Source organism: Dendropsophus ebraccatus, chromosome 9 (genome assembly GCF_027789765.1).
Source record: "Dendropsophus ebraccatus isolate aDenEbr1 chromosome 9, aDenEbr1.pat, whole genome shotgun sequence".
Taxonomy (NCBI): Eukaryota; Metazoa; Chordata; class Amphibia; order Anura; family Hylidae; genus Dendropsophus; species Dendropsophus ebraccatus.
Genome location: NC_091462.1, coordinates 6723269 through 6795357, shown reverse-complemented (window position 1 = coordinate 6795357; position 72089 = coordinate 6723269). Strand labels below are relative to the sequence as shown.

Genomic DNA, 72089 nt, shown 5'->3' with positions numbered 1-72089 from the left:
AGAAGTGGCGCCACCAACACCTTAGTATGTCACTGGTCGAATAAGCGACCTCATGACCTGTATATGTCCGCATCCTCATGTCCTGTATATATCTGCGTCCTCATGTCCTGTATATGTCTGCATCCTCATGTCCTGTACATGTCCGTGTACTTATGTCCTGGATATGTCCGTGTCCTCATGTCCTGTATATGTCCGCATCCTCGTCCTCGTGTCCTGTATATGACCTCGTCTTCGTGTCCTGTATATGTCTGCATCCTTATGTCCTGTATATGTCCGCATCCTCATGTCCTGTATATGGCTATGTTCACACAATGTAAGTTCCATGGGAATCACGCCCCTTGTTACAATGGCTGTGATTCCCACTGAACTTACGTAGTGCTGCCTTCTGAGGGAATCCCGGTCGGAGTGTATAGACATAGTATACACTCTAGCTGGGATCCCTAGCAGCGCCGTGGAAAACTGAAGTGGCAGTTTTTTGCGGCCGCTATTCATTGTATAGCGGCAGCAGAAAGCCCTGTCAGTGCGAGCTCTGGCCGCATGCTCCATAGTGTGCTGTGGGGAGTTCTGATGTGGGCGTGTACGGATGGACCCGCATCAGAACTCTGCAGTGCTACAGATCATCCCGTACTTCTCTTTTCTGAGACCTGATGTTCCATGACCCAGCCGGGTCACGGAACGGCCGGTCTCTTACGTATTGTGAACATAGCCTATGTCTGCATCCTTATGTCCTGTATATGTCCTCATGTCCTGTATATGTCTGCCTCCTCATGTCCTGTATATATCAATGTCCTTGTCCTCATGTCCTGTATATGTCCTCATGACCTGTATATGTCTGTGTCCTCTTGTCCTGTATATGTCAGTGTCCTCATGTCCTGTATATGTCCGCGTCCTCATGACCTGTATATGTCAGTGTCCTCATGTCCTGTATATGTCCGCGTCCTCATGACCTGTATATGTCAGTGTCCTCATGACCTGTATATCTCAGTGTCCTCATGTCCTGTATATGTCAGTGTCCTCATGACCTGTATATCTCAGTGTCCTCATGTCCTGTATATGTCCGCATCCTCATGTCCTGTATATGTCTGTGTCCTCATGACCTGTATATGTCAGTGTCCTCATGACCTGTATATGTCAGTGTCCTCATGACCTGTATATGTCTGTGTCCTCATGTCCTGTATATGTCAGTGTCCTCATGTCCTGTATATGTCCGTGTCCTCATGTCCTGTATATGTCCTCATGTCCTGTATATGTCAGTGTCCTCATGTCCTGTATATGTCCGCGTCCTCATGACCTGTATATGTCAGTGTCCTCATGACCTGTATATGTCAGTGTCCTCATGTCCTGTATATGTCCGCGTCCTCATGTCCTGTATATGTCCTCATGTCCTGTATATGTCCGTGTCCTCATGTCCTGTATATGTCCTCATGTCCTGTATATGTCAGTGTCCTCATGTCCTGTATATGTCCGCGTCCTCATGACCTGTATATGTCAGTGTCCTCATGACCTGTATATGTCAGTGTCCTCATGTCCTGTATATGTCCGCGTCCTCTTGTCCTGTATATGTCCTCATGTCCTGTATATGTCCGCGTCCTCATGTCCTGTATATGTCTGCCTCTTCATGTCCTGTATATGTCAGTGTCCTCATGACCTGTATATGTCTGTGTCCTCATGTCCTGTATATGTCCGCGTCCTCATGACCTGTATATGTCAGTGTCCTCATGACCTGTATATGTCAGTGTCCTCATGTCCTGTATATGTCCGCGTCCTCTTGTCCTGTATATGTCCTCATGTCCTGTATATGTCCGCGTCCTCATGTCCTGTATATGTCTGCCTCTTCATGTCCTGTATATGTCAGTGTCCTCATGACCTGTATATGTCTGTGTCCTCATGTCCTGTATATGTCAGTGTCCTCATGTCCTGTATATGTCAGTGTCCTCATGTCCTGTATATGTCTGTGTCCTCATGTCCTGTATATGTCAGTGTCCTCATGTCCTGTATATGTCCGCGTCCTTATGTCCTGTATATGTCAGTGTCCTCATGTCCTGTATATGACAGTGTCCTCATGTCCTGTATATGTCTGCCTCTTCATGTCCTGTATATGTCAGTGTCCTCATGTCCTGTATATGTCCGCGTCCTTATGTCCTGTATATGTCAGTGTCCTCATGTCCTGTATATGTCAGTGTCCTTATGTCCTGTATATGTCAGTGTCCTCATGTCCTGTATATGACAGTGTCCTCATGTCCTGTATATGTCTGCCTCCTCATGTCCTGTATATCTCAGTGTCCTCATGACCTGTATATGTCAGTGTCCTCATGTCCTGTATATGTCCGCGTCCTTATGTCCTGTATATGTCAGTGTCCTCATGTCCTGTATATGTCTGCCTCCTCATGTCCTGTATATGTCAGTGTCCTCATGACCTGTATATGTCTGTGTCCTCATGACCTGTATGTCTGTGTCCTCATGTCCTGTATATGTCCGCGTCTTCATGTCCTGTATATGTCCTCATGTCCTGTATATGTCAGTGTCCTCATGTCCTGTATATGTCCGCGTCTTCATGTCCTGTATATGTCCTCATGTCCTGTATATGTCAGTGTCCTCATGTCCTGTATATGTCCGCGTCCTCATGTCCTGTATATGTCAGTGTCCTCATGTCCTGTATATGTCAGTGTCCTCATGACCTGTATATGTCAGTGTCCTCATGTCCTGTATATGTCAGTGTCCTCATGTCCTGTATATGTCAGTGTCCTCATGTCCTGTATATGTCCTCATGTCCTGTATATGTCAGTGTCCTCATGTCCTGTATATGTCCTCATGTCCTGTATATGTCAGTGTCCTCATGTCCTGTATATGTCTGCGTCTTCATGTCCTGTATATGTCCTCATGTCCTGTATATGTCAGTGTCCTCATGTCCTGTATATGTCCGCGTCCTCATGTCCTGTATATGTCCTCATGTCCTGTATATGTCCTCATGTCCTGTATATGTCAGTGTCCTCATGTCCTGTATATGTCAGTGTCCTCATGACCTGTATATGTCAGTGTCCTCATATCCTGTATATGTCCTCATGTCCTGTATATGTCCTCATATCCTGTATATGTCCTCATGTCCTGTATATGTCCTCATGTCCTGTATATGTCCTGTATATTTCCGCGTCCTCATGTCCTGTATATGTCCTCATGTCCTGTATATGTCCTCATGTCCTGTATATGTCCGCATCCTCATGTCCTGTATATGTCCTGTATATGTCCGCGTCCTCATGTCCTGTATATGTCCTCATGTCCTGTATATGTCCTCATGTCCTGTATATGTCCTCATGTCCTGTATATGTCCGCGTCCTCATGTCCTGTATATGTCCGCGTCCTCATGACCTGTATATGTCAGTGTCCTCATGTCCTGTATATGTCCGCGTCCTCATGTCCTGTATATGTCCTCATGTCCTGTATATGTCCTGTATATTTCCGCGTCCTCATGTCCTGTATATGTCCTCATGTCCTGTATATGTCCTCATGTCCTGTATATGTCCGCATCCTCATGTCCTGTATATGTCCTGTATATGTCCGCGTCCTCATGTCCTGTATATGTCCTCATGTCCTGTATATGTCCTCATGTCCTGTATATGTCCTCATGTCCTGTATATGTCCGCGTCCTCATGTCCTGTATATGTCCGCGTCCTCATGACCTGTATATGTCAGTGTCCTCATGTCCTGTATATGTCCGCGTCCTCATGTCCTGTATATGTCCTCATGTCCTGTATATGTCCGCGTCCTCATGTCCTGTATATGTCCTCATGTCCTGTATATGTCCGCGTCCTCATGTCCTGTATATGTCCGCGTCCTCATGACCTGTATATGTCAGTGTCCTCATGTCCTGTATATGTCCGCGTCCTCATGTCCTGTATATGTCCTCATGTCCTGTATATGTCCGCGTCCTCATGTCCTGTATATGTCCGCGTCCTCATGTCCTGTATATGTTGGAATAGAACCTTCTGCTAAGCGAAGATGACGGCTGCTGATCTGTAACCCTTCTTTTATGGATCTGTAGCACAAGGACTTTGAGTGATGACTCCTCCTGACACTCCGGCCCCACTCTCTATATGATCCATCCTCCTCCTGACACTCCGGCCCCACTCTCTATATGATCCATCCTCCTCCTGACACTCCGGCCCCGCTCTCTATATGATCCATCCTCCCCCTGACACTCTGGCCCCGCTCTCTATATGATCCATCCTCCTCCTGAAACTCCGGCCCCGCTCTCTATATGATCCATCCTCCTCCTGACACTCCAGCCCCGCTCTCTATATGATCCATCCTCCTCCTGACACTCTGGGCCGCTCTCTATATGATCCATCCTCCTCCTGACACTCTGGTCCCGCTCTCTATATGTTCCATCCTTCTCCTGACACTCCTTCCCCGCTCTCTATATGATCCATCCTCCTCCTGACACTCCGGCCCCGCTCTCTATATGATCCATCCTCCTCCTGACACTCCTACCCCACTCTCTATATGATCCATCCTCTTCCTGACACTCCGACCCCGCTCTCTATATGATCCATCCTCCTCCTGACACTCCAGCCCGCTCTCTATATGTTCCATCCTTCTCCTGACACTCTGGCCCCGCTCTCTATATGATCCATCCTCCTCCTGACACTCTGGTCCCGCTCTCTATATGATCCATCCTCCTCCTGACACTCCGGCCCCGCTGTCTATATGATCCATCCTCCTCCTGACACTCCTACCCCGCTGTCTATATGATCCATCCTCTTTATGACACTCCGGCCCTGCTCTCTATATGATCCATCCTCCTCCTGACACTCCGGCCTGCTCTCTATAGGATCCATCCTCCTCCTGAAACTCCGGCCCTGCTCTCTATATGATCCTTCCTCCTCCTGACACTCCGGCCCACTCTCTATATGATCCATCCTCCTCCTGACACTCCGGCCCCGCTATCTATATGATCCATCCTCCTCCTGACACTCCGACCCCGCTATCTATATGATCCATCCTCCTCCTGACACTCCGGCCCTGCTCTCTATATGATCCATCCTCCTCCTGACACTCCGGACCTGCTCTCTATATGATCCAAACTCCCCCGGACACTCTGGCCCCGCTCTCTATATGATCCATCCTCCTCCTGACACTCCGACCCCGCTATCTATATGATCCATCCTCCTCCTGACACTCCGGCCTCGCTCCCTATATGATCCATCCTCCTCCTGACACTCCTGTCCTGCTCTCTATATGATCCATCCTCCTCCTGACACTCCGGCCCTGCTCTCGATATGATCCAAACTCCCCCAGGCACTCTGGTCCCGCTCTCTATATGATCCATCCTTCTCCTGACACTCCTGTCCTGCTCTCTATATGATCCATCCTCCCCCTGACACTCTGGTCCCGCTCTCTATATGATCCATCCTTTTCCTGACACTCTGGTCCCGCTCTCTATATGTTCCATCCTTCTCCTGACACTACTGCCCAGCTCTCTATATGATCCATCCTTCTCCTGAAACTCCGGCCCCGCTCTCTATATGATCCATCCTCCTCCTGACACTCCGGGCCGCTCTCTATATGATCCATCCTCCTCCTGACACTCTGGTCCCGCTCTCTATATGTTCCATCCTTCCTCCTGACCTCCTGCCCCGCTCTCTATATGAATCCATCCGCCCCTCCTGACACATCCCGGCCAGCCTCTCTAATATGATCCATCCTCCTTCTGACACTCCGGCCCGCTCTCTATATGTTCCATCCTCCTCCTGACACTCCGGCCCTGCTCTCTATATGATCCAAACTCCCCCGGACACTCTAGCCCCGCTGTCTATATGATCCATCCTCCTCCTGACACTCCGGCCCCGCTCTCTATATGATCCATCCTCCTCCTGAAACTCTGGCCCTGCTCTCTATATGATCCATCCTCCCCCTGACACTCTGGCCCTGCTCTCTATATGATCCATCCTCCTCCTGACACTCTGGTCCCTCTCTCTATATGATCCATCCTCCTCCTGACACTCTGGTCCCGCTCTCTATATGTTCCATCCTCCTCCTGACACTCTGGTCCCGCTCTCTATATGATCCATCCTCCTCCTGACACTGTGGTCCTGCTCTCTCTATGATCCATCCTCCTCCTGACACTCTGGTCCCGCTCTCTATATGATCCATCCTCCTCCTGACACTCTGGTCCCGGTCTCTATATGATCCATCCTCCTCCTGACACTCTGACCCGGTCCTCCTATATGATCCAGTCCGTCCTCCTGACAACTCTGGTCCCGGTCCTCCTATATGAATCCATCCTGCCTCCTGAACACTCTGTTCCCGCTCCTCGATAGTATCATCCTCCTCCTGACACTCTGGTCCCGCTCTCCTATATGATCCATCCTCATCCTGACAACTCTGGGTCTGGGCCGCTCGCTATATGATCCATCCTCCTCCTAACACTCTGGTCCTGCGCTCTATATGATCTAGGATCCTCCTCCTGACACTCTGGTCACGTTCATCTATATGATCCATCCTTCCTCCTGACACTCTCCTGCCCCGCTCTGTGTATGATTCCATCCTCCTCCTGACACTCCTGCCCTGCTCTCTATATGATCCATCCTCCTCCTGACACTCTGGTCCCGCTCTCTATATGATCCATCCTCCTCCTGACACTCTGGTTCCGCTCTCTATATGATCCATCCTCCTCCTGACACTCTGGTTCCCGGGCTCTATATGATCCATCCTCCTCTTGACACTCTGTCCCGTCCTCTATAGTGATCCAACTCCTCCTGACACTCTGTCCCCCCTCTATATGATCCATCCTCCGCTGACACTACTGGTCCCGTCTCTATATGATCCATCCTCCTCCTGACACTCCTACCCCGCTCTCTATATGATCCATCCTCCTCCTGACACTCTGGTCCCGGTCTCTATATGATCCATCCTCCTCCTGACACTCTGAACCCGGTCTCTATATGATCCATCCTCCTCCTGACACTCTGGTCCCGGTCTCTATATGATCCATCCTCCTCCTGACACTCTGGTCCCGCTCTCTATATGATCCATCCTCCTCCTGACACTCTGGTCCCGCTCTCTATATGATCCATCCTCATCCTGACACTCTGGGCCGCTCTCTATATGATCCATCCTCCTCCTAACACTCTGGTCTGATCTCTATAGATCCATCCTCCTCCTGACACTCTGGTCCCGGTCTCTATATGATCCATCCTTCTCCTGACACTCCTGCCCGCCGGTGTATGATCCATCCTCCTCCTGACACTCCTGCCCCGCTCTGCTATATGATCCATCCTCCTCCTGACACTCTGGTCCCGCTCTCTATATGATCCATCCTCCTCCTGACACTCTGGTTCCGCTCTCTATATGATCCATCCTCCTCCTGACACTCTGGTCCCGCTCTCTATATGATCCATCCTCCTCCTGACACTCTGGTCCCGGTCTCTATATGATCCATCCTCCTCCTGACACTCTGGTCCCGGTCTCTATATGATCCATCCTCCGCCTGACACTTCTGGTCCCGGTCTCGTATATGATGCCATCCTCCTCCTGACCCTCCTACCCCGCTCTTCTATATGATTCCATCTCTCTCCTGACACTCTGGTCCCGGTCTCTATATGATCCATCCTCCTCCTGACACTCTGAACCCGGTCTCTATATGATCCATCCTCCTCCTGACACTCTGGTCCCGGTCTCTATATGATCCATCCTCCTCCTGACACTCTGGTCCCGCTCTCTATATGATCCATCCTCCTCCTGACACTCTGGTCCCGCTCTCTATATGATCCATCCTCATCCTGACACTCTGGGCCGCTCTCTATATGATCCATCCTCCTCCTAACACTCTGGTCCTGCTCTCTATATGATCCATCCTCCTCCTGACACTCTGGTCCCGGTCTCTATATGATCCATCCTTCTCCTGACACTCCTGCCCCGCTCTGTGTATGATCCATCCTCCTCCTGACACTCCTGCCCCGCTCTCTATATGATCCATCCTCCTCCTGACACTCTGGTCCCGCTCTCTATATGATCCATCCTCCTCCTGACACTCTGGTTCCGCTCTCTATATGATCCATCCTCCTCCTGACACTCTGGTCCCGCTCTCTATATGATCCATCCTCCTCTTGACACTCTGGTCCCGGTCTCTATATGATCCATCCTCCTCCTGACACTCTGGTCCCGGTCTCTATATGATCCATCCTCCTCCTGACACTCTGGTCCCGGTCTCTATATGATCCATCCTCCTCCTGACACTCTGGTCCCGGTCTCTATATGATCCATCCTCCTCCTGACACTCTGGTCCCGGTCTCTATATGATCCATCCTCCTCCTGACACTCTGGTCCCGGTCTCTATATGATCCATCCTCCTCCTGACACTCCTACCCCGCTCTCTATATGATCCATCCTCCTCCTGACACTCTGGTCCCGGTCACACTATGTTACATTCTGACGCTTCAGGATTCGCTGTTATATTCACCACTCGCCACTGGGGGTCGCAGCTGTCACCAGGAGGCGGGGTCTTGACTGACTGCCGTAGCCCCGCCTTCAGCAGGGCGGTGACGTAGCGGTGACGTCTCTCGGCCCCGGGGTCGCTGAGTGCGGGGTCTCCGGTATCTCCTCACGGTTTGTCGCCGCGGATTGAGCTGTTGTGACCGGTGAGTGATGGCGATAAAGCGGCTCTTCCTACTATACCGGCCGGTTATGTGGCGGCACAGCGGGAGTGGAGAAAGTCTCAGGAGTCACAGAAATAAGTGCGGGCGCTGTGTGACTGACATAACGGTACCGGGCAGCTCCTGGCTCACAATGGCGGTGATATTATCCGGTAACCGGATACTGGGCGGCACCGGGGACCGTTATATAGCGATATACCCGATATAGGAGGACGACTGGACTGTAATAGCCCGGAGGTTATATCACCCCCCCCCCCCTGTAGTGTTATATTATATCACCCCCCCCCCAGTGTTATATTATATCACCCCCCCCCCCTGTAGTTTTATATTATATCACCCCCCCCCCAGTATTTTATATTATATCCACCCCATCACCCCCCCCCCAGTGTTATATTATATCACCCCCCCCCCCTTTTTTATATTATATCACCCCCCCCCTGTAGTGTTATATTATATCACCCCCCCCCCCAGTGTTATATTATATCACCCCCCCCCCTGTAGTGTTATTATATCACCCCCCCCCAGTGTTATATTATATCACCCCCCCCCCAAGTGTTATATTATATCACCCCCCCCCCCTGTAGTGTTATATTATATCCCCCCCCCCCCCTGTAGTGTTATATTATATCACCCCCCCCCCTGTAGTGTTATGTTATATCACCCCCCCCCTGTAGTGTTATATTATATCACCCCCCCCCCCCCAAGTGTTATATTATATCACCCCCCCCCCCCTGTAGTGTTATATTATATCACCCCCCCCCCTGTAGTGTTATATTATATCACCCCCCCCCCCTGTAGTGTTATATTATATCACCCCCCCCCGTGTTATATTATATCACCCCCCCCCAGTGTTATATTATATCACCCCCCCCCTGTAGTGTTATATTATATCACCCCCCCCCTGTAGTGTTATATTATATCACCCCCCCCCCCTGTAATGTTTATTATATCGCCCCCCCCCCCAGTGTTATATTATATCACCCCCCCCTGTAGTGTTATATTATATCACCCCCCCCCTGTAGTGTTATATTATATCACCCCCCCCTGTAGTGTTATATTATATCACCACCCCCCCTGTAGTGTTTTATTATATCACCCCCCCCCCTGTAGTGTTTATATTATATCACCCCCCCCCCTGTAGTGTTATATTATATCTCCACCCCCCCACTGTAGTGTTATATTATATCACCCCCCCCCTGTAGTGTTATATTATATCACCCCCCCCCTGTAGTGTTATATTATATCACCCCCCCCCTGTAGTGTTATATTATATCACCCCCCCCTGTAGTGTTATATTATATCACCCCTCCCCTGTAGTGTTATATTATATCACCTCCCCCTGTAGTGTTATATTATATCACCCCCCCCCCTGTAATGTTATATTATATCACCCCCCCCCCCCCTGTAATGTTATATTATATCACCCCCCCCCCTGTAGTGTTATATTATATCACCCCCCCCCCAAGTGTTATATTATATCACCCCCCCAGTGTTATATTATATCCCCCCCCCCCCCAGTGTTATATTATATCACCCCCCCCCCAGTGTTATATTATATCACCCCCCCCAGTGTTATATTATATCACCCCCCCCAGTGTTATATTATATCACCCCCCCCCCCCAGTGTTATATTATATCACCCCCCCCAGTGTTATATTATATCACCCCCCCCCCAAGTGTTATATTATATCCCCCCCCCAGTGTTATATGATATCACCCCCCCCCCCGTGTTATATTATATCACCCCCCCAGTGTTTATATTTATCACCCCCCCCAGTGTTTTATATTATATCCCCCCCCGTGTTATATTATATCGCCCCCCCCCGTGTTATATTATATCACCCCCCCCTAGTGTTATATTATATCCCCCCCCCAGTGTTATATATATCCACCCCCCCCCGTGTTATATTATATCCCCCCCCCAGTGTTATATTATGTCACCCCCCCCAGTGTTATATTATATCACCCCCCCCCATTGTTATATTATATCGCCCCCCCAGTGTTATATTATATCGCCCCCCCCCAGTGTTATATTATGTCACCCCCCCAGTGTTATATTATATCACCCCCCCCCCCCCGTGTTATATTATATCGCCCCCCCCAGTGTTATATTATGTCACCCCCCCAGTGTTATATTATATCACCCCCCCCCCCCGTGTTATATTATATCACCCCCCCTCCCAGTGTTATATTATGTCACCCCCCCAGTGTTATATTATATCACCCCCCCTGTAGTGTTATATTATATCGCCCCCCAGTGTTATATATATCACCACCCCCATCCCCCATTGTTATATTATATCGCCCCGCCCCAGTGTTATATTATATCCCCCCGTGTTATATATAATCGCCCCCCCCAGTGTTATATTATATCACCCACCCCCCCCCCAGTGTTATATTATGTCACCCCCCCAGTGTTATATTATTTCACCCCCCCTGTAGTGTTATATTATATCGCCCCCCCAGTGTTATATTATATCACCCCCTCCAGTGTTATATTATATCACCCCCCCCAGTGTTATATTATATCACCCCCCCCAGTGTTATATTATATTACCCCCCCAGTGTTATATTATATCACCCCCCCCCAGTGTTATATTATATCACCCCCCCCCCAGTGTTATATTATATCACCCCCCCCCAGTGTTATATTATATAACCCCCCCCAGTGTTATATTATATCACCCCCCCAGTGTTATATAATATCACCCCCCCCCAGTATTATATTACTCCCCCCCCCCCGTAGTGTTATACCTGTCATGTTATATTATATTACCCCCCCCCCCCGTAGTGTTATACCTGTCATGTGTTATATTATATCACCCCCCCAGTGTTATATTATATCTCCCCCCCCCCCCCAGTGTTATATTATATCCCCCCCGTGTTATATTATATCGCCCCCCCCCCAGTGTTATATTATATCCCCCCCCCCGTGTTATATTATATCGCCCCCCCCCAGTGTTATATTATATCACCCCCCCCCAGTGTTATATTATATCACCCCCCCCCCAGTGTTATATTATATCACCCCCCCCCCAGTGTTATATTATATCACCCCCCCCCAGTGTTATATTATATCACCCCCCCCCAGTGTTATATTATATCACCCCCCCCCCGTGTTATATTATATCACCCCCCCAGTGTTATATTATATCACCCCCCCCCGTGTTATATTATATCACCCCCCCCCCCGTGTTATATTATATCACCCCCCCCATGTTATATTATATCACCCCCCCCCCAGTGTTATATTTTATCACCCCCCCTGTGTTATATTATATCGCCCCCCCCCCAGTGTTATATTATATCCCCCCCCCCCCAGTGTTATATTATATCCCCCCCCAGTGTTATATTATATCACCCCCCCCCAGTGTTATATCACCCCCCCCAGTGTTATATTATATGGCCCCCCCAGTGTTATATTATATCCCCCCCCCGTGTTATATTATATCGCCCCCCCCCCAGTGTTATATTATGTCACCCCCCCTGTAGTGTTATATTATATCACCCCCCCTGTAGTGTTATATTATATCACCCCCCCCTGTAGTGTTATATTATATCGCCCCCCCAGTGTTATATTATATCGCCCCCCCCAGTGTTATATTATATCCCCCCCAGTGTTATATTATGTCACCCCCCAGTTTATTACCCCCCAGTTGTTATATTAATCACCCCCCAAATCCCCCCCATGTTATATTATATCCCCCCCCCAGTGTTATATTATATCCCCCCCAGTTAATAATCGCCCCCCCAGTGTATATTATATCACCCCCCCCATTGTTATATTATACGCCCCCCCCCCCCATGAGTGGTATATTATATCGCCCCCCACAGTGTTATATTATGTCACCCCCCCCAGTTGTTATATTATATCACCCCCCCCCCCCGTGTTTAATATTATTATATCGCCCCCCCCAGTTTTATATTATGTCACCCCCCAGTGTTATATTTATTATCACCCCCCCCCCCGTGTTATATTATATCGCCCCCCCCCCAGTGTTATATTATGTCACCCCCCCAGTGTTATATTATATCACCCCCCCTGTAGTGTTATATTATATCGCCCCCCCAGTGTTATATTATATCCCCCCCCCCCCCATTGTTATATTATATCGCCCCCCCCCCAGTGTTATATTATATCCCCCCCGTGTTATATTATATCGCCCCCCCCCAGTGTTATATTATATCCCCCCCAGTGTTATATTATGTCACCCCCCCAGTGTTATATTATATCACCCCCCCTGTAGTGTTATATTATATCGCCCCCCCCAGTGTTATATTATGTCACCCCCCCCCAGTGTTATATTATATCACCCCCCCAGTGTTATATTATATCACCCCCCCCAGTGTTATATTATATCACCCCCCCCCAGTGTTATATTATATCACCCCCCCAGTGTTATATTATATCACCCCCCCAGTGTTATATTATATCACCCCCCCCAGTGTTATATTATATCACCCCCCCCAGTGTTATATTATATCACCCCCCCCAGTGTTATATTATATCACCCCCCCAGTGTTATATAATATCACCCCCCCCCCCAGTATTATATTACTCCCCCCCCCCGTAGTGTTATACCTGTCATGTTATATTATATTACCCCCCCCCCCGTAGTGTTATACCTGTCATGTGTTATATTATATTACCCCCCCCCCCCGTAGTGTTATACCTGTCATGTTATATTATATTACCCCCCCCTGTAGTGTTATACCTGTCATGTGTTATATTGTATTACCCCCCCATAGTGTTATACCTGTCATGTGTTATATTACCCCCCCCCATGTACTATTATACCTGTCTTGTGTTATATTATATTACCCCCCTGTAGTGTTATACCTGTCATGTGTTATATTATATTAACTCCCCCCAGTGTTATACTTGTTATGTGTTATATTATATTACCCCCCCCCTGTAGTGTTATACCTTTTATGTGTTATATTATATTACCCCCCCCTGCAGTGTTATACCAGTCATGTGTTATATTATATTACCCCCCTGTAGTGTTATACCAGTCATGTGTTATATTACCCCCCCCCCATGTACTATTATACCCGTCATGTGATGTGATATTTCACCTTGTGTTACATTTTCCATCATCTCACACCTGGAATCTTTATTACGCAGCCTGGAAGAGTCATGTGACCTGTGAGGAGTGACAGCTCCGGGGGTTATATAGATAAAAGGCTGCACAGGAGAGTGAGAGAGAGAGAGACGGCTCCGTGACTACAGTGTGAGGTAAGTGACAGAATCCCGCAGGCTGTATATACTAAGTTAGATAGGATCCCACATGATAAGGTGTATACAGCAGCTGTACAGTATATACATCTCTTCTATGTTATATAGGATCCCGCATGATGGTGTATACAGCAGCTGTATATACATCTCTGTTATATAGGATCCCACATGTTGGTGTATACAGCAGCTGTATATACATCTGTTATATAGGATCCCACATGGTGGTGTATACAGCAGCTGTATATACATCTCTGTTATATAGGATCCCGCATGTTGGTGTATACAGCAGATGTATATACATCTGTTATATAGGATCCCGCATGTTGGTGTATACAGCAGCTGTATATACATCTCTGTTATATAGGATCCCGCATGTTGGTGTATAAAGCAGCTGTACAGTATATAGATCTCTTCTATGTTATATAGGATCCCACATGATGGTGTATACAGCAGCTGTATATACATCTCTGTTATATAGGATCCCGCATGTTGGTGTATAAAGCAGCTGTACAGTATATAGATCTCTTCTATGTTATATAGGATCCCACATGATGGTGTATACAGCAGCTGTATATACATCTGTTATATAGGATCCCGCGTGTTGGTGTATACAGCAGCTGTATATACATCTGTTATATAGGATCCCACATGTTGGTGTATACAGCAGCTGTATATACATCTGTTATATAGGATCCCACATGGTGGTGTATACAGCAGCTGTATATACATCTCTGTTATATAGGATCCCGCATTTTGGTGTATAAAGCAGCTGTACAGTATATAGATCTCTTCTATGTTATATAGGATCCCACATGATGGTGTATACAGCAGCTGTATATACATCTGTTATATAGGATCCCACATGTTGGTGTATACAGCAGCTGTATATACATCTGTTATATAGGATTCCACATGGTGGTGTATACAGCAGCTGTATATACATCCCTCTGCTATGTTATATAGGATCCCGCATGTTGGTGTATACAGCAGCTGTATATACATCTCTATGTTATATAGGATCCCGCATGTTGGTGTATACAGCAGATGTATATACATCTCTGTTATATAGGATCCCGCATGTTGGTGTATACAGCAGCTGTACAGTATATACATCTCTTCTATGTTATATAGGATCCCGCATGATGGTGTATACAGCAGCTGTATATACATCTCTGTTATATAGGATCCCGCATGTTGGTGTATAAAGCAGCTGTACAGTATATAGATCTCTTCTATGTTATATAGGATCCCACATGATGGTGTATACAGCAGCTGTATATACATCTCTGTTATATAGGATCCCGCATGTTGGTGTATAAAGCAGCTGTACAGTATATAGATCTCTTCTATGTTATATAGGATCCCACATGATGGTGTATACAGCAGCTGTATATACATCTGTTATATAGGATCCCGCGTGTTGGTGTATACAGCAGCTGTATATACATCTCTATGTTATATAGGATCCCACATGTTGGTGTATACAGCAGCTGTATATACATCTGTTATATAGGATCCCACATGGTGGTGTATACAGCAGCTGTATATACATCTGTTATATAGGATCCCGCATTTTGGTGTATAAAGCAGCTGTACAGTATATAGATCTCTTCTATGTTATATAGGATCCCACATGATGGTGTATACAGCAGCTGTATATACATCTGTTATATAGGATCCCGCGTGTTGGTGTATACAGCAGCTGTATATACATCTCTGTTATATAGGATCCCACATGTTGGTGTATACAGCAGCTGTATATACATCTGTTATATAGGATTCCACATGGTGGTGTATACAGCAGCTGTATATACATCCCTCTGCTATGTTATATAGGATCCCGCATGTTGGTGTATACAGCAGCTGTATATACATCTCTATGTTATATAGGATCCCGCATGTTGGTGTATACAGCAGATGTATATACATCTCTGTTATATAGGATCCCGCATGTTGGTGTATACAGCAGCTGTATATACATCCCTCTGCTATGTTATATAGGATCCCACATGTTGGTGTATACAGCAGCTGTATATACATCTCTATGTTGTATAGGATCCCGCATGTTGGTGTATACAGCAGCTGTATATACATCTGTTATATAGGATCCCGCATGTTGGTGTATACAGCAGCTGTATATACATCTCTCTGCTATGTTATGTAGGATCCCACATGTTGGTGTATACAGCAGCTGTATATACATCTCTCTGCTATGTTATGTAGGATCCCGCATGTTGGTGTATACAGCAGCTGTATATACATCTCTCTGCTATGTTATGTAGGATCCCACATGTTGGTGTATACAGCAGCTGTATATACATCTCTATGTTATATAGGATCCCACATGGTGGTGTATACAGCAGCTGTATATACATCTGTTATATAGGATCCCGCGTAGTGGTGTATACAGCAGCTGTATATACATCTCTATGTTATATAGGATCCCACATGTTGGTGTATACAGCAGCTGTATATACATCTGTTATATAGGATCCCACATGGTGGTGTATACAGCAGCTGTATATACATCTCTGTTATATAGGATCCCGCATTTTGGTGTATAAAGCAGCTGTACAGTATATAGATCTCTTCTATGTTATATAGGATCCCACATGATGGTGTATACAGCAGCTGTATATACATCTGTTATATAGGATCCCGCGTGTTGGTGTATACAGCAGCTGTATATACATCTCTGTTATATAGGATCCCACATGTTGGTGTATACAGCAGCTGTATATACATCTGTTATATAGGATTCCACATGGTGGTGTATACAGCAGCTGTATATACATCCCTCTGCTATGTTATATAGGATCCCGCATGTTGGTGTATACAGCAGCTGTATATACATCTCTATGTTATATAGGATCCCGCATGTTGGTGTATACAGCAGATGTATATACATCTGTTATATAGGATCCCGCATGTTGGTGTATACAGCAGCTGTATATACATCCCTCTGCTATGTTATATAGGATCCCACATGTTGGTGTATACAGCAGCTGTATATACATCTCTATGTTGTATAGGATCCCGCATGTTGGTGTATACAGCAGCTGTATATACATCTGTTATATAGGATCCCGCATGTTGGTGTATACAGCAGCTGTATATACATCTCTCTGCTATGTTATGTAGGATCCCACATGTTGGTGTATACAGCAGCTGTATATACATCTCTCTGCTATGTTATGTAGGATCCCACATGTTGGTGTATACAGCAGCTGTATATACATCTCTATGTTATATAGGATCCCACATGGTGGTGTATACAGCAGCTGTATATACATCTGTTATATAGGATCCCGCATAGTGGTGTATACAGCAGCTGTATATACATCTCTATGTTGTATAGGATCCCGCATGTTGGTGTATACAGCAGATGTATATACATCTGTTATATAGGATCTCACATGGTGGTGTATACAGCAGCTGTATATACATCTCTATGTTATATAGGATCCCACATGATGGTGTATACAGCAGCTGTGTATACATCTCTCTGCTATGTTATATAGGATCCCACATGTTGGTGTATACAGCAGCTGTATATACATCTATGTTATATAGGATCCCACATGTTGGTGTATACAGCAGCTGTATATACATCTGTTATATAGGATCCCACATGTTGGTGTATACAGCAGCTGTATATACATCTGTTATATAGGATCCCACATGTTGGTGTATACAGCAGCTGTATATACATCTCTCTGCTATGTTATGTAGGATCCCACATGTTGGTGTATACAGCAGCTGTATATACATCTCTGTTGTATAGGATCCCACATGTTGGTGTATACAGCAGCTGTATATACATCTCTGTTATATAGGATCCCACATGATGGTGTATACAGCAGCTGTATATACATCTGTTATATAGGATCCCGCATGTTGGTGTATACAGCAGCTGTATATACATCTCTATGTTGTATAGGATCCCACATGTTGGTGTATACAGCAGCTGTATATACATCTGTTATATAGGATCCCGCATGTTGGTGTATACAGCAGCTGTATATACATCTCTATGTTGTATAGGATCCCACATGTTGGTGTATACAGCAGCTGTATATACATCTCTATGTTATATAGGATCCGACATGTTGGTGTATACAGCAGCTGTATATACATCTCTGTTATATAGGATCCCGCATGTTGGTGTATACAGCAGCTGTATATACATCTGTTATATAGGATCCCACATGTTGGTGTATACAGCAGCTGTATATACATCTGTTTTATAGGATCTTGCATGTTAGTGTATACAGCAGCTGTATATACATCTCTATGTTGTATAGGATCCCACATGTTGGTGTATACAGCAGCTGTATATACATCTGTTATATAGGATCCCGCATGTTGGTGTATACAGCAGCTGTATATACATCTCTATGTTGTATAGGATCCCGCATGTTGTATGCAGCAGCTGTATATACATCTGTTATATAGGATCCCACATGGTGGTGTATACAGCAGCTGTATATACATCTCTATGTTGTATAGGATCCTGCGTGTTGGTGTATGCAGCAGCTATATATACATCTGTTATATAGGATCCCACATGATGGTGTATACAGCAGCTGTATATACATCACTGTTATATAGGATCCCGTATGTAGGTGTATACAGCAGCTGTATATACATCTCTATGTTGTATAGGATCCCACATGTTGGTGTATACAGCAGCTGTATATACATCTCTATGTTGTATAGGATCCCAAATGTTGGTGTATACAGCAGCTGTATATACATCTGTTATATAGGATCCCACATGTTGGTGTATACAGCAGCTGTATATACATCTGTTATATAGGATCCCGCATGTTGGTGTATACAGCAGCTGTATATACATCTCTATGTTGTATAGGATCCCGCATGTTGTATGCAGCAGCTGTATATACATCTCTGTTATATAGGATCCCACATGGTGGTGTATACAGCAGCTGTATATACATCTCTATGTTGTATAGGATCCCAAATGTTGGTGTATACAGCAGCTGTATATACATCTGTTATATAGGATCCCGCATGTTGGTGTATACAGCAGCTGTATACACATCTCTGTTATATAGGATCTAACATGGTGATGTGTACAGCAGCTGTATCTCCCCTGCTGCCCTAATAAGCCCTTGGGGGGGGGGGGGTATTGGAGCTCGACCATGCTATGTTGTATACTTGCAGATGTATAATGGTCCCTGCGCATGGTACGCTATATATATTGATGACTATCTATATCAGAGTTTCTAAACCCCAGTCCTCAAGAGCCACCAACAGGTCATGTTTTGCGGAAATCCCATACAAGGAACAGCTGTGGCTGTTACTGGTGCACTGACTATAGTTATATCACCTGTGAAATCCTCTAAACATGACCTGTTGGTGGGTCCTGAGGACTGGAGTTAAGAAACACTGATCTATATACTCTGTGGTTATTGGAGGGCTTATTTTTTACTGTCAGGAAACCCTGATCAGGAGGCGTCAGGAGACAGTCAGGAAACCCTGATCAGGAGGCGTCAAATGGCATCAGGAAACAGTCAGGAAACGCCTTCAGAATTTCCTTATCAGAAGAAATATGGTCTAATATGCCAACATACATCACAAGTACCCCCCCCCCCCTTGTGTACCGTGCCACTGTGTACTCCTCATGCCATGTGTCATCCTCTAATCTGTTTCAAAACTACAACTCCCATCATGAACTGTCAGCAGGACATGGTGGGAGTTTAAGTTGGGAGGGGGGGGGGGGGGGAGGGTGATCTCGCCTATCCTGGTTCCTGCCGTGCAGACTCTGCGTGTGCTGCATTTGACATGTTTCAAGCGGAGGAGGCTGGTGTAGGTTCCATTTTGTGCCCATGGGATTTATCTAGGTGCAGTGCATCTCTACATAGAGCTGGTGAACCTTGGCCCCTAAGTGCCCGGGGTGTGGTGGTGAGAGTGATGCCCATATACCGCACATGCTGTGCAGCTGCAGAATATTAGAGGCTTCTGTATATGTATAGGTCTTATTAAAGATGTGTTTGGGTCTTATGGGGGATAAATGATGGTTATACCTTACTGTATGCAGCGGTAGAGGGGGTTGGGAGCGGTTGCTGCGGTAGAGGTGGTTGGGAGCGGTTGCTGCGGTAGAGGGGGTTGGGAGCGGTTGCTGCGGTAGAGGGGGTTGGGAGCGGTTGCTGCGGTAGAGGTGGTTGGGAGCGGTTGCTGCGGTAGAGGGGGTTGGGAGCGGTTGCTGCGGTAGAGGTGGTTGGGAGCGGTTGCTGCGGTAGAGGTGGTTGGGAGCGGTTGCTGCGGTAGAGGTGGTTGGGAGCGGTTGCTGCGGTAGAGGGGGTTGGGAGCGGTTGCTGCGGTAGAGGGGGTTGGGAGCGGTTGCTGCGGTAGAGGTGGTTGGGAGCGGTTGCTGCGGTAGAGGGGGTTGGGAGCGGTTGCTGCGGTAGAGGGGGTTGGGAGCGGTTGCTGCGGTAGAGGGGGTTAGGAGCGGTTGCTGCGGTAGAGGGGGTTGGGAGCGGTTGCTGCGGTAGAGGGGGTTGGGAGCGGTTGCTGCGGTAGAGGGGGTTGGGAGCGGTTGCTGCGGTAGAGGGGGTTGGGAGCGGTTGCTGCGCTAGAGGGGGTTGGGAGCGGTTGCTGCGGTAGAAGTGGTTGGGAGCGGTTGCTGCGGTAGAGGTGGTTGGGAGCGGTTGCTGCGGTAGAGGTGATTGGGAGCGGTTGCTGCGGTAGAGGGGGTTGGGAGCGGTTGCTGCGGTAGAGGGGGTTGGGAGCGGTTGCTGCGGTAGAGGGGGTTGGGAGCGGTTGCTGCGGTAGAGGTGGTTGGGAGCGGTTGCTGCGGTAGAGGGGGTTGGGAGCGGTTGCTGCGGTAGAGTGGGTTAGGAGCGGTTGCTGCGGTAGAGGGGGTTGGGAGCGGTTGCTGCGGTAGAGGTGGTTGGGAGCGATTGCTGCGGTAGAGGGGGTTGGGAGCGGTTGCTGCGGTAGATGGGGTTGGGAGCGGTTGCTGCGGTAGAGGTGGTTGGGAGCGGTTGCTGCGTTATAGGTGGTTGGGAGCGGTTGCTGCGTTATAGGTGGTTGGGAGCGGTTGCTGCGGTAGAGGTGATTGGGAGCGGTTGCTGCGGTAGAGGGGGTTGGGAGCGGTTGCTGCGGTAGAGGGGGTTGGGAGCGGTTGCTGCGGTAGAGGGGGTTGGGAGCGGTTGCTGCAGTAAAGTTGTTTTATGGTTTGACTATTCACTAAAAGCACACAAAATAAGAAAAAGCAAAAACCGGTGTTTTGTTTATCTTTCGATGTAGATGTATATACATATATATTACACAAACCTGTATACCCCTCCCTGTATGAGTTTCTGGAAATTGTTTAATCGTACGATTTAAAATAAAAATGATTGAATAAATTGGCAGCACTGTGTAAGTTTGTATGGGGCTGCATTGTGTATATCAGGGGTCCCCAAACTACAGCCCGCGGGCCACATCCGCCCCCCTGAGGCCATTCATCCGGCCCTCGGCTCTGCGCAGCAGCCTTGCTGAGAGACAGAAGTGGGAAGCCTCCTCTCCCCAGACACTAGCCTGGTACCATCCCCCGCCCCCCACAGCATCTCCCAGCCAACAACTGCCCCAACCCCACCCCCTCCTAATGGAGACAGCATGGCTGGCATCATCCTGCTGCCCCCTTGACCAGAGACAGATGAACAGGATGATCCTCCACCTTCTCCTTATGGGCAAAGACAGTGTCATCCTCCACTGCTACTGCTGTGTGGGTGAGTATATGTATGTGTGTCTGAGGTAGAACTACAACTCCCAGCATGATCCTGTGTGACTATGGTAGAACTACAACTTCCAGCATGCTCCTGTGTGCCTGAGAGAACTACAACTCCCAGCATGATCCTATGTGGCTGAGGTAGAACTACAACTTCCAGCATGCTCTTGTGTGGCTGTGGTAGAACTGCAACTCCCTGCATGATCCTTTGTGGCTGTTGTAGAACTAAAATTCCACAATCCTAAGTCACCCCCAATGCTCCTTCCCTGGACCAGAGACAGATGATCAGTATATAGCAGCGGCATATAGTCCGGCCCTCCACCGCTCTCCAACTCCCAGTATGATCCTGTGTGGCTTTGGTAGAAAAACAACTCTCAGCATGATCCTGTGTGGCTGTGGTAAAACTACAACTCTCAGCATGCTGCTGTGTGGCTGATATAAAACTACAACTCCCAGCATGCTGCTGTGTGGCTGATATAAAACTACAACTCCCAGCATGCTCCTGTGTGGCTGAGGTAGAACTACAACTCCCAGCATGCTCCTGTGTGGCTGAGGTAGAACTACAACTCCCAGCATGCTCCTGTGTGGCTGAGGTAGAACTACAACTCCCAGCATGCTCCTGTGTGGCTGAGGTAGAACTACAACTCCCAGCATGCTCCTGTGTGGCTGTTGTAGAACTGCAACTCTCAGCATGATCCTGTGTGGCTGTGGTAGAACTACAACTCCCAGCATGATCCTGTGTGGCTGTGGTAGAACTAAAATTCCACAATCCTAAGTCACCCCCAATGCTCCTTCCCTGGACCAGAGACAGATGATCAGTATATAGCAGCGGCATATAGTCCGGCCCTCCACCGCTCTGGGGGACCATGAACTGGCCCCCTGTGTAAAAAGTTTGGGGACCCCTGGTGTATATGAACCAGGAGGCTCAGGATGCACAGACGTGCAGCTCCCTCCTGTATTGTCTGCTCATATGACGTCTCATGCTCCGCTCCCCGGCCTGTGCTCACATCACATGATTGAGGAAGGTGCCGCTTCTCCGTAAGGACCTGTTGGGCAAGTTTTTGGTGGGTTTTTTTGGCCGCTGGTATAAACACTCCCCATGCCTGTCCACCGGGGCCGATCAGGGTTGTATGATACCTGGAGACCTCTATGTACGGATCTGTGCAGCTTCTGTGAACATGGCGTAGGTGGGGGGCACCCTGCTAGATGGGGGTCCAGGCCTGAGCTGGTTGTATTACATTGTCATTCTCTTCCCCAGGCTGTAGGGGGCGCTGTGTGACACCATGCCAGAGGAGCCGGCGAGCATGATCACCGAGAGCGCCGACTGTGCCTGGGAGCCGCTGTCCCGCAGGGAGAAGGTGCCGTGTGATCGCTTCAAGCACGCAGCAGTGGAGTACAACGGCTTTGTGTACGTCCATGGGGGCCGTCAGGACACAGTGCTGGGGGATTTCTGGAGATACAGTATAGGTGAGCGACATGGTACATTCTGCAGGAGGAGCCCAGGACCTGTGTGGTGGTGATGATGATGATGAAAGAGGCTACCCACATCCTACAGTGATTGACACCCAGCTTTTCCAGACTCCTGCAGATCTGATCTATCCCACATCTACAATCCCCTGTGAGCTAAATCCTTTTCCACCAGGATATACAGCAGCTGATAAGTACTGGAAGAAGAGAGATTTTTCAATAGAAGTAAATTACAAATCTCTGGCACTTGCTGAGACCAGTTGATTTGAAGGAGAATTTTTTATTTTTGTGAACTACCCCTTTAAGTCTGTAGAGGATATGAGCCCCAGTGTTTGCTTTCACTGATCACAGGCAGATCCTGATGGATGGGCTAATATGTTGTATGACAAATGTTTTCCTGGCACAGCTGCTGTGCGCCTCTTTGGCGTTTGCTCCCCAGGTCTCGGTTTCCGTCTTCTGTTGAGTAAACACATTGTTGCGGTTTCTGTTTATATCTCAGTCGTCTCACAGTCTCGGCTTTTGTTTCAGCTCTCGGTCGGTGGGAGCAGCTTCCGAGCTGCCGACAAGCTCCGGATAAGCTGGAAGGACACTCCATGGTGGCCCACGAGGTAACTCCACCCTTCCTCATCTGTATATAATAATGCAACTTTGTGTATGTTCTCCTTCAGGAGCTGAACACCTAACAGACCCTGGAAATTAAAGGGGTATTCCAATCAGACATAACTTCTGATATGTTGCTGCCCATGGTGAGACTAACAATTCCTTCCATACTTGTTATTATCTATTCAGTCTCCTTCCCCAGTTCTCAGCTGCTGCTTTCTGCTGAAGATAGAAAAGCTCACACACAGATTTTTGTGTCTCCTCCTCCACCCCCTCCCTGCTGAGACAGCTGATTCAAACAAGTCCCTGGCAGGCTTTATCTGCAACATTGTAGCATTCTTGGTAATGCTGGGAGGGTTGATCTGAGGTCAAGTTGCTGATGAACTCATTGTGATTAACCCTCCCAGCATTACAAAGAAGCTACAATGTTGCAGATACAGCCGGCCAGGGACTTGTTTACAACACCTGTCTCAGAAGGGCGGGGGGAGGAGGGGGAGACAGAGAGAAAAGCTCACACACAGATTTTAAAGCATCTGAGAACTGGGGGAAGGAGACTGAATAGATAGTATGGAAGGAATTGTCAGTCTCACCATGGGCAGCAACTTATCAAAGGTTATGTCTGAGTGGAATACCCCTTTATTAACTTTTATTCCCCCCCTTTTTTTTTATTTTCTTTGAATTAAAATTGCCATTTTTAATTTTTTTTTTTTTTTTTTTTTTTTTATTGGTTACCATGTACGCCACCTCCCCACCGCTTCCAGCATTGAGCCCTGTACATCAACCATACAGGGCAGGGCATGCATGCTGCAGCTCAGCCCGGCCTCTATGGCACTTGAGCATCATATAGAGCTGACGTATTCCCCTAAATACACACTGACATGGGGGAGGGGCTAACTGGTGCTATAATCTATAGGGAAGATACAAGCATCAGAGGTAATATCCATCTTGATCTTTGTTTCCTCGGCTGAAGATTTTCCGGTCCCCGGCTGGGGGGGCTGGATATCTTGGAGGAGCTGGGGGGCTGGATATCTTGGAGGAGAGCAGGAGTCCTTTCTCGAGTTCCCTTCACTTTTGATTCTTCTGTCTCCGCAGGGCGTGCTCTATGTGTTCGGCGGGATGGTGGATTTTGGGGCAAATCGAGACCATACCCCGCTGTGGATGTACTGTACAGGTGAGCGGGATGGGAGCTGGAAATGGCACCCGCGGGGTTAATAGGGAAGAACAACATATCGTACAGCACAGTAAATGTCACTGAAAATAGGAAAAAACTGCGGCACTTACCACTCTTGTAGCAAAGTAAAAAAACTGTTCTTTTTATTTCATTCCTTCAATCACATAGCAGGTTAGAGGCCAGTGAGTCAGTGCATGTGGGTTACAGCTGTACCCGGGTCTGTAGAAGCGCTTGGTTAACGCGAAACAGCTGTAACCCACATGCACTCACTGGCGTCTAACCTGCTATGTGATTTTAAGGAATGAAATAAAAAGAACAGTTTTTTACTTTGCTACAAGAGCGGTAAGTGCCGCAGTTTTTTCCTATTTTCAGTGACATTTATTGTATATATGAATTACCTCTCTAAGCTGAGAACACCACAGCAATTTGTAGCACAGTTCAAGGCAACATGACAAAGTTCCACTACCTGCTGAGTATATAGGTGGGTCTCCTTATTGTGCCGGACTATACCTTTGTGTGGGATATCGTACAGCACAGACATCAGACTTAGGGCCCTCTTACAGGGGACGATTATCGTGCGAAAAATCGTTATATCGTTTGAATTTAAACTATATTCGCTCTGTGTAATTGCAGGCAACGATCGAAAAATCGTTCATATGTCGTTGATCATTGAATTAGATCTGAAGCTAAAATTATCGTTAATCATTCGCTAATCGTTCGCTCAAGTTCCGCATTTTTCATCTAATCGTTCAGTGTAATAGCACATTGCCCATGGTTTTCCTGAGATCAGAAGGAATAAGCGATCGCAATAATGATCATATCTAACGACCATCGTTCTGTGTAATATGGTGAACGATTTCAGGTTAATGATAAACAATCTCGTTTGTGATAGTTTATCATTAGTCGTTAATCGTTAAAAATCGCTCCGTGTAATAGGACCCTTAGATCCCTTCAGCTGACGCAGAACTACAATTACCATCATGTCTAGACGGTCGAGGCTTTATCACGTCACCCCTGCACTGTAGCACACTTTTATCTTAAAGGTTTAAACAAAGGGTGAAGGTCCCTTTTAAGAATGTTTCAAAATTTAGTTACTGAAACTGTTCCATTTGTTATCCATAGTAAGGGGATCTGTCCTGACACATTGTCACGCCCCCACCGCTCTGCCTGCATCATCACCTCCTTCTTTCCTTCTACTCCACTTATCTCCTCACTGGGAGCAGTAAATAATTTACCCTGAGAAAGTCTTCATCATTAATAATAAAATGATGGACACTGGGTAATAAGAGGAACGGGGTGTGTCCTGTATCATGTGACCGTTATGTCGGAGCGCCTCCTGAACGTTTTTCTCTCCTCAGAGACAAGAAGATGGCGTGAAGTCAAGGCCTGGGAGGGACAGGTAATAACTGTGTGTAGTGATGCAGCTGCTCCTCGGGGGCGGGGCTAAACCTCACAGGACTAAACCTCATCTGTGTGTTACAGGAGAACAGACCCACCAACAGGAAGGGGCACAGCGCGGTCGTGTACCAGTCGGCCATGTTTGTGTATGGAGGCTACTTCGATATTGAGGGGACAGTGGAGGAATTCTGGGTGTTTTATTTTGGTAATCTCTGCAGTGTGTGAGCAGCTGGTAGAGAGAATCGGTTACCGATCCTGCCATAAATGTCGGCTCCAATATAACACATCACATTCTATTGGCAGATACACAGAAGTGGTCGCAGCTGAGTCCTCACACACGTGGCTTGGGCCCCGGACCCCGACATGGACACTCCTGTGTTACCCATAATGCTGCCATGTTCTTGTTTGGAGGACTGAAGAATATGGCCGAACAAAGCGACTTCTGGAGATTTGATTTCCGGAGACACAACTGGTCAATCATTAAAACTAGGTGAGACCAAGCAGCTAGGGGGCAGTATTATAGTAGTAAATTCCTGTATATAGGAGCAGTATTATAGTAGTATATCCCCGTATATAGGAGCAGCATTATAGTAGTATATTCCTGTATATAGGAGCAGTATTATAGTAGTTATATCCCTGTATATAGGAGCAGTATTATAGTAGTTATATACCTGTATATAGGAGCAGTATTATAGTAGTTATATCCCTGTATATAGGGGGCAGTATTATAGTAGTTATATCCCTGTATATAGGAGCAGTATTATAGTAGTATATTCCTGTATATAGGAGTAGTATTATAGTAGTTATATTCCTGTATATAGGAGCAGTATTATAGTAGTTATATCCCTGTATATAGGAGCAGTATTATAGTAGTATATTCCTGTATATAGGGGGCAGTATTATAGTAGTTATATCCCTGTATATAGGAGCAGTATTATAGTAGTTATATTCCTGTATATAGGAGCAGTATTATAGTAGTATATTCCTGTATATAGGGAGCAGTATTATAGTAGTTATATTCCTGTATATAGGAGCAGTATTATAGTAGTATATTCCTGTATATAGGAGCAGTATTATAGTAGTTATATTCCTGTATATAGGAGCAGTATTATAGTAGTATATTCCTGTATATAGGAGCAGTATTATAGTAGTTATATTCCTGTATATAGGAGCAGTATTATAGTAGTTATATTCCTGTATATAGGAGCAGTATTATAGTAGTTATATCCCTGTATATAGGAGCAGTATTATAGTAGTTATATCCCTGTATATAGGAGCAGTATTATAGTAGTTATATTCCTGTATATAGGAGCAGTATTATAGTAGTTATATTCCTGTATATAGGAGCAGTATTATAGTAGTTATATTCTTGTATATAGGAACAGTAGTATAGTAGTTATATTCTTGTATATAGGAGCAGTATTATAGTAGTTATATTCCTGTATATAGGAGCAGTATTATAGTAGTTATATTCCTGTATATAGGAGCAGTATTATAGTAGTATATCCCTGTATATAGGAGTAGTATTATAGTAGTTATATTCCTGTATATAGGAGCAGTATTATAGTAGTTATATTCCTGTATATAGGAGCTGTATTATAGTAGTTATATTCTTGTATATAGGGGCAGTATTATAGTAGTTATATCCCTGTATATAGGAGCAGTATTATAGTAGTTATATTCTTGTATATAGGGGCAGTATTATAGTAGTTATATTCTTGTATATAGGAGCAGTATTATAGTAGTTATATTCCTGTATATAGGAGCTGTATTATAGTAGTTATATTCTTGTATATAGGAGCAGTATTATAGTAGTTATATTCCTGTATATAGGAGCAGTATTATAGTAGTTATATCCCTGTATATAGGAGCAGTATTATAGTAGTTATATCCCTGTATATAGGAGCAGTATTATAGTAGTTATATTCCTGTATATAGGAGCAGTATTATAGTAGTTATATTCCTGTATATAGGAGCAGTATTATAGTAGTTATATTCTTGTATATAGGAACAGTAGTATAGTAGTTATATTCCTGTATATAGGAGCAGTATTATAGTAGTTATATTCTTGTATATAGGAACAGTAGTATAGTAGTTATATTCTTGTATATAGGAGCAGTATTATAGTAGTTATATTCCTGTATATAGGAGCAGTATTATAGTAGTTATATTCCTGTATATAGGAGCAGTATTATAGTAGTTATATTCCTGTATATAGGAGCTGTATTATAGTAGTTATATTCTTGTATATAGGGGCAGTATTATAGTAGTTATATCCCTGTATATAGGAGCAGTATTATAGTAGTTATATTCTTGTATATAGGGGCAGTATTATAGTAGTTATATTCTTGTATATAGGAGCAGTATTATAGTAGTTATATTCCTGTATATAGGAGCTGTATTATAGTAGTTATATTCTTGTATATAGGGGCAGTATTATAGTAGTTATATCCCTGTATATAGGAGCAGTATTATAGTAGTTATATCCCTGTATATAGGGAGCAGTATTATAGTAGTTATATTTCCTGTATATAGGAGCAGTATTATAGTAGTTATATTCCTGTATATAGGGAACAGTATTATAGTAGTTATATTCTTGTATATAGGGGCAGTATTATAGTAGTTATATTCCTGTATATAGGAGCAGTATTATAGTAGTTATATTTTATCCATATTAATCCTGCTCCTTCTGCTTTTCTTTCTTTGGGAAGCTTTGGTCCTCCAAAGCTGGTTGGCCACGGCTCTGTGATCCATCATGGGTGTCTGTGGATAGTCGGGGGAGGATTACCGTCTCGCACTCCTGCTCATAATCTGTGGAAATATGATTTTGCTTCTCGTTCCTGGAAGAAGATCTCTGGAGTAAAGCAGAGAGTGGATTGTGCGCGGATGTATCACTGTGTGGTCGCGGTGGGCAGTAAGTCCACATCTGGCACCAGGACCTCCTCATTGTGCAGTGATCACTCGGAGGGGCCGTGCAGGGAGTCCTCGGTGGAGAAGCTTCAGTCTTTCCTCACTTTAGGATCTAATAAAGTGTCCACAATCTCCAGCTCCAACCTGATAGAGATGAAAACTTTTAAGGAGCGTCCAGCTTCCCCCGTCCTCTGTTCCTGCTCGTTCTCCTCGGATACTGATGAGCAGCGGCTACTGAGCGGCTACGAGAACGAGTCCTTCACCCTCCTGGAGGAGGGTTGTGCACAGACTACCTCTGGGGATCCAGCAGAGGATGGTTTCCTGATGATTGGCGGGAAGCCGCTCTCCAGACATTGTGAGATCTCTGTAAATCGGATAATGGTGGAGAAGTAGCGGCAAAGCACTGAGGAGTCTCCTGGATTATCTGTTACATTGAGAGAAGGATGACCGAAGGTCGCTATGGTTACACTACAGTCTGTAGCAGCACAGTGGCGCCATGTATTACTGCGTAGAATGCTGCATCTGCAGGTGCTATAGAGCTCTGTAATAGTACAATCAATCTGTTGTCCTCTGTTATCAGCCAGCGAGGAGAGGCCGACTGAAGTGTTCTCCAGCAGAAAAATTCTCTCCTTATAACGCTCCTGCACTATTATAGACTGCGGCCTTCAGGGTCACTCACGGCGTCGGTGCTGCAGGTATAGAAGTGGCCATGTGCTATAATGAGACGCTGCACCAGGAATAGCTGCTGATCCTCGTCTCTCAGGACTGATGGCTGACACTGTAGTTTATTAATAACCGGGGAAGTGCCAGCCGCCCCAGGACCCGATCTACAGTAACGTCAGCTCCGACAGTTCATTCACACCAGCAAATAATGGAGCAGCGGATGCTTTCCCCCCTCCCCCCCTCCCTCTCTATATATATATATATATATATATATATATATATATATATATATATATATATATATATTCTATACACTCATCTTGTTGGAAAGGAGGAAGGTGGGGGAGGGGGAGAGATCTTCCTTTTAGAAGAAAAAAAAGCTAACCTTGGTGGTCTGAAGTGCCTTTACAGGATGGGATCCTTGTGCCGCATGTGAGGACAGAGTGATGGACATTATGTAAAGCTGCTTGTACACATTTATACATATACCTGACAAAAATGATCAGGCATATTGGATTTCATCTGCCCGATCCATTTGTTCTCTGGGAGATAAAGTGGGGGATCAGGAGAGACAGTGGCAATGCTGGCAACTCTATAGCCTGATGGAAAACAAGAAACCCTCAGCTGCCAGAAACAATGGATCCCTAACCTAGTAACCTGGGCAGGACTCGGCGATACCGATCATCGTCTTCCATAGTCAAGTGCCAAACATAGTGCCGCCATGTTATGTGAGCCACGTGCCACCCGGCTCTGACAGGATGGCGGCTTCCATTGTGTTTAAAGGGGTTATCCAGTGCTACAAAAACATGGCCACTTTTCCCCCTATTGTTGTCTCCAGTTCAGGGGCAGTTTGTAATTAAGCTCCATTTACTTCAATGGAACTGAGTTTCAATACCCCACCCAATCTGGAGACAACAGTAGGGGGAAAGTGGCCATGTTTTTGTAGCGCTGGATAACCCCTTTAAGGGAAGTACAGAAGAGAAAAATAAATCTCTGGGAAAATGCAGAATGTGTGAATGTTTACACCATATTGTGCCATAAAAGTAATGAGCCGATGATTCCGCCGCAGTCATCACTCCTTTAGTCGTATAAGACCTAATAAAGTTTTATAAAGTTTTTGTGTCAATACTTCTGTCACATGTTCAGGCAGTCTGTCAGTCCTGTGGGGATGTATGGCGGTTGGTGAGAGGGATGACCCCTTAAATATAGGGACCACAGAAGTCAGTAGGAACCACCCCTGATCAGTTACCAGTGTGAATCCAGAGCCCAAACAGCTCCACTCCAGTCCTGAGGTTGTGTGTGGTATTACATCCTGGTGCAATGGAACTGATCTGTGATACAAGAGTGGCACTATTCCGGCAGAACACAGCCATGTTTGTAATACTGGATTAACCCTATTTATATGAATGCAAAAGTCTCAGCCTATTGTTTACTCCATGTGGAGGGTGCAGCCCCACAAACAATGACTTCAGCCGTGCAAATAAGAGTTTCCTTGTTATTTCAAGGGATTAAAACCTAACACCACAAGTACAAATATTATTATATATTCAATCAATATACAGTGTATACAACAGAGGAGAGGCCGAGACTCTACAACTGAGCCGATTTATACAGATTCAGGAATTAGCTGGTGCCAACACGTAACGGGAACCAATCACCTCACAGAGGAAGTTGGACTTGGTGGCAGTACCCTACAGCTGCCAGGTACAGCTCTCCAACCCTGTGCCCGGCCGACACTTGGGGAGGAATTAAAATATCCATTTTAATCCTCCATCTAGACCCCCAGTATCTAGGCATGGGGCAGAGCAGCCAAAGCTTAAGGAGGTGTGTGTGTAGGTGTGTGGGTACATACATACACACACAGTATTAATAGAATGCTGCCCTGACTGGTACCTCTACTTACCTCTCTATGCTCCTCCAGTGTCCTCCCGCCACTCCTGGGAAACTCATCTTGAGTGTGACAGCCAATCACTGGCTGCTGCCCTGTCACAGTGATTGGCTGAGTGGGCTGTCATTCTCAAGATGAGTTCATCTGGGAAGTGGTGAAGGCAGCGGGAGGTAAGTATAACAGGTTTGGTCTCCAGCAAAGCAGCACATAAAACTGGATAAGCCCTTTAAGTTCCCAGCACTCAGGCTGCCAATCAAGCATGAGTAGCTGGAAAGCGGCAGAGGAGGCAGCAAGACCACGTGCTGCTGTGGCTCCGCCCCCATGCCTACTTACCAAGTGCTAGGATTAAGGATTAAAAGATGGACATTTTAAAATTGCCACCCTGCTGGTCACAGCGTCAAAGAGCAGCTGTAAGGTACTGGCATCGGGTCACACACTTGGCAAGGAGGTGACTGGTTCCCTTTAATAATCGTCCCCACAACTCCCACCATGCCTGTGCCACAGCTGGAAAGCACCGTCCTATAGAGAATGGCGCTCTCCATCATCTGCTGCGAATGAACTGAGGACGACAAAAAATAAAATTATAAAGACAAAATCAGATTGTTTAATTTTTTTTATATTTGATGTAAAATAGAATAAAAGTTCTCAGTGATCCGTTCAGTATAAACCGGAGTCGCGTTCAGGCGTCTACAAAGAATCGTCGCGAAAAAAAAGATACAGCGACAAAAAAAAAAAAAAAGCCAAGAAAAATAAATTACATTCTGATCTACAGCAAAATATCAAAAAGTAAAAATCCAGTTAGTGCGAAAACAGTAACAGTACAGTCAGTGGCTATGAGGTGTCAGTGCGGTAAAAGGGGGCGGAGCTTCACATAACCCCGCCTTCAGATATGTCACATGTGAAGTCTACCTGTAAAACAGAGTCATTTATATTGTGCGCTCTCATCCAGTTACAGCCAGAGCTGCATTCACAATTCTGCTCTTCCATCAGGTCTCATGCTCAAGTTACAGCCAGAGCTGCGGTTATATTTTATACTGTTACTCCTCCTACTAATGATCACAGAATGGTGGGACTGGAGATAACACAATGTAACAGGAGAATCCTCGCTGCAGCTTAGGCTGTGACTATAGAAGAGAACAATGTAACCATAAAACTCATGTGCTATCCAGTGATAATGCGGGGGAATAAAGTGACTCTTTACTAGTGATCTATCAGGGGCAGTGCATGCTGGGGGTTGTAGTTCCCAGACAGGAGAGGTGCAGGTTTCAGTGTAACATTGGATTCAGATTGCAATAAAACTTCCCTGGGGCTGCAGAGTATCTACTAGAACCACCACCCTCCTGCAACCGCAGAGCATCACATCCTGCCCACGTGGGAGGAAGAGAAAACAAGATGTCTTGGCTCATTCCAGAGCTAGACACAAGTCACATCCAGAGCAGCATACAAACTGCAGTCCACTCACACAAAACCAAACACGACAGAGGACTGGGCTCTGCTGTATTGCATGCTGGTAGATGTAGTCATCCGTGTGATCAGTCTACATCCCGCACTGCAGCAAACAGTGAGATGAAAGATCCAGCAGGGTCATAGCTGCAGATCTAGCTGCGACTGAAGCAGAAAACATGACGGATCCAGGATTACTCCTCATTCATTGGACTAAAACTTACTAAATCCGCCAGACGCCAAAGATCCAATTACTACAGACATCATTTACCTATCCAGAGCTGTCCTCACTGCATCATCCTGCCTCTTAAAGGAGACTATGGTCAAAAGTCTCAGCGCTGCTGCCTGCCCACAAGGGGGCAGTATACTGCATTGTGTGACCTAAAAGACCAATGTGCAACACAGACTGTACAGCATAACACATCTGCAGAGATAGCTGACACACTGTAACGCTGCTGCAGCTCTACACCAGCAGCCAGCACAACAGCTAAAGAAAAAACATACACGTTAAAAAAAAAAAAAAAAATGCTTAATATCAACCAAGGCGAAGCTGGAATGTGGTGAAGAATCATGGCCCAGGTAACACGACGCATTACTGTGAACGCTCCAGTCACCCCCAGAGCTGCATTCATAATGGAATCAGTTATCCATGCAGCACATTATATAATAACTTCCAGCTGGTGTAAAGAACTCCCAGAATACACCTCTGCTTTCAGACTGCAAGATCAGTGTCTCTACATGGTAGATCTTAGCAGAAGTACGAATGCAGCTCTGGATATGACTACAGTAGAAGACATGAAGTAACTATATAAAAAAAAAAAAAAAAGTTACTCAATATCATATTACAAGGATTATAAACAAACCTGCACTAAAAGGGGCAGAAAGGGTTCAAAGTGAACAGACTGTTCCCCACCCCCAACGATTTACAGCAGTTGTAGCTCTTGCTTTACAGCTGGGTTCTGGCAGTGATACGCTGTGTGTTCATAAAAGAATAAAACCGAAAGGTAATGGAAAAATACCATAAAGAGTCCCTAAACAGCGACGGAACAGGCATCACGTGACCGTGGCGTCAGGGGTGGCGAGGGCTCAGGTGTGAAGCTTCACGTACGATCCCGGAGGATTCCTTCTCCCAGGAGGTCCCTGATATGTAACCACGTCACCAGGGGAATGTGGCAACCAGAGCGATCCGAGCGTAAGGCAGAGCGGACAGGATGGCGCAGCACGTTCACCAGCTGGGGGAGGGGGGAGATTCCAGTGCATCAATAGCTTATCGTCCGTCAGGAGATCTGTTCAGGCTCATCCGCAGCTTGGTGGAGTAATCACAGAGCACTGGCCCTTTATTGTCCGGCAGCGCTCACAGCTCGGTGGTCAGCAGACATCGCGGTCTCGTCACTTCTTTGGAAATCGCAGAGCTGAAATTAACCACAGGTGTCAAGAGACATTAAAAGGAGTTAAACAAACATGGCTGCCTGCTCCTGAAAAACAGCGCCACACCTGTCCATGGTCGTGCCTGGTATTACAGCTCCATTGTAATAAATGCGGCTGAGCTGCCATATCACACACAACCTGTGGACAGAGGTGGCGCCATTTTTGAAAGCAAACAGCCATGTTTTTCAACTCCTGTAATAACCCTTTAAGCATAGGCATTGGGCTACGTGATCCCACCTGGCAGTGGTGGCAGGAACTTGGACGACATCGAGGGTCTCTGGAGCAGCGGGGGGAGCGTCAGTCACATTATTCAGGACTTTTGCTGGCAGGGAGGTCTCTGCTCCGAGGTGACCGTTCGATACCACTCCGCTCTGAGAAGAGCAAGAAAAACAAATAAGTCAGGTTCTACCTTAAAGTGTTTTTGCCCCCAGCTCAGGTGTGGCTTTATTAAAAGGGATTAGAAAAACAGCCACTTTCTTGCAATACAGTGCCACCACTGTCCTTAGGCTGTGTGCAATACTACAACTCCATTTACTTCAATGGAACAGAGCTGCAAAACTCCCACACCCAACCAGAGGGCAGGAGAGGTGCTGTTTCTGGAAGCAAGCGGCCATGTATTTCAGAACCTGGATAATCCCTTTAAGAAATCACAGATCTAGTACTCAGTCATATGCAGAGCTGCCCCTGCATGTTCATTGGGTGCAGTGAGCATGCTCAGCCTGCTGTACAGCGTCGGCTGCAGTGAGCATGCTCAGCCTGCTGTACAGCGTCGGCTGCAGTGAGCATGCTCAGCCTGCTGTGGGAGATGTAGTGTTCACTATACTGTGGAATTTAAAACGTAAAGACTCGCTGCCCCTGCATTGTCCCTGCACTTACCGGTATTAACCACCGAGGGGCGATAGCCGTGTAGGACGGGACCTAAAGAAAACAAACAACCAGTCATCTTCCTCCTTGGTGATGGGCGGAGCTATGATTTGCTATACATAACACTTACCAGAGGGGGCGTTACTGGAGGGGGTGGGGAGGGAGGGGGCTCTGTGAGGTCGATAAGGTTCTCAGTCAGTGACGCCAACAGCGCATCCAGGTCATCAGTTGCCGTCTGTGGTGGAAAAGGTCCAACGGATTACCCTGGAGCTGACCTGTCTATCATCCACAGCTCCCGCCCCCAGCACAGAGCACTTGGACCCCCCCCATACTGCTGGCCTGTGCTGCCTCTCCCATAATGGGTCATTTAAAGTGGTATTCCGCCCAGAAGCAGTTACCAATCTACTAAATAGGTGACACATGCTGGATCTGTGGGGGTCCCTGTGTGTTGGGGTGGGGATCCCCGAACCCTGAGCTTAAAGCAGCGAGAGTGGAGGGGGCGGCCAGTGAAGTCAGCTGATCAATGCTTCTAGGCGGAGTTCTCCTTAAAGGGCTTGTCCAGATTCTCCTGTCCCTATGGTTTGTTACTCTTTACCTGCCTTGACACATTGTAACGGATTCCAGTCCGGCTCTTTACCTTGATTTGCGAGGCCTCGTCCGGCGGGGGCAGGGGGCAGGATGTCACCATGTTCTCAAGTTTTGGTTCTCTCATCTCCGGGGGCCCAAAATTTCTACAGACAAAAAAAAAAAAAAAAAAATTATATAAGAGCGTCGGCTGATAAGCGAAAGCAGCGGCCGATACCAAAACACTAGAGAGCAGCGGCCGATAACAGAGCAGCGGCTGATAACACAGCAGTGACATTACGCACTCTGTAACACAGCACAGAACTCCCGGAGTGCCGGCTGATAACAGAGAGCAGTGACGTTACGTGCTCTCTAACACTGTGGACATTGTCACGGTATCAGGTGACCTTGCCTCAGGGACATCACACACGAGGTCACATGACTAATACTGTAATATAACGCTCTGCCACTAATATCCCAGGATAGGAAACACATGCAGGAGCTGCCGGCAGAGAGATGGAAGGGCAAGAAGGTTTCTAGAACTGTACATAGTGCGGTGGTGGGGCAGGTGGAGCAGCTGGAGTAGTTTGGGGGCAGCTGGAGCAGCTGGAGTAGTTTGGGGGCAGCTGGAGCAGTTTGGGAGCAGCTGGAGTAGTTTGGGGGCAGCTGGAGTAGTTTGGGGGCAGCTGGAGTAGTTTGGGGGCAGATGGAGCAGCTGGAGCAGTTTGGGGGCAGATGGAGCAGTTTGGGGGCAGATGGAGCAGTTTGGGGGCAGATGGAGCAGCTGGAGTAGTTTGGGGCAGATGGAGCAGCTGGAGTAGTTTGGGGGCAGATGGAGCAGCTGGAGTAGTTTTGGGGGCAGATGGAGCAGCGGGAGTAGTTTGGGGGCAGATGGAGCAGCTGGAGTAGTTTGGGGGCAGATGGAGCAGTTTGGGGGCAGATGGAGCAGCTGGAGTAGTTTGGGGGCAGATGGAGCAGCGGGAGTAGTTTGGGGGCAGATGGAGCAGCTGGAGTAGTTTGGGGGCAGATGGAGCAGTTTGGGGGCAGATGGAGCAGCTGGAGTAGTTTGGGGGCAGATGGAGCAGTTTGGGGGCAGATGGAGTAGTTTTGGGGGCAGATGGAGCAGCTGGAGTAGTTTTGGGGGCAGATGGAGCAGTTTGGGGGCAGATGGAGCAGCTGGAGTAGTTTGGGGGCAGATGGAGCAGCTGGAGTAGTTTGGGTCCGGCCATCACTCACGTTACGAGCGCGGTCTGGGGCGGAGTCTGCGGTTCCAGAGGTTCTTGCACCGTCGGGCGGTTGGTGACTTTCGCCGTGAGGCTTCTATGGGGGAAACATTGGTCATTATCCTGGGGGGAGGAGGAGGCATGAGGGCGGGGGTCGCGGGGGTCACTCACCTGGGAGTCGTCTCCACAGAGGTCATGTGACTGATCCCCGCATCATCTCTGATCATCTGTAAAGACACAAAGCGACAGGATCAGACAACGACCTGGATATAACCCAACAGTACAGCGTCATGTACACCCTCAGAGCAGCGCTCCGTCACCTGACCTCACCTTGTGTCCGGCCTCCACCTGCGCCTTCAGGATGTTGCTCTTTATATCGGTCGGCAGCCATATTGGGGCGGACGCCGGAGCTTCCACCTTGTTATTTAGACATTTCTCTATCAGCTTCACTGGCTCCTCCTGAGAGACAATGATGGGGGTTATACCAGAGGGAGACCGAAGGAAGGAATGGAGGCCGAGGAGCACAGGATGGGGGGGCCGAGGAGCACAGGAGGGGGGGGGGGGGGAGGCTGAGGAGAGGCCAAGGAGCACAGGATGGGGGGGGGGGGGGGGGGCGAGGAGCACAGGAGGGGGGGGGAGGCTGAGGAGAGGCCAAGGAGCACAGGATGGGGGGGGGGGGGAGGCTGAGGAGCACAGGATGGGGGGGGGGGGGAGGTTGAGGAGCACAGGATGGGGGGGGTTAGGCTGAGGAGCACAGGATGGGGGGGGCAAGGAGCACAGGATGGGGGGGGAGGCTGAGGAGCACAGGATGGGGGGGGGGGGGAGGTTGAGGAGCACAGGATGGGGGGGGGTTAGGCTGAGGAGCACAGGATGGGGGGGGGGGGAGGTTGAGGAGCACAGGATGGGGGGGGGGTTAGGCTGAGGAGCACAGGATGGGGGGGGGGGCCAAGGAGCACAGGAGGGGGGGGGGGGGGGGAGGCTGAGGAGCACAGGATGGGGGGAGGCCGAGGAGAGGCCAAGGAGCACAGGATGGGGGGGGGGGGCCAAGGAGCACAGGATGGGGGGGGGAGGCTGAGGAGCACAGGATGGGGGGGGGGGGGAGGTTGAGGAGCACAGGAGGGGGGGGGGGGGGTTAGGCTGAGGAGCACAGGATGGGGGGGGGGCAAGGAGCACAGGATGGGGGGGGGGGGAGGCTGAGGAGCACAGGATGGGGGGAGGCCGAGGAGAGGCCAAGGAGCACAGGATGGGGGGGGGGGAGGTTGAGGAGCACAGGATGGGGGGGGGGGGTTAGGCTGAGGAGCACAGGATGGGGGGGGGGCCAAGGAGCACAGGATGGGGGGGGGGGAGGCTGAGGAGCACAGGATGGGGGGGGGGGGGGAGGTTGAGGAGCACAGGATGGGGGGGGTTAGGCTGAGGAGCACAGGATGGGGGGGGGGCAAGGAGCACAGGATGGGGGGGGGGGAGGCTGAGGAGCACAGGATGGGGGGCTGTTAGGCTGAGGAGCACAGGATGGGGGGGGGGCCAAGGAGCACAGGATGGGGGGGGGGAGGTTGAGGAGCACAGGATGGGGGGGGGGGTTAGGCTGAGGAGCACAGGAGGGGGGGGGGGGGGGAGGCTGAGGAGCACAGGATGGGGGGGGGGGGAGGCTGAGGAGCACAGGATGGGGGGGGGCTGAGGAGCACAGGATGGGGGGGGGAGGCTGAGGAGCACAGGATGGGGGGGGAAGCTGAGGAGCACAGGATGGGGGGGGGGGCTGGAGGCTGTAGAGAGCCCGCTACCTGTTTGTTCACATTGATGTTCAGTCGCAGCGGGGGGAGGGCCACAGCACCGGCATCCATGTTGTTCAGCTTCACAGTCGAATCTTCAAACACTAAATATAAAGCAGAGGATGACGCGGTGAGAAGCTATGTGCCCCCCCCCCCCCCCCCCCAATCGTTTGGGGCTCCTCCTACCTGGCGGCGGGGCGTCCGTCTGGGCCGCAGTCATCTCCTCTAGGCCGGGGTTGGAGAAGCCCAGGATCCCGGTGTCCAGGCTGGGGGCCCCGGGGCCGGAGGTGACCGCCAGGGTCAGGATCTCCTCCATCTTGTTCTCCAGCTGCTCCTGACTCTCTGCGACACTAATAAAGCTGTGGAGGCAGCAGAAGTGACTGAGGAGCTGTCCCCGGAGCAGCGCTCACAGCCGCCATCAGCAGATCCAGACATCGGCCTGGCGCAGTGCCCTCCTGGTGGTGGTGGGGGGCGCTCTTATCATACTCACCAGTTTTGCATTGTTCCTCCATAGACAGAAACACGGAGACGAGTTCAGAGCAGACGCTTTTATTTGCCTTTATTGCGGTTACACAGAAGTCACAGGGAGAAGCTCATATCTGTGCAGCGTCCCTATGATAACACTCCCTGGCCTGAGTGGGGGCGGCTATAAATAGAAGTGTGAGTCTACCTGGTGACACTAAGCTGTCAGGGACAGGAAGTGTTATCAGAGGGACACAGCACAAAACTCCCATCCAGGGCAGTGATAAGGGGGGCGCTCCTATCTAGACCCTCCCCCAAAGACACGACCCGCAGCACGGAGCGCACGGACCCCCATACATTTATGCAGATAACACTGCGGGGGAGGAGCCGCACATTGTCACACCATTCACAATCACCAACATGTCTGGTGGCAGAATACCCCCCCCCCCCCCCCCCACATCCATCCCTCCCAACCCCCAGGACAGCCCCCCCCCCCCCCCCCCCCAGCATCCATCCCTACCAGGCCCCCTCCATCCATCCGTTCGAACCCCCCCACATCCATCCCTCCCAACCCCCAGGACCCTCCACATCCATCCTTCCCAACCCTCAGGACACCCCCCTCCATCCATCCATCCCTCCCAACCCCCTGGACCCCCCACCCCCACATCCATCCCTCCCAACCCCCTGGACCCTCCACATCCATCCCTCCCAGGCCCCCCACATCCATCCCTTCCAACCCCCCCCATCCATCCATCCCTCCCAACCCCCAGGACACCCCCCTTCATCCATCCCTCCCAACCCCCAGGACACCCCCCTCCATCCATCCCTCCCAACCCCCTGGACACCCCCCTCCATCCATCCCTCCCAACCCCCTGGACCCTCCCCTCCATCCATCCCTCCAAACCCCCTGGACCCTCCACATCCATCCCTCCCAACCCGCAAGACACCCCCCTCCAACCATCCATCCCTCCCTCCCAACCCCCCTGGACCCTCCACATCCATCCCTCCCAACCCCCAGGACACCCCCCTCCATCCATCCCTCCCAACCCCCTGGACCCCCCACATCCATCCCTCCCAACCTCCAGGCAGAGACGACACATGACGTAACTTCTATCGACCTTGTGATAAACTGTAACAAGTCAGTGGATTAAAGACGAGGGCGGAGCAGGGGCGGAGCTCTGCACAACAGTCACAGCCTGGTATATATATGACATCGTCAGATGGGGGCGGAGCTCTGCACAACAGTCACAGCTCACAGCCTGGTATATATATGACCTCATCAGATTGGGGCGGAGCTCTGCACAACAGTCACAGCCTGGTATATGTGACATCATCAGATGGGGCGGAGTCCTCCAGGATGGTAAAGACCATGAATCCACCATCTTTGATGCATAGAATCTGTCCATGTGATCCTTATAACTCTGTCATGGCCGCCCGAGGGTTCAGCCCGTGGAGCTCGATGGGTTTCCCGGTGTTCCTGGCGTTGTGCGGATACATGGAGTGGGTGTAACTTCTGTCCGTCAGCAGCGCAGAGGAGGAGGACTGCGGCTTCCGGTAGCTTCCAGCCTCCTGCGCGGAGCCCGGCGCCCCCACAGGCCTGCGGTTGTTTCATTTAAAGACTTAAGATTAATTATAAATAAACCGACCGTGAAAACTGCGAGAAAACCTGCGCCCAAGAGGTAAGCGAAGAAGAGAAGGATGCGGAGAGGAGGGAGAGCCGGCGATCACTGACAATCCCCCAAGAGTCAATAGTAGATCAGCCGAGTGGAAGATTCATCATTAAATCAGATCCCCGATCACCAACACCAGATCACAGATTAAGATCAGATCCCTAAAAGCGCAGCACAAGATCCCAGATCATTAGGATCCCCAATCATTAGGATGAGATCCCCGGCACCAGATCCCTGACCACCCGCACCAGATCATTAGGATCATATGCCATTAGGATCAGATCCCCCACCACCGGCACCAGATTACAGACCATTAGGATCAGATGCCCAATCACAGGCACCAGATCCCAGATCATTAGGATCAGATCACCAGGATCACTAATCCCAGACACCAGATCAGACACCAAAGGGATCAGATTCCCGACTACCGGCACTAGATCACAGATCAAAGGGATCAGATCCCCAACACCAGATCACAGATCAATAGGATCAGATCCCAGATTCCTGGCACCAGATCACAAATCATTAGGATAAAATCTCCAAAAGCCCAGCACCAGATCAAAGATCATCAGGATCAGACCCCCATCACCAGATCACAGATTATTAGGATCAGATCCCTGATCACTGGCACCAGATCAGAGATCATTAGAACCAAATCCCCAATCACAGCCTCAGATCACAAATCACAACTGATAATGTAACCGGAATCACAGATCACTGGACGTCACAGCTTTATCCTCAGGATTTTTTTTTAATCCAATCAGATTGGGAAGATCAGGTGATTGATTATTAGCCTGTTCCTTACTTCAATCCCATGATTGATCAGCAGTGATCCAGTCTAAATAATCGATCACTATGGACTCTGGATTATGAAGCATCAGGACTGGATACTAATAACAGATTATTGATTATAAATCCCAGACGACTGACCGACGTCAGATCTAATGATGATCAGGATTAAGTCATTACACCACAGATTATCGATAGGATCGCGGATCAATAGATTCATTAGACTGGATCCTTGACGATCACACGAGGGTCATTGATTGTGTGGAACGTGATCTTAACCAATCTGAACAGATCAATGATTACTTGGATCGGCTTCTTCATTGCTGATCAGGCAGACTTGATGACCGATTTCATTACTAGGATCTGATCACTATTATGGATCAAGTCTCCTTTATCTGGACTGATCAGAGATTTGGGACTTTATTGATTAGTCAGACTGGATCATTGATTGTCGTCTCCTTAGATCAGACTGGATTGGTTTATCAGTTATTGATTAGTCTGGATGATTGATTGGATTACATGGATCAGATGGCAGCTTCCTCCTTGCAGCAGATTATTGATTATGCCGGCGAGGTGAATAATCTGGTTTGCGGTGATCGGCAGCCATTATTGTCACCACGATGGTGGAAAGAATCAAATCAAGTGGAGCAGAGAGGCAATAGCTGTCAGGATACAGATAGCAGAGAGCAGATATCCGTATCCACAGGACCCCAAGCCCCCCGCGGATCCCACCACCACCAGGCACCGCACACACCACCAGCGGATCAGGGGCAACAGCAGCGATTGGTGATTGGATACAGAAGCAGCAGCACAAAGACAGCGAGCAGCACCGAGGACACAGACAACATGACAGGATCAAACAGATGATTCCACAAACAGCGCCTCCCCTGGCCTCAGGCTGTGTCTGGTACTGCAGGTCAGTTCCACTGAAGTGAATGGAGCCAGTTGTAATACCACACACAGCCTGAGGACGGGGGGGGGGGCGCTGGTTTTCCTCTCTAATCCTAGAGAACCACAAAGTAAAAAATAAATTAAAAAGTCCAAAACTTCTGTGCGACTAATCTGATCAACAAACAGAAGAACGAGACCAACAAACCATTTCTTCTCTGGGTGATTGGCTCCGGGACTCTGATGAAGAGCTTGGATCTCAAAGAGCGCCGGCTGTGCGGGGACCGCAGGACGGACGGACGGCTTCACGGGCCAAACCTGCGAGACACAGAGTCAGGAACAATACAGCGATACTGTGCTGCTGAACAGTGTATCTAAGCTTCCCACCTGTGATACTGTCTGCAAAGCTAACAGCATAATGCTGAATCTGTGCCTGACACCATACTGTATCTAAGCCTGTCATGTGTGATACAGTCCGCTCAGCTGCTGTGACATGGATCTCTGTATCTAAGTCAGTTATACCATCTTTTGAGCCCCTGCCCTGTTGGGTGTATCTAAGCCAGTCATTAGCGATACTGTCTGCTGAAGTATCTAAGCCTATGATGCGAGATACCGGGGACACAGTTACATTATGGAGTAGAGAATTGTGGGACACATCTGATAATCCGGCATCTTGGTTCAGGATCCCTCCGAATAACAGTCCCCCCCCTCAGTGCTATCACAGTTTCCGATCTATCAGATGGCGGACTATGGGATGTAACTGTATTACGCTCTAACTGGTGATGTCACGCAGGTCGCCATGTTCTCTTACTTGTTGGGCTCCGTTGGGGCGAACAGGTTCTGGTCGGTCGGCGCTGCAGGCGACAAAGATGAAGATGTTATAGACGAGAATCGCACGGGGAGGAGTGAATGTGGGAGGGGCGGGGCAAGGAGTGAATGTGGGAGGAGGAGTGAACGGGGAGGGCAAGTAGTGAACGGGGGGGGGGGGGGGTGTCTTACTTTATCAGGTCGGGCCTCGGTGCTTGTGCTGCAAACAGAGAGGAAAAAGTCAAAATTATTTCACAGCAAACAGTAAAGCGATGCAGTGATGGGAACTGGATAGAAGATGACATCACTATGACGTCACCTCCTACCTCGCTGTAACATGCTTCTCCGTGAGTAGCGTTTGCTGGGTCGGCGCTCGAAGGACGATGAACGTCGCGGTTTGCTGGATTTTGTCGTCTGGTATTCGGTTTTCCCGCTGTAGAGATAAAAAGGAGACAATGGCTTCATTTACATGGGACTGCAGGTAAACCGGGACTGCAAAACAGAGATTACAGATTCAACTCCACTACATACATCCAGTCTTATACCCCAGGGACATCCAAAGCAGCATTCAAACTTCTGCTCATGTATTAGGCAGCAAGGGACGATGAACAGTGATAACTCAGGATCAGTAATGTATGTACACAGTGACCCCACCAGCAGAATAGTGAGTGCAGCTCTGGAGTATAATACATGATGTAACTCAGGATCAGTAATGTATGTACACAGTGACCTCACCAGCAGAATAGTGAGTGCAGCTCTGGGGTATAATACAGGATGTAACTCAGGATCAGTAATGTAATGTATGTACACAGTGACCCCACCAGCAGAATAGTGAGTGCAGCTCTGGAGGTGACTGGACCCCTGGATCTGCCCCGGGGCTCACAGTCAGTATGCTGAGCACCTCACATGTAGTAGTGCACTTCCCTCTGTTCGTCCTTTTACCTGTATCTGAAGCGTGAGCCCAGGCGTATGAATCCGGAGCGGGTGGAGGTTTTCTGTGTGGGGCTGCGGAGCCGGAAGAAGGCGTGATGCTCCACAGCGCACTTCCACAGGTGCTTACAGGCCTTCGGATGCTCCATCTTGAATACAAACGTGTGCTCCTGTTCCTTCCCCTGTAAATAAGAATCATGGTCAGTGCAGACAAGACCCCAGAGCTGCGCTCCCCACAGCGTCAGTCTCTCGGCAGCTACACGGACACTTGGGCCTTAAAGGGACAGGGACATATATATGTAAACCTGATCACATGTAGAAGATTCCCGACTCCCTATAGGTGACTGACAGCAGCAGAACATAAACCAGCAGCGACATCTAGTGGTCGCAGAGATGAACTACACCCACTTACACCCTCCTCACCTGCTCATCGTCCTCAACCACGACCAGCGTCAGCTTTGACTTCTTAAAGTCCAGACGAGTTATTTTGGGCCTGAGAGAGAAGATGGCGGAGAGGAAATGTATCATTAAAGATGGCGGGGTTATTATTAATGCCTTTAATCTAACAGGTGCCGGATCATCAGAGGAAGAGGAAGAAGAAAACAAGTGTTAGCCGGCAGGGTCCTGTGATGGGAGACCAGGAAGTGGGAGATGGTGGAGGATCAGGCAGGTGACCCCCTCAGTCACCCAACGGCCCCCCCATGGGTCAGCAGCTTCACCTCCTGACCCATAACTGCACAGTGTAGACCAGGGATGGGGGGCTGTGCAAGCATGATGGGAGATGTAGTTCTGTAACAGCTGGAGGGCGGAGGGTTCCCCATCCCTGGTGCAGCCGTCCTGACACTTCTCACAGCTGAGGGTTTGCTACAGTTGCATCCAGTCAGGGATTGAAATGAAGATTCCGGAACTCCAGACTGACACATTGTAACAAACTCCCAAGACAGGAACAACTGTAACGAACCCTCAGCTGTTAGAGGGGGGGGGCAGATTCCGGACTAGCGGACTTGTCACACGTCGTCATGTTGTGTCTCATCCTGTAGGAGCAGGAAGTGCGGCCTGGGGACATAGCTGAGGAATGACTAACGCCCCACGTGATGCAGATTATTCCTCCCGATCTCTATACCTGGGAGACACCCCCCTTGTACCGGGGCGGAGACCCCTCCCCCACACAGGATGGGTGGGGTCAGGTTACAGGATGGGTGGGGTCAGGTTACAGGATGGGTGGGGTCAGGTTACAGACAATCAGAAATACTTCACATTTTTCAGGAGATCAGCGGCGTTCCTGGAGGATGTGTCACCTGGTGAGTCAGGTGGGAGCTCTGCTGCCCCCGCTGGTGGAGAACGGCATTACAAACTAATGGGTAATGCTGGAACATTCCCATCACACAGAACTACAACTCCCAGCATGCCCTAACAGCAGGCAGCATGGTGGAAGTAGTAAACAATGTGACCCTGCAGTTTTGCAAGTTTTCTCAGAGTATGATGGGAGTTGTAGTTCCGCCACAGTGTAATCAGCCCCCTCCCCATTGCTGACAGACTCCCATCATCCTCAGCAAACACTGTGCAGCCATGTGAGGGGGGAGTGAAAAATGCGGCACTGACAGCTCCCACCACATCTCCCGCGATGCACGACAGCAGCCGCGTCCATATGCAGAGCGGCCATGCTGGCAGCCGGATCCCCCCTCACATCTGCCGCAGGATCCGCTCAGTGACCGGGAGGCCGGATCCATCCAGAGTCACAGGAATCCTCACTCCGCAGGACTCACCAGAAGAACAGGCCGATCTTAGTGTTCCCCTCGAAGACCAGAACGCCCGTCGGGGTCAGACCCAGCTGGTAGTCATTGCCGTCCCGAGCCTGAAACATAAGAGAAGGAGAACGAGCGGTCAGAACCGGGGGGCCCGGGAGAGCCTACAGGAGCTCAGCTACAGGGGGACCCAGGGGCCCCGGGAGAACCTACAGGATCTCAGCTACAGGGGGACCCAGGGGCCCCGGGAGAACCTACAGGAGCTCAGCTACAGGGGGACCCAGGGGCCCCGGGAGAACCTACAGGAGCTCAGCTACAGGGGGATCCATAGACTGCAGCAGCCATTTTGCCAAGCCATCACCTTCTCCCGTCCTCCCACAATCCTTTGCTCTAATTCTCTATCTGAATGAACAGAACGTCAGGTCTACAGTGAGGAGCGACATCTGCTCTGAGGATCAGAGATGCGCAGGACCCGGGGCCCCAACAATGTATAAGGCATGCTGGGAGTTGTAGTCTCACAGTTACAGAGCACCTCGGTGGCCACGCTTTATGTATGTGATGGATGAGGCAGCAGCTGCAGATGGCGGCACTCACCTTCACTATGTGCATGTCCACCCCGTACATCTCCAGCCACTTCGCTTTGTTCAGATAATTTGTTTCAGCCTCGGCGGGCGTCTGACCCCTGAGGGAGAAGGGAGAGGACGGAATCTGCCATTACAGCGCGTAAACACAAGAACAGCTCCCACAATGCACAGTGAATAGTGAGTGCAGCTCTGGAGGAGAAGACATGATGTGACAGCAGAATAGTGAGTGCAGCTCTGGAGGAGAATACATGAGGTAACAGCAGAATAGTGAGCGCAGCTCTGGAGGATAAGACACGATGTGACAGCAGAATAAAGAGTGCAGCTCTGGAGGATGAGACATGATGTAACTGCAGAATAGTGAGTGCAGCTCTGAGGGAGAATACATGATATAACAGCAGAATAGTGAGTGCAGCTCTGAAGAATGAGACATGATGAAGCTCTCTTACCTGAACTCCTTCCACTTCTGGAAGATGTCGAGCTCCATCTCCTCTGTCTGTGTGGGTACAAAGCGAAATTCTGACACCAGGTCGGGCGTGTGCTCCGAGGGGTCAAAGTCCCCCAACTCCCCTGGAAGGAAGAAAAGATAGTTGTGAAGATTAAAGGGGCTGTAGAGAATAATGGCTGCTTTCTTCTAGACACAGCGCCCCCCCTGTCCACAGGTCGTATGCGGGATTGCAGCTGAGCCCCATATACTTTATACAATGAAGCTGTAATACCAGATATCGCCTGTGGATGGGGGTGGCGCTGTTTTTAATCACCAGTTGAGATTTTTATTTTGCAATAAAAGATGATTATTTAGGGGTCAAACAGGAATGACCCCCTGTCCCCAGCATGACCCTCCTCTGACCCCGCCCCCAGGACCCCCACCCACCCAAATCTAGAGACACTGGCCTCAGCATGACCCTCCCCTGACCTCTGACCCTGAGGATGCAGGATGACCTGGAGGTTGTCAGACAACGCAAGGAGTCTAAGGTTTGGGGGCTTCACGGGGTTAATGGCCCCTCAGCACCGGCAGAGGAAAGGTTAGTGCCGGATTCCTCTGGAAATATCATGTCTCCCGGCCGCTCGCGCCAACGCTGCTAAATCCGGATTAACATCCCATCTCATCTCAACACAATCTCCTTATGAGCCCGGCAGCAGCCAGACGGGGGCTTACCGCACAGGGCGCGGGCCTGAGCCGCCTTCCCCGGCACTGCTCACCACACCGGGGGGCCACACCCGCTACCTGCACGGACAGAGGGGCGCTACTTACCCTGGATCGTGTACGCCGCTAACTGCACCGCCGTGTCAAATGGGCACTCTAGCCTGGAAGACAAACACATCACCACAATGTTATATACCGGAACAACGGGGCAGAGTCTGGTACATGGGGGACAACTGTGGGCCGAGTCTGGTACATGGGGGACAACTGTGGGCCGAGTCTGGTACATGGGGGACAACTGTGGGCCGAGTCTGGTACATGGGGGACAACTGTGGGCAGAGTCTGGTACATGGGGGACAACTGTGGGCAGAGTCTGGTACATGGGGGACAACGGGGCGGAGTCTGGTACATAGGAGAGTAATCAGGAATTAGAGGCTGCAATAAGGAACGGAGTGGAGTCTGGTACATGGGGGACAACGGGGCAGAGTCTGGTACATGGGGGACAACGGGGCAGAGTCTGGTACATGGGGGACAACGGGGGCGGAGTCTGGTACATAGGGGACAACGGGGGCGGAGTCTGGTACATAGGGGAGTAATTAGGAATCAGAGGCTGCAATAAGGAATGGGGTGGAGTCTGGTACCTGGGGGACAACGGGGGCAGAGTCTGGTACCTGGGGGACAACTGGGGGCGGAGTCTGGTACATGGGGGACAACGGGGCGGAGTCTGGTACATAGGGGAGTAATTAGGAATCAGAGGCTGCAATAAGGAATGGGGTGGAGTCTGGTACCTGGGGGACAACGGGGGCAGAGTCTGGTACCTGGGGGACAACTGGGGGCGGAGTCTGGTACATGGGGGACAACGGGGCGGAGTCTGGTACATAGGAGAGTAATCAGGAATTAGAGGCTGCAATAAGGAACGGAGTGGAGTCTGGTACATGGGGGACAACGGGGGCGGAGTCTGGTACATGGGGGAGTAATTAGGAATCAGAGGCTGCAATAAGGAATGGGGTGGAGTCTGGTACCTGGGGGACAACGGGGGCAGAGTCTGGTACATAGGAGAGTAATCAGGAATTAGAGGCTGCAATAAGGAACGGAGTGGAGTCTGGTACATGGGGGACAACGGGGCAGAGTCTGGTACATGGGGGACAACGGGGCAGAGTCTGGTACATGGGGGACAACGGGGCAGAGTCTGGTACATGGGGGAGTAATCAGGAATTAGAGGCTGCAATAAGGAATGGGGTGGAGTCTGGTACATGGGGGACAACGGGGGCGGAGTCTGGTACATGGGGGAGTAATTAGGAATCAGAGGCTGCAATAAGGAATGGGGTGGAGTCTGGTACCTGGGGGACAACGGGGGCAGAGTCTGGTACATAGGAGAGTAATCAGGAATTAGAGGCTGCAATAAGGAACGGAGTGGAGTCTGGTACATGGGGGACAACGGGGGCGGAGTCTGGTACATGGGGGAGTAATTAGGAATCAGAGGCTGCAATAAGGAATGGGGTGGAGTCTGGGAATAAATTGTGCCTGGTCCTTTACGAAGAAGCTCAAAAATCCATAAAGTGAGTGGTAAACGTCACAGGCCAACAGCAGTGTGAACAGAGTCCTACAGGCCTGATCCAAGGGGGTAAACACCCCCGCCCAGTGGTATCACCCAGAGGCGGGGCCCTCAATCACACAGTGTGGGGAGGAGCAGGGGAAGTCACATGGGGGAGTGATCAGGAATTAGAGGCTGCAATAAGGAACAGGGGGTTTCACATTGGGAGGGAGGAGGACCCCTTTAAATGGGGGGGGGCACTTACTTTCCACTCAGAATATCTTGTTTCAGCTGCAACACAAACAAATATCTGAAAGAAAAGAAAGAAACGTAAGAGGAGAAAACAGGAAAGAAACCAACAAGATGGAGCCAGAGAGGAAGGGCTGTATCTAAGCCGATCATTTGTGATACTTTCTGCTGTGGAGCTGTATCTAAGCTTATCTTATATGTATTCTATGTGATATAGTGTATCTAAGCTTAGCATGTGTGATACTAGCAGCTGAACTTCAGTATTCAATTCTTTCAAGTGTAATAATATCTGCTGTATCTAATCCACTCAGGATTAGATCAGAAGACTATATCACACCTATCATGTGTGATACTGCCTTCTGAGCCGCTTTATCTAAGCCAAGCATATGTGATACTTCCAGCTGCACTCCAGTATCCAATCCTATCAAGTGTAATAATATCTGCTGTATCTAATCCACTCATGTGTGATACTACCAGCTGAACTCCAGTATCCAATCCCATCTGATGTGGTATCTGCTGGGCTGCTGTGTATCTAAGCCTATGGTATGCAATACTGCTCTGTTTATCCAATGCACCTATTGTGTGTGATACACTCTGCTGAGCCCATGTATCTAATCCGGTCATGTGACACTGACCTGGTGAGCTCCTCCCGCAGGTTGTTGGGCTCGGAGGAGTAGAACTTGACCCGTAGATGCAGACAGTATGGCGGCCCAACTGCGGAGAGATCAGCGGGAGGGTGAGGTGATGTCGGGGGATGGAGGCGCTGACCCGCGGCCGCTCCGTGTCAACATCAGCTCAGACTCCACAATCACACAATTAAATCAGACAAACCCGGAATAATCCCCAGTTATCAGGTTTCATGAGCGCGGAGGAAGCAGAGCCGTGCCGGCTACTGCACAACATCTCCTGGCCTTAAAGGGGAACTCCACCCAACACAATATAGGAGAGCCAGCAGAACAGTGAGTGCAGCTCTGGAGGATAAGACAGGATGTAACAGCAGAATAGTGAGCGCAGCTCTGGAGGTGACTGGAGGATAAGGAATTATTAGAGTTTGCGATTATAACAATGGATATCGCAGCCGCAGGAAACAAATTCACCAAAACAGAGCACAAAACGGCCCATAAGCGCAGTGACGTCTACGGGGAGCAGGTGGGGTCATGGGCTCGGCCAGGGACGTCTCCACCTGATCGTGACCTCGGCCGCTAATTTCAGGCATCACAGAATAAGGAATGCAGAATGGCCGTGGCCAAATGAAGTCACTTTATACGGATGTGAGGGGTAATTGTGCTCATCCAGCGTGGCGTCCCCCTCCCCCGCACCAGGGCGTCAGACCGGACAATCCTCTGACGGGCACCCCGCCGGGCAGCGCTCACCGCAGCATATGGACCAGACAGGATTATGTCAAGTTCATTGTCTCGGCTGTACTCTTAAAGGGGACATGACACCCTGGAGGGCTCATCCACTCCAATGGTCAGAGGGGTGGGGGTCCGCTTCTCAGGCCCCTTCTACAGAGGCTGTAATCTGCACTGGAGAAGATGTAACTGTAGGCGGCCATAGGGGGCGCTGTACTTACTCTTCACCTGCTTTTTGATGCTCTTGGTGTTATCCAGCCAGTGCTGAGGAAAGAGGAAAACAAAGGGTTAAACCACCGGTCACTAGTCTGATATAATCTATAGGAGACGATTAGGAATAAACCTGCAATCCTGGACGAACCCCCAAAAAGAGTATCTGACCGAGAGAGAGAGAAGCCTCGGGATTATATAATGGGCCAATGTGGGTCAGATGATTTCGTGGGCCGCCTGATGGGTCTACTGACACCCAGCACCCCCCACCCTGCTGCACTATTATACTCCCTGCTATATCACTATACTGTACTATTATACTCCCTGCTATATCACTATACTGCACTATTATACTCCCTGCTATATCACTATACTGCACTATTATACCCTGTGCTATATCACTATACTGCACTATTATACTCCCTGCTATACCATTATACTTCACCATTATACTCCCTGCTATATCACTATACTGCACTATTATACTCCCTGCTATATCATTATACTGTACTATTATACTCTGTGCTATATCACTATACTGTACTATTATACTCGGCTATATCACTATACTGCACTATTATACCGTGCTATATTACTATACTGTACTATTATACTCCCTGCTATATCACTATACTGCACTATTATACTCCCTGCTATATCATTATACTGCACCATTATACTCCCTGCTATATCACTATACTGTACTATTATACTCTGTGCTATATCACTATACTACACTATTATACTCTGCTATATCACTACACTGCACTATTATTCTCTGCTATATCACTATGCTGCACTATTATACTCTGCTGCACTATTATACTCTGCTATATCACTACGCTGCACTATTATACTCCCTGCTATATGATTATACTGCACCATTATACTCCCTGCTATATCACTATACTGTACTATTATACTCTGTGCTATATCACTATACTGCACTATTATACTCTGCTATATCACTATACTGCACTATTATACTCTGCTATATCACTATACTACACTATTATACTCTGTGCTATATCACTATGCTGCACTATTATACTCTGCTATATCACTATACTGCACTATTATACTCCCTGCTATATCACTATACTACACTATTATACTCTGTGCTATATCACTATACTGCACTATTATACTCTGCTATATCACTATACTACACTATTATACTCTGTGCTATATCACTATACTGCACTATTATTCTCTGCTATATCACTACGCTGCACTATTATACTCCCTGCTATATCACTATACTGCACTATTATTCTCTGCTATATCACTACGCTGCACTATTATACTCCCTGCTATATCACTACGCTGCACTCTGCTATATCACTAATAATAATTATAATTAGATCCCTTGTTTACAGACGTTCTGGTCCGGGCACAGCTCTGCTACATCTCCCCTTTTAGCTGTCACTGATGCCCCCCCTCCCCATTATTTAGCTCCCATTGCAGGCAGTGAGGCTCCCAGAGGAGGAGGAGGAGGAGGGGGGTCCCGGACCTCTCGGTGCCTGTCTCCGAGCTGCTCAACTCCAGCCCAGGAATGTGGAGGAGATGAAAGAAAACAGAAAACAGGCTCAGAGATGAAGACAAACAGCCGGGGATCCTCACCCGAAGGACCCCCCCCCCCCCCAACCATCGTCATCATCACCACCACCACCCAGAGAAACCCCCTACCCACACCACCACCACCCAGAGGACCCCCCCACCATCGTCCTCATCACTCAGAGCCCCCCCCCCCATCACCACCCAGAGAAACCCTCCACCCACACCCTCCATCATCATCTTCATCACCCAGAGAAACGCCCCCCATCATAATCATCATCACTCAGAGCCCCCCCCCCATCACCCAGAGAAACCCCCTACCCACACCACCACCACCCAGAGGACCCCCCCCACCATCGTCCTCATCACTCAGAGCCCCCCCATCACCCCCCCTCATCATCATCACCCAAAAAAAAAAACCCCCATCATAATCGTCATCATCACCCATCATCCCCCCAACCAGGGCACCCACCCTCCTCATCTGCAGAACCACCCCCTCCCCAGTAACTGGGAAAGTCGGGCGACCATGATGATGATGTCAGGATGCGGCGCCCTCTTACCGCCACTTGTGCTGAATCCATGAACTGCAGCCCGAAGTAATCCTTCTCTATCAGGTCCAGGTGATACATGATCTGCTCAAACAGCTCCTGACCCCGCGCTCTCTTCTACAGGAGAAAAACAGGAACTGTAACATCCGCACTACAAGACCCAGCAACCCCTCCCCCCAGCTATAACATCCGCACTACAAGACCCAGCAACCCCTCCCCCAGCTATAACACCCGCACTACAAGACCCAGCAACATCCCAACTATAACACCCGCACTACAAGACCCAGCAACCCCCATCTATAACACCCGCACTACAAGACCCAGCAACCCCCAACTATAACACCCGCACTACAAGACCCAGCAACCGCCAACTATAACACCCACACTACAAGACCCAGCAACCCCCCCAACATCCGCACTACAAGACCCAGCAACCCCTCCCCCCAACTATGCTGTTCTGCTCATCTGGATGACAACCGTCAGAGAACCCCCATTCTGATCGGTTACTGGGAGAGCCGGATGTCTATGGATGTGTGCGGATCTGATCCCAGCTCTCCTGGGCTTCTGATTGGCGCAGCCGCCCAGTTTAACGCACTGATCTGTTATACGGTGCCCGGTTAATATTACTATTCAGGAGCCCAGGAAAGCTGGGTGCCCAGTGGCAGTCAGGCAGGAATTCTCTTACATTCCTCCAGTAACACTTAAGAAGCCATCATCCTCCTCATCCTCACCCTCCTGAAGAGGCCAGATAAGAGCGGCCCAGCAGGAATGTGGTGGCCGGGAGCCGGCGGGGGGCAGGACGGGCACTGCCGGGCAATGGCTGAAAAGCCTCTTTGTGTCTCCTAATGAGCTGAGCCCGAGCCCATTGTCCTGGACCCCCCGGTGCCCCCAACAAATGACCGCTGCCGCCCGGTGACCCAAGACGCCTCCTGTCCGGACTCAGCCAACCGCGTCCGCCATGCAGGATTCACAGAGGCTTAGATACACTGGATCAGAGGTATCACACATAAAAGGCTTAGATACAGCAGCTCATCAGACAATACAGCATTGAATCAGCAGGCAGTATCACAACTGAGAGGTTTAGATACAGGAACTCAATGGACAGTGTTTCACATGAGAAGCTTAGATACAGCAGCATAGAAGGTGGTATCGCAGGTCATACAAGGCATTGTCTGACTGGTTGTGATGTATCGTCTGCTGTATCTAAGTTATCATGTGTGATACCACCAGAAAGAACTACAGTACACAGGACTACATTCCCCATCATGTACTATATACTCCCCGTCCTCTCCGCTCGGCTCCACCCACAGACATTACAGCTATGCCAGAAGCCTGAGAGGAGGTCAGCGCTGCAGTGAGGAGGAGGAGGTCATCAGCGCTGCAGTGAGGAGGAGGAGGTGGTCAGCACTGCAGTGAGGAGGAGGAGGAGGAGGTGGTCAGCGCTGCAGTGAGGAGGAGGAGGAGGTGGTCAGCACTGCAGTGAAGAGGAGGAGGTGGTCAGCGCTGCAGTGAGGAGGAGGAGGAGGTGGTCAGCACTGCAGTGAGGAGGAGGAGGAGGAGGAGGTCATCAGCGCTGCAGTGAGGAGGAGGAGGTGGTCGTCATCAGCGCTGCAGTGAGGAGGAGGAGGAGGTGGTCAGCACTGCAGTGAGGAGGAGGAGGAGGTGGTCAGCACTGCAGTGAGGAGGAGGAGGAGGTGGTCAGCGCTGCAGTGAGGAGGAGGAGGAGGAGGTGGTCAGCGCTGCAGTGAGGAGGAGGAGGAGGAGGTGGTCAGCGCTGCAGTGAGGAGGAGGAGGAGGTGATCAGCGCTGCAGTGAGGAGGAGGAGGTGGTCAGCGCTGCAGTGAGGAGGAGGTGGTGGTCAGCGCTGCAGTGAGGAGGAGGAGGAGGAGGTGGTGGTCAGCGCTGCAGTGAGGAGGAGGAGGAGGAGGGGGTCAGCACTGCAGTGAGGAGGAGGAGGGGGTCAGCACTGCAGTGAGGAAGAGGTGGTCAGCTCTGCAGTGAGGAAGAGGAAGAGGTGGTCAGCGCTGCAGTGAGGAGGAGGAGGTGGTCAGCGCTGCAGTGAGGAGGAGGGGGGAGGAAGGTGTCAGCGCTGCAGTGAGGAGGAGGAGGTCAGCGCTGCAGTGAGGAGGAGGGGGAGGTGGTCAGCGCTGCAGTGAGGAGGAGGAGGAGGGGGTCAGCGCTGCAGTGAGGGGGAGGAGGTGGTCAGTGCTGCAGTGAGGGGGAGGAGGTGGTGGTCAGCGCTGCAGTGAGGAGGAGGGAGTCAGCGCTGCAGTGAGGAGGTGGGAGTCAGCGCTGCAGTGAGGAGGAGGGAGTCAGCGCTGCAGTGAGGAGGAGGGAGTCAGCGCTGCAGTGAGGAGGAGGGAGTCAGCGCTGCAGTGAGGAGGAGGGAGTCAGCGCTGCAGTGAGGAGGAGGGAGTCAGCGCTGCAGTGAGGAGGAGGGAGTCAGCGCTGCAGTGAGGAGGAGGGAGTCAGCGCTGCAGTGAGGAGGAGGGAGTCAGCGCTGCAGTGAGGAGGAGGGAGTCAGCGCTGCAGTGAGGAGGAGGGAGTCAGCGCTGCAGTGAGGAGGAGGGAGTCAGCGCTGCAGTGAGGAGGAGGGAGTCAGCGCTGCAGTGAGGAGGAGGGAGTCAGCGCTGCAGTGAGGAGGAGGGAGTCAGCGCTGCAGTGAGGAGGAGGGAAGGCAGCGCTGCAGTGAGGAGGAGGAGGTGTTCAGTGCTGCAGTGAGGAGGAGGAGGAGGAGGTGGTCAGCGCTGCAGTGAGGAGGAGGGGGAGCAGCGCTGCAGTGAGGAGGAGGTCAGAGCTGCAGTGAGGAGGAAGAGGTGGTCAGAGCTGCAGTGAGGAGGAGGGGGGAGGAAGGGGTCAGAGCTGCAGTGAGGAGGAGGAGGTGGTCAGCGCTGCAGTGAGGAGGAGGAGGAGGTGGTCAGCGCTGCAGTGAGGAGGAGGAGGAGGTGGTCAGCGCTGCAGTGAGGAGGAGGAGGAGGTGGTCAGCGCTGCAGTGAGGAGGAGGAGGTGGTCAGCGCTGCAGTGAGGAGGAGGGGGGAGGAAGGGGTCAGCGCTGCAGTGAGGAGGAGGGAGTCAGCGCTGCAGTGAGGAGGAGGGAGTCAGCGCTGCAGTGAGGAGGAGGGAGTCAGCGCTGCAGTGAGGAGGAGGGAGTCAGCGCTGCAGTGAGGAGGAGGGAGTCAGCGCTGCAGTGAGGAGGAGGGAGTCAGCGCTGCAGTGAGGAGGAGGGAAGGCAGCGCTGCAGTGAGGAGGAGGAGGTGTTCAGTGCTGCAGTGAGGAGGAGGAGGAGGAGGTGGTCAGCGCTGCAGTGAGGAGGAGGGGGAGCAGCGCTGCAGTGAGGAGGAGGTCAGAGCTGCAGTGAGGAGGAAGAGGTGGTCAGAGCTGCAGTGAGGAGGAGGGGGGAGGAAGGGGTCAGAGCTGCAGTGAGGAGGAGGAGGTGGTCAGCGCTGCAGTGAGGAGGAGGAGGAGGTGGTCAGCGCTGCAGTGAGGAGGAGGAGGAGGTGGTCAGCGCTGCAGTGAGGAGGAGGAGGTGGTCAGCGCTGCAGTGAGGAGGAGGGGGGCAGCGCTGTAGTGAGGAGGAGCGGGGCAGCGCTGCAGTGAGGAGGAGGAGGAGGTCAGAGCTGCAGTGAGGAGGAGGAGGTGGTCAGAGCTGCAGTGAGGAGGAGGAGGTGGTCAGAGCTGCAGTGAGGAGGAGGAGGAGGGGGGAGGAAGGGGTCAGAGCTGCAGTGAGGAGGAGGAGGTGGTCAGCGCTGCAGTGAGGAGGAGGAGGTGGTCAGCGCTGCAGTAAGGAGGAGGGGGGAGGAAGGGGTCAGCGCTGCAGTGAGGAGGAGGTCACCACGTTCCTGCCGCTCAGCTTGCTCACCACCGGGTCACTAATGGCCACAGAATAAACTGTCACATAACCACAGAGCTGGGGTGCTCTCCAAGGAGGTATCACCCATAACAGGCTTAGATACTACAGCTCAACACTTATATATATATATGCTGGGCCCGGGAACTGACAGGAGCACCAGCAAGCAAGGAGTTAACTCCGTCTCAGCCGCAGCAGTGAGGTCCCTGGAGGAGACAGAGGAGCTGGAAGACACCTAAAGACTTCAGGTCCCAGCAAGCAGCAGGAACTACGACCCCCATCATTCTGGAAGCTGCAGGGACGGCTGATATGGGGGCCAGTGATTCTGGATTCTCACATGTTGGATCATAGGGGTTATTACTTGTTGACAGCTGCAGCTTCGTATCAGTGTCATCTCTCTCGCCCCTTTAATGGCGGTCAGGTGACCCGGTCTGGAGCGGATCCTCGGACCCTCACCTGGTAAATATTTAACTTTCACAGCTTTGTGGTTTATTTTGTTTTCCTGAACCTTTCACTGACATGAGAAGAGCCACATCAATCAGACCCTCAGACAACACTTCCTGTCACACAATAGAAACCTGCACTTTATAGTGACAGAATTGACAAAGGGGGAGGGGGGACGTACATTTACTCTGCCCCTCCCCCGCAGCAGAGCTGGTCAGACTACAGGTCACAGGGGGATCCAAGGCTGCCCCCTATGGGCAGGAAGAGGGTCCGCACAGGCAGCCAGGAGGCTATTAGACCTATTGCAGGGTCATGGGTTGTAAGCAGGGGGCGGTCTGTTAGGTGTCAGGCTCCGCCCCCTCAGGCTTTCCACTAGATGCAGCATTGTTCAGTACTAGAGATGAGCGACCCTGGAGCAGCTGGAGTCCATCCGAACCCGATCGATCGGCATTTGATTAGCGGCGGCTGCTGAAGTTGGATAAAGCCCTAAGGCTATGTGGGAATCATGGATATAGTCATTGGCTGTATCCATGTTTTCCAGACAACCTTAGAGCTTTATCCAAGTTCTGCAGCCCCCGCTCATCAAATGCTGATCGCTCGGGTTCGGATGGACTCCAGCATGCTGCAGGTTCGCTCATCTCTAGTTCTGTACCTTTAAACAGAACTGTAAATAAAGAAGAATTAAAGGGCTCGTCCATTCACATTCCACAGCGAGCAGACACTGATACATTGTAACAAACAGGACAGGGCAGAAGTTTGTGCAGCTGCAGTAAATTGGGGGGGGGGGGGGGGGGGGGGGGGGGGGGGGGGGGGGGGGGGGCAATCACAAAAGTCGTTTTCTGGCAAGTCAGGAAAGTCCAGTCCGTCGATGACTCCCGCGGTCACATGACCTCCTCCCTGGGATACAAGGTTGCAGATTTAAGAAGAAAAAAAAAAAACTAAGGGAAACTTTCCTTGCTTCTTACGGCAACCAATCACAGGGCAGGGAGCGCCCCATGTGACCATTAGGCTGAGCAGACAGTCCTTAGGTCTATGGGCGGCCGATATCAACGGGGCCAGGTCTGACAACGAGGACGTTATAAGCCGATAATATACAGACCCTCCGGGGACACCGCGCCATGCTCCCGGCTACAGCTGATAATGTGACAGAGGCGTCTCCTGATCCTCCAGACCCCGGCTATTATAAGAGACGCCTGTCACCTCGTAAAGAAAAACAGAGAGAACCGGTCCGACCGAGAACCAGCGGATCAGGAGGCAACAAGGAAGAGACAGTAACGGCCTGAAGCCCAACAGGGTATATAGGATGTAATAGGAGGTTATATCAGTGCTGGAGTGTTATAAGAGGAGCGGCTGATATCAGTCACATATGATGTAATAGGAGGTTATATCAGTGCTGGAGTGTTATAAGAGGAGTGGCTGATATCAGTCACATATGATGTAATAGGAGGTTATATCAGTGCTGCAGCGTTATAAGAGGAGCGGCTGATATCAGTCACATATGATGTAATAGGAGGTTATATCAGTGCTGCAGCGTTATAAGAGGGACGGCTGATATCAGTCACATAGGATGTAATAGGAGGTTATATCAGTGCTGGAGCGTTATAAGAGGAGCGGCTGATATCAGTCACATATGGTGTAATAGGAGGTTAGAACTGATGACCTTTCTCCCATCTCGCCCCCCCACCATCATGTAATCTGTCAATCACTATTAATGACTGCATTCTGTGCCCCAGATCCGCTGCCTTGGGGTGACCTTGATTCTGTCCTTTCTGTTAAGCCGCACATTCAAACCCCGACCACCTCCCGACCACCTCCTGCCGCCTTCACCTCAAAAACATTTCCTGAATCCGCTTATTTCTCACCTGACTCCACAAACTGCAGATACCTGTCCCTATTATCATCCACCTGGCCTCCATCTAACAGCCTCCTCCCTGGCCTCCATCTAACAGCTTCCTCCCTGGCCTCCATCTAACAGCCTCCATCTAACAGCCTCCTCCCTGGCCTCCATCTAACAGCCTCCTCCCTGGCCTCCATCTAACAGCCTCCTCCCTGGCCTCCATCTAACAGCCTCCTCCCTGGCCTCCATCTAACAGCCTCCTCCCTGGCCTCCATCTAACAGCCTCTGCTGCCAGACTAATCCACCTTTCCCTCCACTGGCTCCCATCGCCCAACATATTAATTGTTGACAATGACGTACAAGACCGTCCACAACCTGTCCCCTCCGTATATATGTGAGCTGATCTCCCAACATGGGCAGGGTCCTCTCTCCCTATGTAATACCTGGCGGGCAGGGTCCCCTCTCCCTATGTAATACCTGGCGGGCAGGGTCCCCTCTCCCTATGTAATACCTGGGGGGCAGGCTCCTCTCTCCCTATGTAAGCCCTGGTGGGCAGGGTCCTCTCTCCCTATGTAATACCTGGCGGGCAGGGTCCTCTCTCCCTATGTAATACCTGGCGGGCAGGCTCCTCTCTCCCTATGTAATACCTGGCGGGCAGGGTTCTCTCTCCCTATGTAATACCTGGCAGGCAGGCTCCTCTCTCCCTATGTAATACCTGGCAGGCAGGCTCCTCTCTCCCTATGTAATACCTGGCAGGCAGGCTCCTCTCTCCCTATGTAATACCTGGCGGGCAGGCTCCTCTCTCCCTATGTAATACCTGGCGGGCAGGCTCCTCTCTCCCTATGTAATCCTGGTGGGCAGGCTCCTCTCTCCCTATGTAAGCCCTGGCGGGCAGGCTCCTCTCTCCCTATGTAAGCCCTGGCGGGCAGGCTCCTCTCTCCCTATGTAAGCCCTGGCGGGCAGGCTCCTCTCTCCCTATGTAAGCCCTGGCGGGCAGGCTCCTCTCTCCCTATGTAAGCCCTGGCGGGCAGGCTCCTCTCTCCCTATGTAACCCCTGGTGGGCAGGGTCCTCTCTCCCTATGTAAGCCCTGGCGGGCAGGCTCCTCTCTCCCTATGTAATACCTGGCGGGCAGGGTCCTCTCTCCCTATGGATCATCAAGAACGTCAAGAAATAAGGTTAATGTTACTGCCCCTTTAAGAAGGGAACGAGGCCCCGGGATACAAGGTACAGTGATAGATTGAGAGTGATGGCGGCCGTTACTCACCGGCAGGTCCACGCTGACATCACTGCCGTCCAGGAGGGAGACTCTGCAGGTGATGATGGATCTGGAGTCTCCGGCGGCCGGGATGTGGGTGACGGCCCTCTGGGCTTCCCGCAGACGTTCCTTCTCGGCATGACGCCGCATGGACCGGCGCCCAATCGTGCGCCGGAAAAAGCTCAACATCTTGTGGCTGTGGAAAAAAAAGAAAAAGGAAAAAAAGAATATAAAAGTGGATATCAGGAAAATAAATAAAGTAAAAAAAAAAAAAAAACACAACGATAAACGGTTCCAGAGGAGACGGCGATGCGATGATCGGCGCGGACGGAGCAAGGACTGAGGCCGCCGCTACAGACGTCTATGGGCGAGAGATCAGCAGAAACCAGTGACTCATCCGCGGATACAAACCGGTTCCTCCAAACTCATCTGTAATCATGACAGCAGCGTGTGTCAGCATGAACAACGGCCTCATCCTCCACCTGAGAGACTCCAGGGGGCGCTGCAACGGCCTCATCCTCCACCTGAGGGACTCCAGGGGGCGCTGCAACGGCCTCATCCTCCACCTGAGGGACTCCAGGGGGCGCTGCAACGGCCTCATCCTCCACCTGAGGGACTCTAGGGGGCGCTGCAACGGCCTCATCCTCCACCTGAGGGACTCTAGGGGGCGCTGCAACGGCCTCATCCTCCACCTGAGGGACTCCAGGGGGCGCTGCAACGGCCTCATCCTCCACCTGAGGGACTCCAGGGGGCGCTGCAACGGCCTCATCCTCCACCTGAGGGACTCCAGGGGGCGCTGCAACGGCCTCATCCTCCACCTGAGGGACTCCAGGGGGCGCTGCAACGGCCTCATCCTCCACCTGAGGGACTCCAGGGGGCGCTGCAACGGCCTCATCCTCCACCTGAGGGACTCCAGGGGGCGCTGCAACGGCCTCATCCTCCACCTGAGGGACTCCAGGGGGCGCTGCAACGGCCTCATCCTCCACCTGAGGGACTCCAGGGGGCGCTGCAACGGCCTCATCCTCCACCTGAGGGACTCCAGGGGGCGCTGCAACGGCCTCATCCTCCACCTGAGGGACTCCAGGGGGCGCTGCAACGGCCTCATTCTTCCCCTGAGGGACTCTAGGGGGCGCTGCAACGGCCTCATTCTTCACCTGAGGGACTCTAGGGGGCGCTGCAACGGCCTCATTCTTCACCTGAGGGACTCTAGGGGGCGCTGCAACGGCCTCATTCTTCACCTGAGGGACTCTAGGGGGCGCTGCAACGGCCTCATTCTTCACCTGAGGGACTCTAGAGGGTGCTGCCGGCTGCCACCAGGAACACATCCGGCAGGTATGGCAGTGGTCGGGTCGCAGTCATTTACAGCCGCTGTGTGACCTCGGACTAAAGGTCCTTTTACACAGACAGATTATCTGACAGATTGTTGAAGCCAAAGCCAGGAATGGAGGAGAATTCTCAGTCTTCCCTTTCTGACCTGTTCCCTGTTTATAGTCTGTTACTGGCTTTGGCTTCAATGATCTGTCAGATAATCTGTCTGTGTAATAGGCCCATACCGGACCACCGCTGCCCAGCTGTCACCCAGCAGAGAACCGGACCCTGATAACACCGAACCGGGAGGTGAGATACAGCGGAGAGTAAGAGAACTCCGCCATAGACGGGGGCCCGAGGGGGCGCAGCACAACTCTGCTACATATGACTCCAGGATTCTATGTGGCAGATGGCGGCCGGGGGCGCAAAGAAGGGACGTTCACACAGAGTAAGAGCAAAATACGGCAGTAAAAAAGCGGCTGTATTTATAATATAATAATAGGCTGGAGACACAGCAGCCTGTGATATTGTATTCTATATCCTCCTCTCTATACCTGGAGAGGGGAACTATAACTCCCAGCATGGCCTGAACACCCCGGCCCCGGCTGCCCACTGATCTGCAGCAGCTGAGGTACAAGACGCTGACTCAGCTCCAGTGTGTGAGGATTATGGAGGGAGGCGGGGGGCCCGGACCACCACACCAGCACTGTATCATCTACACAGGGAGGTCTGTGGAGCAGTCAGTGCCCCCCCCCCCCCCCAGACAGGGGCAGCAGGGACCCCCGCACACGCAGACAGGGGCAGCAGGGACCCCCGCACACGCAGACAGGGGCAGCAGGGACCCCCGCACACGCAGACAGGGGCAGCAGGGACCCCCTCCCCCCCCGCCAAAAAAACCACACACAGGCAGCAGGGACCCCCGCACACGCAGACAGGGGCAGCAGGGACCCCCGCACACGCAGACAGGGGCAGCAGGGACCCCCTCCCCCCCCCAAAAAAAAAACACACACAGGCAGCAGGGACCCCCGCACACACACACAGGCAGCCGGGACCTCCGCACAGGATCTCCAGGCTCTGGGACCATACAGGATAGTCACCCCCATCATCCCCCTTATTATTATTCGTCTGGAGTCATCACCTTCATGTGATGGATGTAATACCGGAACCCCCCCCCTACCCTGCCCCCTCCCCCTACAGATAACGCTGCGGGGGTGTAGTGTGCACAGAGATCATGTGACACAATGTAACACACAGCTAACAATCCCCCACCCCAACCGCAGCAGCATCAATGGACTAATAGAACACGGATACCAGTCCCATCTTATTACAGTACAGGCTGATACCAGTCCCATCTTATTACAGTACAGGAGCGGCTGATACCAGTCCCATCTTATTACAGTACAGGCTGATAACAGTCCCATCTTATTACAGTACAGGCTGATACCAGTCCCATCTTATTACAGTACAGGCTGATACCAGTCCCATCTTATTACAGTACAGGCTGATACCAGTCCCATCTTATTACAGTACAGGCTGATACCAGTCCCATCTTATTACAGTACAGGAGCGGCTGATACCAGTCCCATCTTATTACAGTACAGGAGCGGCTGATACCAGTCCCATCTTATTACAGTACAGGCTGATACCAGTCCCATCTTATTACAGTACAGGCTGATACCAGTCCCATCTTTTTACAGTACAGGCTGATACCAGTCCCACCTTATTACAGTACAGGAGCGTCTGATACCAGTCCCATCTTATTACAGTACAGGCGCGTCTGATACCAGTCCCATCTTATTACAGTACAGGCTGATACCAGTCCCATCTTATTACAGTACAGGCTGATACCAGTCCCATCTTATTACAGTACAGGCTGATACCAGTCCCATCTTATTACAGTACAGGAGGGGCTGATACCAGTCCCATCTTATTACAGTACAGGAGCGGCTGATACCAGTCCCATCTTATTACAGTACAGGAGCGGCTGATACCAGTCCCATCTTATTACAGTACAGGCTAATACCAGTCCCATCTTATTACAGTACAGGAGCGGCTGATACCAGTCCCATCTTATTACAGTACAGGCTGATACCAGTCCCATCTTATTACAGTACAGGCTGATACCAGTCCCATCTTATTACAGTACAGGCTGATACCAGTCCCATCTTATTACAGTACAGGAGCGTCTGATACCAGTCCCATCTTATTACAGTACAGGAGCGTCTGATACCAGTCCCATCTTATTACAGTACAGGAGCGTCTGATACCAGTCCCATCTTATTACAGTACAGGCTGATACCAGTCCCATCTTATTACAGTACAGGAGCGGCTGATACCAGTCCCATCTTATTACAGTACAGGCTGATACCAGTCCCATCTTATTACAGTACAGGAGCGTCTGATACCAGTCCCATCTTATTACAGTACAGGCTGATACCAGTCCTATCTTATTACAGTACAGGAGTGGCTGATACCAGTCCCATCTTCTTACAGTACAGGAGCGGATGATACCAGTCCCATCTTATTACAGTACAGGCTGATACCAGTCCCATCTTATTACATTACAGGAGCGGATGATACCAGTCCCATCTTATTACAGTACAGGCTGATACCAGTCCCATCTTCTTACAGTACAGGCTGATACCAGTCCCATCTTCTTACAGTACAGGCTGATACCAATCCCATGTTATTACAGTACAGGCTGATACCAGTCCCATCTTATTACAGTACAGGCTGATACCAGTCCCATCTTATTACAGTACAGGAGCGTCTGATACCAGTCCCATCTTATTACAGTACAGGCTGATACCAGTCCCATCTTATTACAGTACAGGAGCGTCTGATACCAGTCCCATCTTATTACAGTACAGGAGCGTCTGATACCAGTCCCATCTTATTACAGTACAGGAGCGTCTGATACCAGTCCCATCTTATTACAGTACAGGAGCGTCTGATACCAGTCCCATCTTATTACAGTACAGGAGCAGCTGATACCAGTCCCATCTTATTACAGTACAGGCTGATACCAGTCCCATCTTATTACAGTACAGGAGCGTCTGATACCAGTCCCATCTTATTACAGTACAGGCTGATACCAGTCCCATCTTATTACAGTACAGGAGCGGCTGATACCAGTCCCATCTTATTACAGTACAGGATCGTCTGATACCAATCACATCTTATTACAGTACAGGAGCGTTATAAGCTGCTTGTAGTCACAGCACATTGGCAGGAGCACAGTCGACAGTCAGTTGATCATCAAGGGACGGGACCCCCAGTGATCGGCTGTAATCTGGAGCAGTAAGGGGGTCATTCACACGTCCGTACACGGACGACGTTCTGTGGACCCTGGAGCTCCCAGCATCACCAGTAAATATGATGTTGCACGCCCCGAAACAGTTTAGTGCACCAGTGTCCATGTGAATGACCCCCAAGTGTTCAGTTTCCCTACAGTGCCGCCACAGGTGAAATTAAGCATTACACCGCACCTGTGTGTGACAGGACGGGTCCTCAGAGCAGGAGACGCTCTCTGTATACATGTATATACTCTCCACTCCAGGAGACAAGGATCCTGAACAGAAGGAATCCCCCCTCCCCTATTAAAGGAGTAGTACGTCCACAGGGGCTCTGGGACCCCCCGCCGGGCCGACATGACCATCCAGCTGATGCCAGTCAGTAACCACAGAACCCATTACTGGGGGGTATGAGAAGGAGGAGGGGTCTGTAGACTGGAGAGACCCTTAAAGTATCTCTATAAGCAGCAATCTACATGCCGAGCAGCAGAAAGATGATTGGACCCGCGGATTATTCTCCGTCACGGTCACTAAGCACCCAAATACTGTGCCGCCCCCCACATCTCACCACAGACACCTCCAAACTACCAGGATCCTCACTGCAAAACATAAGGATCAGACTACACTGGGATGGTATGTAGTCTGTTACCATGGAGACAATGGGATGGTTTGCAGTCTGTTACCATGGAGACACTGGGATGGTTTGTAGTCGGTTACCATGGAGACAGCCGGAACAGAAACCAGAAAGATCAGGGCTGTGACTGCATGGGGCACCAATATATATATATATTTATACACACACACACAGGCCAGTCCCCTCTGACCCCGCACACTGACACATACACCGCGCCGTACATCACGGAGAGACGCGACAGTCTCCCCGCACACCACGCAACGCCATCGCAATCCACAACAAAAAATCATAACAATCCTATGAGGCCTAACCAGAGACATCACATGACTAGAAGCGACCAATCACATCAAGACGACTCCATATCCGTATACGAATCCTCCGATCACCAATTATCTGCTACATCAGACAATCAGCTCATCTCTTCTCATTACCAAAACATCAGACCTGAGGCCCCTCCCCTTTATCAACTGGACCTGATGCTCCTCCCCTTTATCCACCAGATATGATGCTCCTCCCCTTTATCCACTGGACCTGATGCTCCTCCCCTTTATCCATCAGACCATTGCAGCGTTTACACAGAACGATTATTGTTAAACTTTTCGTGGTAACGATCACATAATCGGCTCGTGTAAACACAGTGAACGATCAAGCGACGAGCGAGAAATCATTTATTTTGATCTTTCAACATATTCTCAAATTGTCGTTGGTCGTTCACTAAAAATTCACCGGTTCACCCTTTATGTGGGAGAGGCTTAAGAAATCTTAAAACAATCACAATAACAATTTTTCCAAACGATATATCGTTCCGTCTAAACACTAATCGTTAAAAAAAAAAACATTTTGTAATCGTTAGATTGGGTGAATTATTGCTCCGTGTAAACGCAACATAACGATCCGACCTAACTGCCCTGTAACAGATTATCGATCAGACCCGATGCTCCTCCCCTTTATCGATCAGACCCGATGCTCCTCCCCTTTATCGATCAGACCCGATGCTCCTCCCCTTTATCGATTAGACCCGATGCTCCTCCCCTTTATCGATCAGATCTGATCCTCCATCAGACTAATGATCCGGCCTGACTGCCCTGTAACAGATTATCGATCAGATACAATCAGACTAGTGATCAGCCGATCCCAGCAGTAACTCCCGACAAGTGCAGCAGCAACAAGTGTCGCCCAGCAGGCGCTCGTTACCCCGCGCTCGTTACCCCGCGGCTGATGTGCTCAGATACAGTGTGATACTCGGTGATACACCGTGACGGAGCGGCGTGACCCCGTACACACCGGGCCCCCTCACCTCGCTGCGCGGCTCCCGGAGCGGACGGCGATTCTCCTCACATCTCCCAGGAAATGGCGTCCGGAGCTGCGGGCAGGAGCTGAGCTCTTAAAAGGGCGACACCAGGCGGCGGCAGGTGGTGGGGTCCGCGGGGGGCGGGGGCCGGGACATTGTGTTGTCTTCTTTATTGTTTACTATTTCTATTATTTCCTTCTGTTTATTATTTACCAGAAGGATTCCGCTCAGACCACGTGACCGCAGCGCGACCAGGGGCAGCTTCACACATTGCGTTTTGTACACACAATTTTTTTTTTAATTTTTTTTTTTCATAAAAGTTTATGGTGAAATATTATGTGGGGTGAATAAACCCCGAGATTTATCAAAGTCATTGGAAATGTGTTTGTGTCTATATTTTGCCTTTGGCCGCATGAGCATCTTCTATGTGCGCCAAAGTTATCAAAATGCGGCATGGACCGCCATAACCGCGGAGCCGTCATTATATATCTCCAGTCTTCCAGTACTTATCAGCTGCTGTATGTCCTGCAGGAAGTGTTGTATTCTCTCCAGTCTGACACAGAGCTCTCTGCTGCCACCTGTGTCCATGTCAGGGACTGTCCAGAGCAGGAGAGGTTTTCTATGGTGAATTGCTGCTGCTCTGGACAGTTCCTGACATGGACAGAGGTGGCAGCAGAGAGCACTGTGTCAGACTGGAGAGAATACACCACTTCCTGCAGGACATACAGCAGCTGATAAGTACTGAATGGAGAATTTTTAATAAAAGTAAATTATAAATTTCTATAATTTTCTGGCATTAGGTGATTTAAAAGAAAAAACAGTTGTTAAATCAGCAAAAATGGAATTTAGTAACGAGAGACGTGATTGGTGTAAACCTGGGGGAAGTCGCGAAGTGATTCCACGTCCATACAGAATACGATGATGAATCTCCCGACGCGTTTCTGACTTTTGATGCTGTTTTTGCTCTGCGCTTCGGGGACGCTGTTTTTTTCTGCCATCTGTTTTTCCGGATTATTCTATATGACCGGAGATACACAGAGATCCATACGTATATACAGCTGTATGGAGACGCCATAAGACGTGAAGTGTCCGGGTGGCTGAGTCACATGACCAGAGAGTCACATGATCATATGCAGTGTAGTGACCTTGGTGGTTTGTTACAATGTGTCAGTTTACGCCTAGACTGATGTACTGTACTCCCATCCTTTGGCTGCAGATGCTGCAAAACTACAACTCCCATCATGCCCTGTAAACTGGATGGGGGGAAGGGCACAGACAGAGTGTCTTCTTGCTTTATTTACCCCCTGACAGGAGGTTGTGTGTCCTCACATTGTCCCTACTGTGTTGTCTCCAGCTCTGGGCTCCTCCTGTGAGACAACCCATCATTCTCTGATGTCACAGGAGGCGTGGCTGGATCCTCTCTTTTCTAAGCTCAAGCCCCGCCCCCCAGTGATGTCACCGCCTCTGACCCGCCCCCCCAGATTACATCACCATCTTCCTGCCATATTCACAGTTATATATAAATCTTTATTGTCTGGTGCTGAGCAATGCCACAGGCAGAGGAGCAGACAGGGAATGATACAGCAGCTGTATGGAGAGATAATCTGCTGTGTAGAGGAATGTTCTGCAGGAGCTCTGGAGTGCTTTGGGAGGGGAGCAGGCAGGTGGTTAGCAGCACAGTGGCTCAGTGGTTAGCAGCACAGTGGCTCAGTGGTTAGCAGCACAGTGGCTCAGTGGTTAGCAGCACAGTGGTTAGCAGCACAGTGGCTCAGTGGTTAGCAGCACAGTGGCTCAGTGGTTAGCAGCACAGTGGCTCAGTGGTTAGCAGCAGAGCACAGCCTATATATACTATACATATCTTATACAGCCTATATATACTATATATCACTGCTACAGCCAATAACTATATATATACCATGTCTATGTATCCAGCATATATACCACTGGGAGAAACTCCTACCTGCCTGCGCCTTTAAACAGGAAACCCATTTTAGGATTTAAAGGGGCAACGGCGGCTCACCCAGCACCAAAATAATAATGAAAAGCCTTCTATATGGGAAATCCTGCATTATACACTCACCGGCCACTTTATTAGGTAGACCATGCTAGTAACGGGTTGGACCCCCTTTTCCCTCAGAACGGCCTCAATTCTTGGTGGCATAGATACAACAAGGTGCTGGAAGCTTCCTCAGAGATTTTGGTCCATAGTGACATGATGACATCACACAGTTGCCGCAGATTTGTCGGCTGCACATCCATGATGCCAATCTCCCGTTCCACCACATCCCAAAGATGCTCTATTGGATTGAGATCTGGTGACTGTGGAGGCCATTGGAGTACAGTGACCTCATTGTCATGTTCAAGAAACCAGTCTGAGATGATTGTAGCTTTATGACATGGCGCATTATCCTGCTGAAAGTAGCCATCAGATGTTGGGTCCATTGTGGTCATAAAGGGATGGACATGGTCAGCAACAATACTCAGGTAGGCTGTGGCGTTGTAACCATGCTCAATTGGTACCAAGGGGCCCAAAGAGTGCCAAGAAAATATTCCCCACACCATGACACCACCACCACCAGCCTGAACCGCTGATACAAGGCAGGATGGATCCATGCTTTCATGTTGTTGACGCCAAATTCTGACCCTACCATCCGAATGTCGCAGCAGAAATCGAGACTCATCAGACCAGGCAACGTTTTTCCAATCTTCTACTGTCCAATTTCGATGAGCTTGTGCAAATTGTAGCCCCAGTTTCCTGTTCTTAGCTGAGCGGAGTGGCCCCCGGTGTGGTCTTCTGCTGCTGTAGCCCATCTGCCTCAAAGTTGGCCGTACTGTGCGGTCAGAGATGCTCTTCGGCCTACCTTGGGTGTAACGGTTGGCTATTTGAGTCACTGTTGCCTTTCTATCAGCTCCAACCAGTCTGCCCATTCTCCTCTGACCTCTGGCATCAACAAGGCATTTCCGCCCACACAACTGCCGCTCACTGGATGGTTTTTCTTTTTCGGACCTTTTCTCTGTAAACCCTAGAGATGGTTGTGCGTGAAAATCCCAGTAGATCAGCAGTTTCTGAAATACTCAGACCAGCCCTTCTGGCACCAACAACCATGCCACGTTCAAAGGCCTCAAATCACCTTTCTTCCCCATACTGATGCTCGGTTTGAACTGCAGGAGATTGTCTTGACCATGTCTACATGCCTAAATGCACTGAGTTGCCGCCATGTGATTGGCTGATTAGAAATTAAGTGGTAACGTGCAGTTGGACAGGTGTACCTAATAAAGTGGCCGGTGAGTGTATATATATATATATATATATATATATATATATATAGGTGAGTGTTCCCAAACCTCCCTCCAGCTGCTGCAGCACTACATCTCCCAGCTTGCAGTCGCTGCTCAGGTTGTGACAGATTTTGTAATGTTTCATGATAAGGTAAGAAATGAGTCGTAGCAGAGTTATTCTTTACACAACTTCTGAGTTCCATCATATACAGGATGACTGGCCGCCCCTTATACATATACAGGAGGACTGGCCGCCCCTTATTCATCATATACAGGAGGACTGGCCGCCCCTTATTCATCATATACAGGATGACTGGCCGCCCCTTATACATATACAGGAGGACTGGCCGCCCCTTATTCATCATATACAGGATGACTGGCCGCCCCTTATACATATACAGGAGGACTGGCCGCCCCTTATTCATCATATACAGGAGGACTGGCCGCCCCTTATTCATCATATACAGGAGGACCGGCCGCCCCTTATACATATACAGGAGGACTGGCCGCCCCTTATTCATATACAGGAGGAATGGCCGCCCCTTATACATATACAGGAGGACTGGCCGCCCCTTATACATCATATACAGGATGACTGGCCGCCCCTTATTCATCATATACAGGAGGACTGGCCGCCCCTTATACATATCCAGGAGGACTGGCCGCCCCTTATTCATCATATACAGGAGGACTGGCCGCCCCTTATTCATTATATACAGGAGGACTGGCCGCCCCTTATTCATATACAGGAGGAATGGCCGCCCCTTATACATATACAGGAGGACTGGCCGCCCCTTATTCATATACAGGAGGACTGGCCGCCCCTTATTCATCATATACAGGAGGACTGGCCGCCCCTTATTCATATACAGGAGGACTGGCCGCCCCTTATACATCATATAGAGGAGGACTGGCCGCCCCTTATTCATCATATACAGGAGGACTGGCCGCCCCTTATACATCATATACAGGAGGACTGGCCGCCCCTTATACATATACAGGAGGACTGGCCGCCCCTTATTCATCATATACAGGAGGACTGGCCGCCCCTTATTCATATACAGGAAGACTGGCCGCCCCTTATACATATACAGGAGGACTGGCCGCCCCTTATACATATACAGGAGGACTGGCTGCCCCTTATTCATCATATACAGGAAGACTGGCCGCCCCTTATACATATACAGGAGGACTGGCCGCCCCTTATACATATCCAGGAGGACTGGCCGCCCCTTATTCATCATATACAGGAGGACTGGCCGCCCCTTATTCATTATATACAGGAGGACTGGCCGCCCCTTATTCATATACAGGAGGAATGGCCGCCCCTTATACATATACAGGAGGACTGGCCGCCCCTTATTCATATACAGGAGGACTGGCCGCCCCTTATTCATCATATACAGGAGGACTGGCCGCCC

The 72089-nt window shown here is 50.0% G+C and overlaps 2 protein-coding genes across 2 annotated transcripts; one reads left to right on the top strand and one right to left on the bottom strand.

Annotated features, from left to right (window-relative positions):
* Positions 1 to 22890: 22890 nt before the first annotated feature.
* On the top strand, positions 22891 to 30095 carry LOC138800622 (kelch domain-containing protein 1-like). The gene is made up of 7 exons (XM_069982429.1): positions 22891 to 23095; positions 23624 to 23703; positions 24788 to 24866; positions 26225 to 26265; positions 26349 to 26469; positions 26568 to 26754; positions 28976 to 30095. The coding sequence occupies exons 1-7, from the start codon at positions 22912 to 22914 to the stop codon at positions 29565 to 29567; spliced, it is 1284 nt and encodes a 427-aa protein (XP_069838530.1). The 5' UTR covers positions 22891 to 22911; the 3' UTR covers positions 29568 to 30095.
* Positions 30096 to 32094: 1999 nt separating this feature from the next.
* Positions 32095 to 67476, bottom strand: EPB41L5 (erythrocyte membrane protein band 4.1 like 5). The gene is made up of 26 exons (XM_069982428.1): positions 67396 to 67476; positions 60873 to 61059; positions 53492 to 53596; positions 51386 to 51428; positions 50448 to 50526; positions 49829 to 49873; positions 48141 to 48193; positions 47335 to 47455; positions 46899 to 46986; positions 46326 to 46414; positions 44983 to 45052; positions 44572 to 44741; positions 43956 to 44062; positions 43822 to 43849; positions 43634 to 43676; positions 43031 to 43140; positions 39200 to 39372; positions 39026 to 39117; positions 37578 to 37706; positions 37419 to 37474; positions 37261 to 37344; positions 36098 to 36191; positions 35591 to 35695; positions 35473 to 35514; positions 34834 to 34967; positions 32095 to 34580 (listed from the first exon to the last, which is right to left on the bottom strand). The coding sequence occupies exons 2-26, from the start codon at positions 61050 to 61052 to the stop codon at positions 34523 to 34525; spliced, it is 2298 nt and encodes a 765-aa protein (XP_069838529.1). The 5' UTR covers positions 61053 to 61059; positions 67396 to 67476; the 3' UTR covers positions 32095 to 34522.
* Between the last annotated feature and the right edge of the window lie 4613 nt (positions 67477 to 72089).

Coding starts and splice junctions, on each gene's coding strand:
- LOC138800622 (XM_069982429.1), top strand. CDS start 22,912: ATGCCAGAGGAGCCGGCGAGCATGATCACCGAGAGCGCCGACTGTGCC. Junction 23,704..24,787: donor ACTCCATGGTGGCCCACGAG/GTAACTCCACCC, acceptor CTGTCTCCGCAG/GGCGTGCTCTATGTGTTCGG. Junction 24,867..26,224: donor GCTGTGGATGTACTGTACAG/GTGAGCGGGATG, acceptor TTCTCTCCTCAG/AGACAAGAAGATGGCGTGAA.
- EPB41L5 (XM_069982428.1), bottom strand. CDS start 61,052: ATGTTGAGCTTTTTCCGGCGCACGATTGGGCGCCGGTCCATGCGGCGT. Junction 48,194..49,828: donor CAAGATATTCTGAGTGGAAA/GTAAGTGCCCCC, acceptor TTTGTCTTCCAG/GCTAGAGTGCCCATTTGACA. Junction 43,677..43,821: donor CCGAGGCCCGACCTGATAAA/GTAAGACACCCC, acceptor TGTCGCCTGCAG/CGCCGACCGACCAGAACCTG.